The 60,948-nt window shown below is 44.6% G+C and overlaps 1 long non-coding RNA gene and 1 pseudogene across 1 annotated transcript; both read left to right on the forward strand.

Annotated features, from left to right (window-relative positions):
• The first annotated feature begins 47,674 nt into the window (after positions 1–47,674).
• On the forward strand, positions 47,675–49,339 carry LOC137540994 (SRSF protein kinase 1 pseudogene; annotated as a pseudogene).
• Positions 49,340–56,406: 7,067 nt separating this feature from the next.
• LOC137541459 (uncharacterized) lies at positions 56,407–57,668 on the forward strand. Its single transcript, XR_011025169.1, has 3 exons — positions 56,407–56,555; positions 56,685–56,738; positions 57,592–57,668. It is a non-coding gene; the product is annotated as an uncharacterized lncRNA (long non-coding RNA).
• Positions 57,669–60,948: the final 3,280 nt, after the last annotated feature.

A 60,948-nucleotide genomic window follows, 5' to 3' on the forward strand; every position in this document is an offset into this window, starting at 1 on the left:
GGCCGGCAGCTCCCACCAGCCAGTACCAGGCCAGCAGCTCCCACCAGCCAGTACCAGGCCGGCAGCAACAAGTACCCTTCCCAAGGTAGTCATGTCCAAAAAAAGAAAAATTGACTCTGAGTGCAGGATATTTAAAGAGCAGTGGACCTATGATTACTTTTTTATACAGTGCAAGGAGAGAGACGTTTGTCTGCTATGTCAGGAGTCAGTAGCTGTATTCAAGGAATACAATTTGCGCCGACACTACGAAACACGACATGAAGACAAATATGATTGTTTGGTTGGACAAGTGAGAAAAGACAAAATATAAAAACTGAAAAATGGATTCACAACTCAACAAAATACTTTTGTGAAGCAGAAGCAGTTAATATTTCATCACTGCGAGCAAGTTTTCATATAGCCAAGCTGATAGCGCACACTGGCAAACCATTCACAGAGGGCGAATTTGTAAAAGAATGCCTTCTTTCTGTTGCCAAAGAGGTGTGTCCAGAGAAAACTGATTTCTTTAACACAGGGAGTCTTTCAGCACCAACAATTACCCGTAGAATTGAGGAAATGGGGGATAATTTGCATCAACATTTGCAAAAATCATCAACAAATCTGTGCTATTTTTCGTTGGCCCTTGACGAAAGCACAGAGGTCCGTGATTCTGCGCAGCTTCTCATTTTAATTCGTGGAACCAATTCACAATTCGAAGTCACAGAGGAGCTTGCTGCCCTGCAAAGTATCAAAGGAACTACAACAGGAGAGGATATCTATAAAAAAGTTTGCCAAACTGTTACTGATTTGGAGCTAGACTGGGGTACTAGCCAGCGTGACAACTGACGGTGCTCCTAGTATGGTGGGATCTGTGAAAGGAGTAGTAGCACGCATTAACCAAGAGATGGACAAACACCGATATTCGCGTCCTATAGCCATACACTGCCTCATCCATCAACAAGCGCTGTGTTGTAAATCACTGAAATGGGATTCTGTCATGAAAGTTGTGGTCTCTTGCGTGAACTTTATTAGGGCTCATGCACTAATCCACAGGCAGTTTCAAGAGCTTCTGTCTGAGCTGAATGCTAGCCAGGAAGATATACTGTACTACACAGAAGTCCGTTGGTTGAGTCGAGGGAAAGTTTTAAAACGATTTTATGATTTACTTTCAGAGGTACCTGCTTTTCTGCTTTCAAAAAACAAATAAATACCAGAGCTTCAAGATGCAGAATGGAAATGGCACCTTGCCTTTCTGACAGATGTCACAGAGCAATTCAATGTTTTAAATCTGCAACTTCAAGGAAAGGGATAGCTCATCTGTGACATGTACTCTCATGTAAAAGCGTTTGAAGTAAAATTAGAACTCCTCATAAAACAAGTAAAGGAGGAAAACTTTTGCCATCTCCCCATTACTCAAAAGCTGTTGGTGAAAAACCAGAAGTGGCATTCCCAAACCAAAAATGTGTGGATGCACTGGAAATGCTGAAAAGAGAGTTTCAAATGAGATTTAAAGAGCTTCAGCTCCATGACCAGGACATACAGCTTTTCCGGAACCCGTTTTCTGTTGACATTGAGATAGTGGATGCAATTTATCAAATGGAACTGGCTGAATTACAGAATTGTGACTCTCTGAAAGACTCATTCAAGTCAAGCAACCTTATTAATTTCTATGCTTCTCTCACCTTTGAGACATGTCTGTGAACAGACTTTTTCCCCGAATTAAACACCTGAAATCCCCAACCAGATCAAGAATAACTGATGCGCACTTGCATCACTTGTTACGTATGGCAGTGACAAACATGGAACCGGACATTGACTATTTCATCAGCCAAAAGCAGGCCCACACTTCCCATTAAAATAAAAATGTGCAGGGTGCATGGAAATACAGTAGTTAACGTGTTTCTCAAATTATCTGTAGCATCACCATTCACCCAATACCCAGAAACCCAGGCCAGCTGCATCGCCTGCCAAACAGAAACCCAGACCAGCTGCATTGCCTGTCACCCAGAAACCCAGACCAGCTGCATCACCTGCCACCCAGCAACCCAGGCCAGCTGCATCACCTGCCACCCAGAAACCCAGACTAGCTGCATCGCCTGCCACCCAGAAACCCAGGCCAGCTGTATCGCCTGCCACCCAGAAACCCAGGCCAGCTGCATCGCCTGCCACCCAGAAACCCAGGTCAGCTGCATCGCCTGCCACCCAGAAACCCAGGCCAGCTGCATCGCCTGCCACCCAGAAACCCAGACCAGCTGCATCGCCTGCCACCCAGAAACCCAGACCAGCTGCATCGCCTGCCACACAGAAACCCAGACCAGCTGCATCGCCTGCCACCCAGAAACCCAGGCCAGCTGCATCGCCTGCCACCCAGAAACCCAGGCCAGCTGTATCGCCTGCCACCTAGAAAACCAGACCAGCTGTATCGCCTGCCACCCAGAACCCCAGACCAGCTGCATTGCCTGCCACCCAGAAAACCAGATGCAGCCACCCAGAAACCCAGACCAGCTGCATCGCCTGCCACCCAGAAACCCAGACCAGCTGCATCGCCTGCCACACAGAAACCCAGACCAGCTGCATCGCCTGCCACCCAGAAACCCTGGCCAGCTGCATCGCCTGCCACCCAGAAACCCAGGCCAGCTGTATCGCCTGCCACCCAGAAAACCAGACCAGCTGCATCGCCTGCCACCCAGAACCCCAGACCAGCTGCATCGCTTGCCACCCAGAAACCCAGATGTAGCCACCCAGAAACCCAGACCAGCTACATCGCCTGCCACCCAGAAAGCCAGACCAGCTGCATCGCCTGCCACCCAGAAACCCAGACCAGCTGCATCGCCTGCCACCCAGAAACCCAGACCAGCTGCATCGCCTGCCACCCAGAACCCCAGACCAGCTGCATCGCCTGCAACCCAGAAACCCAGACCAGCTGCATTGCCTGCAACCCAGAAACCCAGACCAGCTGCATCGCCAGCCAACCAGAAACCCAGGCCAGCTGTATCGCCTGCCACCCAGAAACCCAGACCAGCTGCATCGCCTGCAACCCAGAAACCCAGACCAGCTGCATTGCCTGCAACCCAGAAACCCAGACCAGCTGCATCGCCTGCCACCCAGAACCCCAGACCAGCTGCATCGCCTGCAACCCAGAAACCCAGTCCAGCTGCATTGCCTGCAACCCAGAAACCCAGACCAGCTGCATCGCCAGCCAACCAGAAACCCAGGCCAGCTGTATCGCCTGCCACCCAGAAACCCAGACCAGCTGCATCACCTGCCACCCAGAAACTCAGACCAGCTGCATCGCCAGCCAACCAGAAACAGGTACTTTCTTTGATGTTTTATTTTCACTACAAATAATAGTTCCGGCCCCCCAACAGTCTGAGTGACCGTGACCTGGCCCCCGGTATAAAAAGTTTGAGGACCCCTGTAGGCCAAATCACTGATTCTCTGTAACATCTCCTAGCAACCACCAAGCCCATTCTAACTTCTCCCATCATTATCCGAACTTTAGGGGGCCAACTTACAATGTTTTGCAAAGTGTACAAACATACCCTGATAGGGAGACAATCACAAACACTATCAAAAGCTACTTGCATACTCTACTTGATGAATACGTTTTTAAACTTGGCCATATATTTCATTTTGTTCTTTTTTGTAATCCATTTACCCCCAAAAAATACATCTCTATATAGCGCAATTCACCTCAACTCTATTTCATCAGGGTACTTATAATTGTTAGTGTCAAAAGGACACACTATACTGCTGTAGGTTATTATAGCCAGCGCTAGTAACTTTATGCCCACTCCACTTGTTCCACCTTGAGCCCGTTCAGTTCCAGTCACTTTAGAAGATATGTTCCCCGCACTTTGATTGGCCCAATAGGTTATATGACAATAGCACAACATTATTGCATAAAAACCATTACAGGGAACCTATACTTAGAAGGATTTGGAATTTTTCCTTTCAAAATAATACCAGTTGCCTGATTCTCCTGCTGATCCGGTGTCTCTAATACTTGCAGCCACAGCCCCTCAACAAGCATGCAGATCAGGTGCTCTGACTGAAGTCAGACTGGATTAGCTGCATGATTGTTTCAGGTGTGTGATTCAGCAACTACTGCAGCCAAACAGATCTGCCGAATTGCCAGTCAACTGGTGTTTTTAAAAGAAAACATCCATATCACTCTAAGTTAAGGTTCACTTTAATGGAAATGGGCCCTTGTAATTTTGTTGTTCTAGAAGCCACAGTAGCAGTATGTGTTATTTTACTAAAGAATGTGAGATATGTTAGTGAAATATGCTAAGTCATAAATGCCTAATATGTTGTATGAATAAATAGAGAAATAAGAAACAAACACTCTGCAGTATAGCTGAAAAGTACAAATCATTATAACTGCATGGAGGGTAGGTGGAGTAAAACAAAAAATTCTTAAAAATTCTACTCAAAATGTTGATTCTTTTTACTTGTACTCCAAGTGTACAGATATTTAAGCTATATTTTCCCCAGTTTTAAGGAAATAGTTACATTGTTTATTAGGCACATATACGATGTTTGTAATGTTAAATAAGCAAATTATATTATTAAATGTTAATGTTAAATGTTAATGTTACAGATAACAGACATCATTAGGAGTCAGCTAGTACATGCAGAACATAGTTGTTTTACAGAGTATCTATTAAAGCCATTGTTACATGTTATACAAAAACCAAAGTCAGATATTCCCCTAAGGAGGGTGCACTCGGTGCAGCTCATGATCCTCCGTACAATTTCCCCGCCGTAGGGGACTTTGGAAGTCTACGGGAGCCGAGTCCTCCTGAAGACAGACGGCTCCATACTGCGCACACGTGATTACACAATAGAGGGCGCTCGCCCATGCACAGTATGGAGTGGCCCATCCTCGGGAGTCCGAGTGCTCCCGAAGACTTTCGAAGCTTCCCTTCGGCGGTGGAAGTGGCAGTATTTGACCGTATTGGTCGAATGCTGCTACATGGAATCCTGGCACCGGGAGAGGAGAGTAAATTCTCATTAGGACTCAGAGTCTTCCTCTCCTTAGGTGAGTATCTGAGTATCTGACTTTGTTTTTTTTAGGACGGGATTGACTTTAAGCAGGCACAATACAAGGCAAAAAATTGTCTCCATGGTGGTGAATTAAGATAAACCAAGTAACCGAAAGTGTGTGTGTGTGCGTTCGTGCGTGCGTGCGTGTGAACAGTCCTCTATACTCACCTGAACTAGCCTGTCTGCTATTAGGTGCAAAGAACAGCGACAAAGAACCCTTGTGAAACCATATGCTTGTTCGGTTGTCCTGGCTTCCTCCTATGTCAATGCAATGCTAGAACACGTGTGTGGTTGGAGTGTGTCAGCTGTTAATGCAAAATAAAGGCATTGATGCTGAATAGTATGCAGATTTTGTTAGAGGATACAATAAAAAATCAAGTGGTGGAAATGTATCTCTACTAATAAAGTTCTTTGTTCGCTCCAAATATCAAGATAGGATCCACAACTATCAAGAGAGAGAAGTGTCTGGAACTAATATACCAACAATATCAGCTTTATTATCAACAATTTCACATCAAGGAAAGATGACATTTAAAATTACACATATCTTCCCACATGGGGGATCGGTGTGTAAGTGGCAATTGCCCAATGACCGTTTCGCCTGCCCTTCCTTATAGCCTCTGTAGATGCCAGACAAGTGCAATGGTTGTTAGACATCCACTGCTTCCAAACCACACAACAGGAACATAAGGGAAGGGTATGTATACTTTTTAATGCCATTGTAAAAACGTGTTAAAGGATACCAGAAGTGGCGTGTGTCATCAGATACACATGGATATGTACAGTGCCTAGCACACAAATAACTATGCCGTGTTCCTTTTTTTCTTCTCTGCTTGAAAGAGTTAAATATCAGGTATTTAAGTGGCTGACTCAGACAGCTAGTGACTACAGTGTGACCCTCACTGATAAGAAATTTCAAATATAAAACACTTTCCGAGCAGAAAATGCGTTTTGAGAGCAAGGAAGAGATAAATAAAGAAAAAAAGGATCACAACATTACTTTTTGAGGTACACACTGTACATACACATGTCTATTGCATCGTGTCACATGTCACTGGGTACCCTTTACATTTTTTTTTATAATATAACAGTGACGTACACTTATCTATCTGAATAAATATAGTAGTCATTAATCCCATGAACTGGTCCGCCCATTCTAAAAACCTTAAGGTCGCCGTACATTACAACGATTATGGGAAGATTATGGGAAGATTCGACCAAGAGACAAATTTATCTCTAATATAATCTGATTACAGATACATTTATCTGTAGTCGAATCTGGCCATACACTACATGCCGATTCCCGTCCAATTTCAGCGTGAAATCATCAGGGAATCAGATGAGCCGCCGCCTCTGCCCCGCCGCTCACCACAAAATGTATAAATGTATGTAGTGTAGTGCATTTATACATTACCTGTCCTGTAACAGCTTCCACATGGCGTCCGTCCATCTCGCCGGGTAAGCTGCATACACGCTAGCGGCGCATAGCGTCTAACGTCAGACGCTATGCACCTTAGTGACGCCAGACATAGTGCGGCCGGCGTGTATGCAGAACCCTGCAAAATGAACAGAAACCGTGTGGAGACACCGGAGCTTCCTACTGCCCCTTGCAGCTGACACGTCCAACATCACAGCTCTGAAATCATCCGCTGGCCCCTTACTGTATGTAACTGGTGCTTCCCCCAGACCCTTGCATTATTAGGTTACTTCAGAACAGATTGGACTATTATAGAATTTTGGATTTATCTACAAACTATGACAGTTTAAGAAGGGTATGAATAATTTTGGCCTAGATAGTTTTTACTCAAATGTAAGTAAAAACTAAGAAATGTTTTTGGTTTTATTAGTTTTCTTTTGTCTACAATAATGCCTCTTGAACATTTTATTATCTTCTGTGAGACACCTATGTCATTTCTCATAAAAAAAAATAAAATGTATGTCCCATTAAATTGTACTAGTGTACTGTTTGCATGAAGCAAAACAGGTAATTGCACTGCGCTATTGTAAAAGATGCCTCAATATTACTAATGCCTAAATGGCAATCCATACAATTATGGGATATACCTTAAAGGGAACCTGTAGTGAGTATTAATTTCTTAAATATTTATATAATTGTACTCTAATAGATGTGCACATAATTACCTGACAGGCAGTGTATATTTGCTTGGATTTCTTTTTTCAGCGATGCCTTATAGTTCCGACAGAAATACTGTCGGAATTGTTTACCCGGAAGGAGTTCAAGCTGTCAGAGCAGTAACTGTTATTTATGTATTGCTTATCTGCGTGTTTCCTGTTTTTCCTCGCACTGTTGCATGCTCATCTAACTTCCTGTTCAAGGTAGTTGCTGTGCATTAACCAATACAGAACTTATTTGAACTAAAGTTAGTTTATTTTTTTGCATGTGTCATATGATCTCCTTCAAACCTTTGGGGAGGCAGGGAAATGAAGTTACGTGTATCAGTTTCACCTCTGCAGCTCTCACTGTGACCTCTTCCTGCACTCGGCTGCTTTCTATTCCGATGCATCTGTCCCTCACACGGCTCTGATGTCTTGTAATTAGATGTCTGCCAGCCAAGCTTAAGGCCCATACACACGTCGGATTTTAGCGAACGACCCGTCGTTTGAACGTTCTGTCGTTCGGACGTTTCCGCGTCAAATCCGACGTGTGTACAGACTATCGTTCGGGTGATAAGACTGGTTACCAGCGTTCCGCCCGGCTGATCGCTGGTAACCAGTCTTATCACCCGAACTATAGTCTGTACACACGTCGGATTTGACGCGGAAACGTCCGAACGACGGAACGTTCAAACGACGGGTCGTTCGCTAAAATCCGACGTGTGTATGGGCCTTTATTTGAAGGAATGATAAACCTGATAATGGTAAGGATAATAGCGTTTCTCTGTTGACTTTGAGGCTGATATGATCATTACGATCATTGAGAACTGATTGCTGCAGGACCTCTTTGTTCTTTTTATTATGTGATTAGCAATTAGTGCAGGAGGAGATGGTGCAATAACCAGTTCAGACTGATCGTAGTGATCATAGGTGAGCTGCAAGGAGCAAGCTCTGGGTGGTCTTTTGGTACCTTGGTGAATCAGCTACAGCTGCTCAGCTTGTCGGTAATAAAAGTCTTCTCTCCCGTTCACTATCTGTATCCCTCCCCCTCCCTTGCTTCTTTTATCTCTGCATTCATTCATGTGTCTTCTTACGAGCGTCTGATAGAAGGGACAGCAGAACTCAGAGTTTTTGTATAGGTAGAAATCAATTTCGTGTTTCACTCTCTACAAAACTCTAGCCCTGTTTGAAAATATGTCCAAATGAATAGTTATATAGTGTCACGGACGAGCCGTGAGAAAATAGAACGCAATCGCAATCGGTTTACTGCCCGATTGTCGTTGGGTTGCCCAACATATATTGTCTGTCTGTGGCAGTCATTCTGGGCTCTCTCTTTCTCAGCGAGTTTTCTTTTCATAAGAGCCAAGTATGCTCACTGAAAAGACCTGTGATTTGTAATTAGCTTATGACTAGGATCTGGGCCTTCACAGAGGTGCCAAAGCTTGTCCAAGCCGATCTCACGTTTAGATGTTAATTAGCCAGAGGTGTAAAACACCAAAAGTTTGTTCATCTAGAGGAGGCTTTCCCAGCCCAGGCTCAGACTTGCTGTAACCATTCAGCCAGATTAGGAAAGCATGGAGTTGTGATCTTTAGCATGTTTTAGGAATACCATTCATTGGAGAGATGTGAAAGTTATCTCATTCTGCTGGTCCGGATCTTGTGAATATTTTGATATTAAATTGGGGCACTGACATAACCAGAACTTGAGGTATTCCACTATTTCGTAACCGGGCATGCAAACGTGCCCAAGTTTGGTATCATATGAACTGGCATATTCTGAGGAATATGAATATGTGATGGTCATGTGTATTCGGAAAGCATAAGCCGAGATATGACAAATGTCATATTTGGTGGGCATGGGAAAGCCCCTGTCCAGCCCCTGGGCTGGACCTGAGACTCCACCCAAAGATGTACATTATTCAAAAGTACCTGCGAGGGACTCCTCCCTCAGTCCTCCAAATTACATCTTTATGAGAGCCTGTCTGCTGCTAGCCAGGGGACCGTTTGGTTAGCGGCCATCTTGTCTGAACTTTGCTACTGAACTGGAACAAAGAACCTTTACAAGTTTTCCCAGAAGGACATATTTCCACGAACTAAGTATTTTCTCCCTTTTTATTTTCATACTGGCTATTAATGTTTCTATAATTGTTGATTTTAATAATTTTCTGTATATATTAATTATTTATATTGCATTTTAATAAAACGAAGCTAAAACGTCATTTTATGTATTCAGCTACCCTGCTATTCAGTCGCACAAACTGAACCTGGTCTCTGAAGAGTCGCTACTATTGTCGCTAGCTAGACAGAATAGAGTGTGTTTAATCGTTTTTATTTGCAGGTCTAGACTTAGCCAGTCAGTGGGCTCCTCTGTCCCATGATAACAGAGGTGGTGGCAGTTATACCCTGAAATAGTGTGTAATTTGTAATTACCGTAACTCACAGGCTCCCTTCTAGTCGGTCTGCTGCCAAAATTCCCGTGGTTTCTGCGCACCGATTGCGACCACAGCTTACATGGTCTGTGTGCTGAAACCGATTGGAAGGCATTTTGCGTTCCGGCCACTAGGGGTCCTGTGACAGTGTTTGGCAGCGTTTGGGATCTGTGTTGTGCTGAAAGTATCTAAGATAGCGCTATCAAATTAGCCCTATCGAGAAACGAACTAATTCGTTGGTAGTAGCTGAATGCAATATATTTTTTATATATACAGAGAGACTGTGTAGCCAGTACCCCTCCCCAAAAGTTTTATTTTATTTGGCATGGAAATGTCCGGGAACTACAAGCTCATGTGCTTAGCAGACCTGCAAAATCTTAGTGAAGCGAGAGGCATTGACGTCCGCCGCAAGAAACAACAGGACCTGATAAATGACTTGTTTCAATGGGATAGCCAGCAACTGCGGGTGCTGGATGTGTCCACTGAGGAGGATGCCAGCCCATCTGACTCATGTCGAGGGGAACCAGAGACTGAAGATCCTGACTGTACAGAGGTTGTGCATCCTGAGGGCCCTGCATCAACAGTTACACAGGAGACTGTCAGTGTGGACCCCGATCTCAGAGTTTCTTTGAGTACTCGCCCGAAACCGGCCTGTACTGGAATGTCCATTTGTGCTGACCCGGTAATGCAGCTGGCATTACAAAAGCTGATGGACACTGACCTGGAAAAGTACCTGCAGTACATGCAAGCGCAAGAGGAGCGCCAGACTGCAGAAGCACGAAAGGAACAGGAGTGGCAAGCTGCTGCAGAACGCCGCACGGAGAGGGATGCCGCTGAGCGAGAACGGGAGCCCCAACGACAGCATGAGCTGAACATGGCCAAGATTCAACAGGCCAGCCAGAGTTCACCGCCCAGCCTCCCTGCTGAAGGAGCTGCATCACCTGTAAGTGCAAAATTCAAATTTGCTAATATTGAAAAGGACACTGACATTGACTTGTTTTTGCGATCTTTTGAAAAAGCATGCTGTCAGTATCGGCTGTCCCAAGACCAGTGGGCCAGACATCTGACACCTTTGCTGTGCTACAAAGCGCTTGATGCTTTTGCAGAGTTACCTGCGGAAAAAGATAATGATTATGCCGCTATAAAAGACGCTATCATTACCAAATACCAGCTGATGCCAGAAGCCTATCGCAAAAAGTTCAGGTCCTGGCAGAAAAAATCTTCTGACTCTTATCGAGATGTGGTCAGCAGTCTACTCACCACACTCTGGCGGTGGACTTTAGGCCTCACCAAAGGGTCTTATGTCCTGGAGGACTTGATAGTCCTAGAACAGTTTCTGAACATTTGCCCTGCTGATGTACGACAGTTTGTGCTGGAGCACAAGCCTGCGTCAGCAACTGTCGCTGCAGACCTCGCTGAAACCTTTGCGACTACCCGGGTGCCTGACACACGCAGGACTGCACCATCCAGCTGGAGAGGAGGTCAGCCCAATACTTTGGCAGACTCTCCTGCCCCTGTGAGCCATCCGCCACAGAGGCCACCCAGCGCAGCTGCTGCGCCCAGGCCTGCAGCACCAGAGGGGGTCACCTGTCACTACTGCCGCCAGCCCGGACACATTAAATTCGACTGTCCGGAGCGGAGGCAGACACCACCAGCACCTGGATCATCTGTATCACCTGTATCACCTGTACCTCACCCACAGCAGAGGCAACCAGCCAGCGAACCACAGTCTGGATCATCAGATTTTGTTCTGTTTGCCCGCGGAAAGGAAATACGCGACCGAACCGACCAGTAGCAGCCTGTTAGAGTGAACGACAAGGTTGTCACTGGATTCCGAGACACCGGAGCCGACATCACCGACATCACATTAGTTCACTCACACCTTGTGCCAAAGGAGAGCATCAGCTCCAGCCGATCCCTTGCCCTTTCTGGAGTAGAGGGCACACTTTTACACATAGCCTAAGTGAGAGTGAAGCTCGACTGGGGGTTCAAGAAAGGGTTGTTGGGGTTGTGAATGATCTCCTAGTTCCTGTGTTGCTGGGGACTGATTTGGGCAAGCTTGTGTCCTATTACGAACCTACCACAACCGCCTTGTCACTCATGGAAGGAGACGAACTTTCCGCCCACCACCAGGTACTTTACACACTTGGGGGGGCACCAGGGGAAGGTGGGTTGAATGTGCCCAGTGCAAGGGTACCGGGTTCAATAGTGCCTGCTTCAAAGGTACCTGAGTTTGATGTACAAACTGTCTGTTGTGATGAAGACGTAACTGTACCTGAGTTTGATGTACAAACTGTCTGTAACGAAAATGTGTCTGTCACTGTCATTAAGGCATGTGTCAATGATGTGAAAAATGTCAATTATTGTAATGCTAATGCTGTGCCTGTACTAGCAGTCACCCAGGGTGCTGCCAGAATTGTGAGCTCAGCACTGAACTCCTCGTTCAGTACTGACCCCAGAAGTGAGACCCCTCAGCCGCTGACTTCATGTGACATGAGCCAGCTGACTGGAACTGACAACGCTGTATTCACAGCGGCGCTACAAAGTGACCCGAGCCTGGAGGCGCTCAGGCAGCAAGCCTCTGAGCCCCTCACAGATGGGGCCGCTTTCAAGGTGTATTGGGAAGGGGGGAGACTGTACAGCAAGGCTGTGCAGCCCACTACCGGTAGTTCACATGCGAATACCAAATGGCTTGTGGTCCCGAGTGCGTTCAGGGGACATGTGCTGAAATCCGCGAATTGTAATCCTCTGACAGGGCACTCAGGTGTCCGCAAGACACTTGCCTGTATTTGGAAACAGTTTTATTGGCCCAGGATGAACAGGGATGTATCAAAATACTGCAAAGCATGTGCCGTCTGTCAGGAGCTGGGAAGGTCCAGGGATTCCCGCGGGGTTTCTTTAGGTCCATAGCCACTTAGCAAAAAGCCTTTGTGTGGGCTGGCTGTTGACCTACTGCCCGTTGTAAGCAGTCCTGGCGGACGCCACATCCGAACGCAGTGGCGCAAACGCCCTGTCCAGAAACGTCCATGTCGGGTCAAACCTGAGGGTAGCGGACAGAGACCTGTCCAGGTGAACCAAGCTGCAGGCTCCAATGGGTTATCCCGCCGTACCGGCAGCTCGAGAACCAGGAGCCAGATCAGCGGCAACGCCACACATCTTGTTGATGCCTGGCTGAGGCCTTTTTTCTTGAAGGGAGGTGTCATGGACGAGCTGTGAGAAAATAGAACTCAATCGCAATCGGTTTACTGCCCAATTGTCGTTGCTAAGCCCGACATAGATTGTCTGTCTGTGGCAGTCAATCTGGGCTCTCTCTTTCTCAGCGAGTTTTCTTTTCATAAGAGCTAAGGATGCTCACTGAAAAGACCTGTGATTTGTAATTAGCATATGACTAGGAACTGGGCCTTCACAGAGGTGCCAAAGCTTGTCCAAGCCGATCTCATGCTTAGATGTTAATTAGCCAGAGGTGTAAAACACCAAAAGTTTGTTCATCTGTCAAATATCTGATCGATATCTGCTTAAAATGATTACCAACTCAGTAAAGGACCAGCCTTTAAAGTGTCATAACCAAAATTAGACAGAAGTGGGTGCGTGCTCACTATAAACAGAATATTTATAGGTTAACAGTTTTACCTCTGAAAGAAATACGCAACACTCAGCTGTTGAATTTTATAAAATTATCTTGTTAAGAAAAATAGATAAAGCATTTATATACAGGAATATACAGCTCTCCAGTCATTGTCAATTATCAAAAAATACATTTTCATCCAAAAATACATTTTCAAAGTTCCTTTAGTTAAGAGTCCATTTCAATATAGCAAATATTCTGCTGTAGCTTTTATCCTTCATCGATAATTGTTGTCTCGAGATTGAACAGTGTATGTTACACACAATATAGCTTTATCCTTAAAAGATGATTTATGAAATTCTATTCTTATATGAAGAACTTAAAGTAGATATATCTTAATCCATCAAAGCTTGTTAATTACTTCTAAGCTTGCAATTGCGTTTGAATAGTAAAACTTATAGCATAGAAAAAAGTTATCTAAAACTCAAAAAACTGCTGAAGTTTAAAAAGACAAGTATTTAACTTTTGCATAGACTAATTGTCAAAGAATTCACCAAGAATAATTGCATATTACCTCTCTTAGATTTCAGAATCACGTCTGTGAGAAGGATAAACGTCGGCCTAGGATGTTTCAATCAGCTAGGGCATCAGGCAGTGAATAAATATACAGCCTTAAAACTCTCTTTTTATAGAGAATTTCTCCCAAGAAATGATATAAGGGACTTTCCAAACTATGACTTAATTGTTTATAACATCTCTATAAATACAGGTATGATTTCATTTTTATTTTTAGATCGAGTTCTATAGAGGCCCCTTGTGGTTATAAGTGTTAGTAGCAGGCACAAGAGATGCCCCCTATGGTTATAAGTGGTAGTAGCAGGCACAAGAGATGCCCCCTGTGGTTATAATTGATAATGGCCAACACAAGGCTTATGGCCTAACTGTTTTTATACAATCTAAAATAAAGTGTATATTATTGATCAGCTTATGAGATATGTGTGAACACTATGTGATTAACATTTTGCGTAATAAAGCAGGCTTTAGTGTATATCTTGACCTTAGACGGTTGATCTTACTAACACAACAATATTGCATAACATGTGAACATCTCTTCAATACTATCTCACGTTAAACTTGTAGAAATAAACAGCTCACTTCCAATAATAACATTGAAAAGTACACAATCTAATTTTGATTTTGCCCGTACTCACGGATCTTGAAATTCACTCAAATCATCTGCAAACCATGTAACATTTTGTACACAGTCTGGCTAGGGAGATGATCATTTCTCTGCATTAATATGAGATTCTGACACATCTAGAGGAGGCTTTCCCGGCCCAGGCTCAGACTTGCCGGAGCCATTCAGCCAGATTAGGAAAGCATGGAGTTGTGATCTTTAGCATGTTTTAGGAATACCATTCATAGGAGAGATGTGAAAGTTATCTCATTCTGCTGGTCCGGATCTTGTGAATATTTTGATATTAAATTGGGGCCACTGACATAACCAGAACTTGAGGTATTCCACTATTTCGTAACCGGGCATGCAAACGTGCCCAAGTTTGGTATCATATGAACTGGCATATTCTGAGGAATATGAATCTGTGATGGTCATGTGTATTTGGAAAGCATAAGCCGAGATAAGACAAATGTCATATTTGGTGGGCATGGGAAACCCACCCAGGAGATTAACCGCCCCTGTCCAGCCCCTGGGCTGGACCTGAGACTCCACCCAAAGATGTACATTATTCAAAAGTACCTGCGAGGGACTCCTCCCTCAGTCCTCCAAATTACATCTTTATGAGAGCCTGTCTACTGCTTGCCAGAGGACCGTGTGGTTAGCGGCCATCTTGTCTGAACTTTGCTACTGAACTGGAACAAAGGAACTTTACAAGTTTTCCCAGAAGGACATATTTCCACGAACTAAGTATTTTCTCCCTTTTTATTTTCATACTGGCTATTAATGTTTCTATAATTGTTGATTTTAATAATTTTCTGTATATATTAATTATTTATATTGCATTTTAATAAAACAACGCCAAAACGTCATTTTATGTATTCAGCTACCCTGCTATTCAGTCGCACAAACTGAACCTGGTCTCTGAAGAGTCGCTACTATTGTCGCTAGCTAGACAGAATAGAGTGTGTTTAATCGTTTTTATTTGCAGGTCTAGACTTAGCCAGTCAGTGGGCTCCTCTGTCCCATGATAACAGAGGTGGTGGCAGTTATACCCTGAAATAGTGTGTAATTTGTAATTACCGCAATGCACAGGCTCCCTTCTAGTCGGTCTGCTGCCAAAATTCCCGCAGTTTCTGCGCACCAATTGCGATCACAGCATGCATGGTCTGTATGCTGAAACCGATTGGAAGGCATTTTGCTTTCCGGCCACTAGGGGTCCTGTGACATATATTACCCAGAAAGCTCATTTTTTAAAATGACTTTGGATGAGAAGGGGCACTAAAAATATTTTAAAGAGCACCTGTAAAAAAAAAAGTCCCCTGGGGGTACTCACCTCGGTAGGGGGAAGCCTCAGGGTCCCAATGAGGATTCCACCTCCGCTATAGCTGCAGGCAGTCCAGCGCTTGTTTTTCCGAAGTGTCCAGCAATCCTACCACGACAAGCCTGACAAGCGTTGATAAGTGATGATTTATTTACCTTTTCTGGTTCCAGCAGGGGCGCTGTTGCAGCTCTCCGGATGGAGATAGCCGAAAATAATCGTTCTCTGTTGGTGCCACTCTACTGCCCAGGCGTTGTAGACTTGCGCCTGCGCAGTAGAGCGGGCCGACAGCGATCGGCTATTTCCGCCTATCTCCGAGTGTAGAGCCGATACTGCACCTGCGCTTGAGCCGGGGAGGTAAATATTTACATCCTCTCCATTCCGGGAGGATTTTCGCTGCCACCGTGGGACGGGGAAGCCTCGATAGGATCCGGAGGCTTTCTCCACCCCAGGTGAGTACCCCCCCAGGGGAGGTTTTTCTCATTACAGGCATTCTTTAATCATCTGGGCTTCTTACAGCCTCTAGCAGCTGTCTAGGTTCCATTGCTGCACCCCTTGTCCTCCGCTTTGTTCTACTGTCTGCCCATAAAGATCACGTACCCCCACGTATTGTGGATACAGGATGCACGCACTATATACGCCAGATGACGTGAATGCACAGGCACAAATGACTGTGATCTTTATTGGTGGGTAGTGGGATAAAGCGGAGGACGAGGGCTGCGGCGAGAGACTCAGACTGCTGCTAGTATTTGTACAAAATCCCAAGCAGTTATGGGCTTGCGAGTGTTAACCAGTGGTTAACCACTTAAATTTGTGATTTTAATGAGGCTTAATTGCCTCAGGTGTGCAGCGGTAAAATAAGGGGCTATTTACCCATAATTCGTGGTAAAGTGTGCACCCCAAATAGCTTGCACGCCTCCTATTGGACACGTTGCAAAACTCACTATGCGTACTTTTTCCTTCATGCCGAAAGGAGGAAGTGCGTGTAGTGAAGTGCGTGTAGTGAGGTTTGCAACGTGTCCAATTGGACGCGTGCAAGCTATTTGGAGCGCACACTATACCATGATTTAAGTGTAAATAACCGAACGTGAAGTCAAGCTATTTTGGTACTTTGTAAGAAGTAGTTGAGGATCTTGATCCTAATCCAATCAACTCTACTATGTAGGTGATGACACCTAGCATGAGTGAAATAGAGCAAGTTAGGGTCTGTTTCCACTACATGCGGATTATGGTTGCAGGAAAACTGACTACATTGAATGCCTGTGGGCTTGTTTCCACTAAACTGAATTTTGGTGATGCAGATTTCCCATAGACATTCATTGGAGTCAGTTTTCTGCATCCATAATCCGCATGCAGGCTCGGACTGAACCACTGATTTTTCCATCGGTGGGCCCCGGCCGCCCCGTCTCCTGGGGGCCCCAGAGCTGAGAAGGAGGGGGGCACAGCACAGGAAGGGGGGAAAGTGGGCACAGAGCGGCGTGGGGGTGAAGCCTCCCCCCTCCCTCACCTAGGGCCCCCCCTTCCGTGCTCCCCAACCCTCCAGAATTGCAGCCAGTTAGCCAGCGGAATGGCTTACCGAGAGCGATAGCTCTGCATGCCGCTGGTCTGGTCTTCTGCACTGACTGTCCAATCACGCTTTCGCAGTACTTCCTGTTGGACCGTGATTGGACAGTGCAGTGCAGAGACGGAGACCAGTAGCATCACGCAGAGCTCTTCTCTCGGTAAGTGATTCCCGCTCGCTACCGCTGCTGGCTGCAATTTTGGAGGGGGGAGCGCAGAAGGGGGGCCCTAGGTGAGGGAGGGGGGAGGCTTCCCCCCTCCCCGCCTTTCTGTGCCCGCTGCCCTCCTTCCAGCATTGGGGGCCCCACTAACTAGGGACCTGCCTTTGTGGGGATATCTGCTGCCAATCTGATTGCATTTTGTAGGGTTATCTGTTGCCAATCTGATTGTATTTTGTTGGGAAATCTGCCACCAATCTAATTGCATTTTGTCGGGAAATCTGCCGCCATTTGACTACTTGATAAATTATCATGAGGCATGTAACTACTTGATTATTTTTATCTAAAATGTATCTGGTCGGACCTAATCTCTGTGAATAACACCGCTACTTTTTTGTGTTTTTTAAAGTCTGCCCATGACCCATCATGACCACGCCCATGTTCCAGTGCGTGATGACACCCATCTATTTTTGCAATGTGGACAAGTCCTTATTGGAGACTGCCCTCAAAAGTGCTCACAATCTATTCCCTACCATGATCATGCAAAATTTCTAGAGTACATGTGTAAGTGAGCCCAAAATGGGGGGGGGGGGGGGGGTTGGGGTGATCGGGGGGGGGTATAGGGGGGGAGGTGGGTTTGGGGATTGCTCGCAAATAAACAACTATTTAGCTGTAGTAAATGAACAGCTACAGCTGAGTAAACACTGTGTCCAGATGATGGAAATAGAGAAGATAAAGGATCTAAAGAGGAGATAATCAAAACACGTTTACAGCAGCAGAGTGCAGAACTCTGAGTACTATGTGATGGCTTTCAAGGCAGATAAATAAACAATTACAGGATGCCTACAAATTACTATAGAAAGCTGTGACCACGATCCTGTGCTAGCTGTATAACTGACTATAAATCCTGACAGGTTTTCCCTCTCACAAATCTTTATTGACAAACTGCTCTCCAGGGACAGAAGCACATAATTTTTCAGATACACAGCTCAAACTGCTGACCCGGAAGTAGTAAGGAGGAGGACTGAAAATTGATTGCTTTCAAAAGCTAATAAAAAAACAATAGATAAAAATGTAAATTTTAGGGAAGTAATATACACATGATATATTTAACAATGTGTGTTAATTTAGGATTTTTAAAGGCAACACAGGTTTGCTTTAAGGTCACTAAAAGTTGCTCCTCAGGTGAAATTGCCTTCCGCAACTGGGCATCCTTTTTCTTCAGATCTTCTGCCACAACATCAAGAAGTTCATCAAACCTGTTGTAAAGGAAAAAAAACCAAAAAAACTTTTTCTCAAATTTCACATATGCAACAGATTATACTAATACTAATTTAAAAACTATTATGTGGTATAACAACAGAGGCGCCAAGTAGAGTAAAATTAGTTAAAATTGTTAAAAAGGGGGAAGTGGGTGGACTCACCTCCCTTCTGAAAAAATGGCCAGACAACGGGCAGGTTACTTCAAGTTTAAAGTAACATTTATTATGAGCTCCAAAAGTGCAACGCGTTTCACGGGTAACAGTCCCGCTTCTTCAGGCAAACAATTTTTGGAGGGAGCAAAGTCGGGTCAAGAGCCAGATATAGCGCCTCTATATCTGGCTCTTGACCCAACTTTGCTCCCTCCAAAAATTGTTTGCCTGAAGAAGCGGGACTGTTACCCGTGAAACGCGTTGCACTTTTGGAGCTCATAATAAATGTTACTTTAAATTCGAAGTAACCTGCCCGTTGTCTGGCCATTTTTTCAGAAGGGAGGTGAGTCCACCCACTTCCCCCTTTTTAACAATTTTAACTAATTTTACTCTACTTGGCGCCTCTGTTGTTATACCACATAATTGTTTAGTCCACCCTTGGTGGAGGGGTGTATCCCCATTTCCTTCTATCTACAGAGAGCGACTTCTTAACCCTGAGCGGGGTCAGGTTACAATTCTCCCCGCCTGCTTATCCAGTGGTTGCCTTGGAGGCGACCCGTCCTTGTGAGTATAACCATTGTGTGTGTTTGCATCAGACATCACCTCATTAACATACTACACCATATTGGGCTCTCGGTTCTCCTCCTTTCTTTCAAGCTAATTTAAAAACTATTTACACTTACAAAGCAATAGACATCCGCGTGAATGCATAAAACTTCTCTGGGTGTTTTCGAAGATGCATATATAGGACAGAAAAATGTTCCTTCAAGTGTCTCTCCTGTATGATGGGATGGACCCAATATCGATGTTGTCTACGGACATATCTTCGTCTTCTCATCATCCTCATCCTCTGCATCAGCTGCCACAACATAGCCATGCATAATACCTCCTTAATATTCAAAAAAGAATACATTGTACAAAGTAAAATCACCAATAAAATCCTCTCTTCTTCTCTTTCTCCTCAGGTACTTTCTTCTTAGCAAAAAAGGAAACAGGAAATAGAAACATGTTAATGAGCATGAGGTGCATGTTTCCAGGCAACAAATAAAAACTGTGATGCCAAAAAACGCATCGAAAACTCATCAAAAACGCTCAAAACGCATCAAAAAAGCATCAAAAACGCATATGCGTTTTGATGCGTTTTTGAGGCGTTTTTAAAAACCGCATTGAAAATGCATTCACAAGTTCAATGGAAACGGGCTCTTATGCTGGGCAAAGACGAGTCGACCTGGCGGCTCTATTAGCCGCCGGATCGACTCCCGCTGCGTAAAGAATTTGTAAAAGATAAGAAAAATGATCACACAGTTGTGGATGATAGGAAGCAGCCTGTGCCACGCACTTTTAATAATTGACTTCAGGCGTTTTGTATTTTCTCGAGTGTAAGAGGTGAGAAATTTCCGGACAAATGCCCTCAGATGTTCCAATATTTCGACACAATCTTAGAAGCATAGCGGTCCTTTGGTGGCTTGGTCTGTTTTATGTATGATGAAGCTTTTTGCCAAAGAATCGCCGTTTATCAAGGGATGAAGTGGGGAAGTAAGGACATCACTCTCTAGCTGAATTCTATGATGCCACAGAGAGTTGCATCTTTCAAACAGAATACCCAAGTTAGCGTATCAGGATCCTATAAAAAAAAGGGGTATGTTATGCCTTCAATGACTCTCAGTGCAGATGGCCAGGATCTTATAAGTACAGACACGAGTGTGGATTCTGCGCTGGTGCACATCCAATTTCTAAATGTTTCAAAAAAGCTGCCACAGCCTCGCCCTAAGGAGCTTTTTCTTAAAATCAACCAGTCCGGTGATACTGCAAAACATGGAGCCGTGGCTCTGGGCTAGTGTTGGGCGAACACCTGGATGTTCGGGTTCGGGCCGAACAGGCCGAACATGGGCCAGATGTTCGGCATGTTCGGCCCGAACGCCGAACTCAATGGAAGTCAATGGGACCCCCGAACATGCCCATTTTGGGGGCCCTATGGGGTCGCAGGCATAAGGGGGGAGCATGCCCCAATTGCGGGGGGGGGTCGGAAATTCCCCCCACCCCCTCCGCTAGCGCTCCCCCCTCTGCCCGCTTCCCCATAAAAAAAGTTTAAGGCAAGTTAAATAGTACTTGGTGGCTGGCCTGGCACTGGCAGTGGAGTGAGGAGGAGGAGGAGTCCGAGTAGCAGAGTGACGCGTTGAGGCCGGGCAGCGGGCGGTTCAGCGGTAGTACCCTTGTGGTACTTCCGCCCTTTCTCTGACCTCACGTCCTCTACGTGATGACGCATACGAGGGTACGCGTGACGCGTACCCTCGTATGCAGAGGACGTGAGGTCAGAGAAAGGGCGGAAGTACCACAAGGGTACTACCGCTGAACCGCCCGCTGCCCGGCCTCAACGCGTCACTCTGCTACTCGGACTCCTCCTCCTCCTCACTCCACTGCCAGGCCAGCCACCAAGTACTATTTAACTTGCCTTAAACTTTTTTTATGGGGAAGCGGGCAGAGGGGGGAGCGCTAGCGGAGGGGGTGGGGGGAATTTCCGACCCCCCCCCCCGCGATCGGGGCATACTCCCCCCTTATGCCTGCGACCCCATAGGGGGGCCGTATTGCGGCATGTTCGGGCGAACAGGGCCCTGTTCGGCGGCCATTCAGTAGTTCGGGGCGAACCCGAACTTAAAAGGCCGAACACCATCAGGTGTTCGGCCGAACTCGAACATCGCCCGAACAGGGTGATGTTCTGCAGAACCCGAACAGTGGCGAACACTGTTCGCCCAACACTACTCTGGGCATATCCAAACAAAATGACAGTATGGTTGCTAATTAATGACTTTAGAGAAGGATTCCAGTTACCTAAATTTTCTGGTCAAGGTTGTACCTGGGTGAAAAATTTAAAATCAGTAGATTCTCTCCCCAATTAAGTTCAAGAAAAAAATGATAAGAAAATGATAGAGGGCAGGGTTGCTGATCCTTTTGTATTGCCACCTTTTCAGAATTTTCCGGGTATCCCCATTGGGGATTGTGCCCAAAAACAAACCCAGTACATTTAGGTTAATACACCATCTGTCTTATCCGGCAGGTCAGTCATTAAATGATGAAATCTCAGTAGATAAGGCTTCTGTTTCTTATGCCACTTTTGATAATGCCCTTGCGATTTTAAGGCCCCTTGGTAAGGGCACCCTGTTAGAAAAAGCCGACATAAAATCTGGTTTCCGTTTATTTATTTTTTAAAATTCTTTATTGTGGTTGACAATATATATAGACATGAACAATACAGCAAAGGGAAATTGTTACATCTAACAGTATGAAATATCATAACATAGAAAGTTTGTGTCTCAATTATTATATAAAAGTGAAGGGAAGTCCTTCCGTCGTTCCAAAGGTCTCATAAGTAGGCAATCTATAGCCTTCGTCAAGGCCTCCAGGTATCTCCGTTAATGTTCCTGAATTTTTACTGACTCTTGGTTGCCCAAGTAGAAAAAATAAAGTATATGAGAGTACCAGACATTCTTTACCATGGACCTTCTATAGATGCTGAGTTAGCCCTTCCCATTATAAAAATAGTCAACATTTTTAAACATATGAAAAAATAACATTAACATTAAAACCATGGGTCTCAGAGTTTGCACTAGATACTAATACTACTATTAGAGGTTGGGAGAGTTTTGTTGGTCGGATCAAAGCCAAAGTGGCTCATCCTGGATCCGTAACTATTCCCCTTCAAGAATCTGTTTGAATTCTTCAGAGTGTCTGTAAAAGGACCATAGTCTCCACATGTCAGAGAATTTCTCCGATCTATCCTGTATAGATGGTTTCCGTTTAATGCCCATACACCCATCCACTTTTAGTTCCCTTGGTTTCCATTCTGATGGCCTTTTTTACATTGACAAATGCCTACCCATGGGTTGTTCTTTATCCTGTAGTTATTTCAAGAGCTTCTCTACTTTTCCTGAATCGGTGGCAGTTGAATTATCTGGTCACGATTCTCTTATCCATTATTTAGATGATTTTCTATTTATGGGCAAGGCAGATTCACGTTTGCTACAAGTTGCTGTCAATATTTTTCATTATGAGTGACCATTTTGGAATTCCATTAGCAAATGAGAAGACAGTTTACCCATGTGCTAGATTAGAATTCCTGTGCATGCATACTGATATGGTCAATATGGAATTTTGCCTACCAGCAAAAAAAAAATTCAAAAATTCTTGAGCTAATCTGCAATTTTTTGAGGCATAAAATGTTTTGTTAAAAGAAATGCTGAGTTGCTTAGTCTTTTCCACACGTATAATGCCTATGGAGCGTATCCTACGCCAACCTCTCCGCTCGCCGCCGCCGCCGTCCTGAGCTCCCCGCAGTGTGCAGAGGCGACTGCGGGGTCAGCCTTACTGCGCCTGCATGAAGTGTTGCTGTCAATCATCGCCACGTGGTCCGTGGTGCACTGCGCCTGCGCAGTGTGCCGTGGACCACGTGTCGATGATTGACAGTGCGGCAGTGGGGGGGCAGAGAGTGGCGGTTGGGGGACACAGAGGCATGTCAGGAGGCAGAGAACATGGCTCTGTGTCCCATCTGCCCACCAAAGATCCACCTCGGGTTCACTTTAATGTACTGTTAAAATGTTTTCATAACAATAGCTCCTGTTTTGCTGGGCTGTAGTCAGCCAGCCTGAACATATGACCCTCTGCAAGCAAATTATTCTACTAGAACCTTCAGTATGCCTTCAATATGGAACTGCAATAAAATGTCTCTTAAAGAGATAATCTGCATAGCCAGTCTTCTTACTAAAACAGTGGTTCTTTAAAGAGAACTCAAGGTGGTTTCTAATAATCCTATTAGCACACAGAGGTTGGGTCTGCATATAATGCCCAGCCTCTGTTGCTATACTGATCCCCCCTAAACCCCCCCTGCGCTCTGCTGTGCCCCCATAAATCACACAGCCATGCTAGCGACACACAGCGTGCCACAGCCGGCTGTTTACCTTTGCTAGTGTCAGTCTCGCCGCTCCCCCGCCTCCTCTATATCGCCACTCCCCGCCTGCGTCCCCTCCCTCCAATCAGTGGGGAAGGAAGGGACGCGGGCGGGGAGCGGCAACATAGAGGAGGCGGGGGGAGCGGCGAGAGTGACAGTATAGATGTAAACAGCCGGCTAGCGATGTCGCTAGCACGGCGTTTGATTTATGGGGGATAGCAGTGCGCAGGGGGGCCTGGGGAAGAAAGTATAGCAACAGAGGCTGGGCATTATATGCAGACCCCGCCTCTGTGTGCTCTTAGGATTATTAGAAACCACATTGGGTCCTCTTTAATGAAAGAATCTACCTCAGAAAGTCTTACAAGCACTACAGTGCACAAAGTTTTTATTATGAAAGTATGCCCCATCCCTCTGGACTTTGTGCGTGCTAATCCTCTGGATGTTATGCATGCGCCATCCAATTGGCGCTGCAGCCAATCACAGCAGGACGGGGAAGAGAAGGCATGTGTAAGAAGGGGGTGTGTGCGGGGTGAAAGAACATACAGAAACACAGTGCCTGGCATTTGCACTTAGTAAGTATCAATGTATTTGAAGCTGCAAATTCTGTCAGTGTTATTCTAACTTTTCCACTAGGTGGCGTATGGGTCTTGCTAAAAATGTAGAAGATGCAATATCACAAATGGTAAATAAACATCAAAAATATCTTCAGCAATAATTGAGCCAAAGGGCTTCAAAAACAGAAAAAGACACGACTAAGAGGCAATTGTTTAGTACAACAAGCAAAGGGATTGTTAGATACGCAAAGGAAAAAAAGTCATGAACCTGAGCTGTCTCCAGACATCTGCTTTAAAGTGGATCTGAGATGAACTTTTATACATTGCATAGTTGTGTTCCTTACATATAGGTTATAGGGCATTCCTCAAGCCAAATATTTTTTGTTTTTGTTTTAATACTCTAATTCCCTATAAACTAAACAAGCATCGCCCACAGCTTCTCCAAAATGCCAAGGCCCTCAGACCCATGTAGCAAGAAGCTCAATCTGGGCAAGAGGAGGAGGAGGTTAGTAGCCAGAGATTTCAGAGGCAGAGGGGAGGAGGGAGTGAATTTTTCACAGGCTGAGGGGTGAAGATGCAGTTGTAGATTACCTGTGTAATCATGACAAACAGAACATGGCCGCTCTCATTGTATCACAGGAATAAATCATCTTAAACCGTTGAAGCTGTTTGCAGCTAGATTTGCTGTGTAAACTATCTAAACTTTAGATAAGATATATAGACAAGTTACTTGTTATAGTTAGTTTTCATCTCGAATCCGCTTTAACCTCTAGCCGACCGCGTCACGCTGATGGGCGTGGCCACCGCCTAACGCAGATCAGCGTAAAGTCCTTGGGCTCTGTTTTGCAGGAGATCTCGTGCAGGGTGCGTGCGCATCTCCTGCTTGGTGGGCGGAGCGGAGCTCCGCCTTCAGTCTCCGAGCGGCGGGTGCCGCGTAACCACCGTCTAATTACTGGTACAGCGCTGCGATCTGCAGCAGCGCTGTACTGGGGACAGCCGTGTGACACGGCTGTCCCCTCCTGACACATAGAGGTGATCGGCTGTCAATGGCTGAAGCCTATGACAGCTGATCACAGGGATTGGCTGGCAGGGGGAGGGAGGGGGGTTTACAGTTGGGGAAAAAAACTTATTTTTATTAAAAAGACACACACATATAAACAAATAAACAAACAAACAATCAAACATTGGGGGGGGGGGGGGGTGATCAGACCCCACCAACAGAGAGCTCTGTTGGTGGGGAGAAAAGAGGGGGGATCACTTGTGTGCTGTGTCGAGTGGCCCTGCAGCTTGGCCTCAAAGCCGCAGTGGCCAATTTAATGCAAAATGGCCTGGTCTTTAGGGGGGTTTAACACTGCGTTCCTCAAGAGGTTAAAGGCGGGAGCAGAGCAAATGCTTGTCTCCCAGTGCCGGATTTATACCTTTTGGCACCGAAGGCACATTGTAGCAAGCTGTCCCCTGACCAACTGCATCTCACACAAACACACACACACACACGCGCACGCACGCACTCACACACACACAAACAAACACAATTTATGCACACCTTTTTCCTCAAAAAAGGAGCTTGGTTAGCCAGATGACAGAATGTAATTGCCACTATAACTGATGAATACAAAAATTTAGAAGCTGTGGCCTCCCTAGATACAAGAACTAAGTAGCCATGTGCCACGACATTAAAGAATTAGGTATAGCAAATCGGACAAAAGCCTTCAGCTTATTTATCAAAATATGGATAGACCCTGAGTCACCAAATAATCACAAGGCTTGAGCTGTGCAGAAAAACCAAATAGCAATGTCTCATGTGCAAAGCAGTAATTAATGAATATGAAAGAAAGGTTGATTCAACAATCAGTGGTAATATTACCGTGCATGCACAGCACACGACAATATTACCTTTAGTAAAGTAGTACCAGAAATACATTAGTAGCACAATCAGTACTCCAGTAGCATGACCGCTACTATGGTAATGGATGCGCATTTCTTGTGGTACTTCCGTGTGTAAGTACAGGTAATATTGACACGGCAATAATACACCTGATTGATGAATCAACCTAAAAGTACTAGATGAATAGATGAATCAACCTCAAATAATTCATTATGTAAAAATACTTTTAAAAAAATGAAGATGAAGTGTCCTGTTCAATAAGAAGGGATTAAGTGGATAGCTGCATAAGCTGAAAGTGTCCTGAGCCAAGAAGGGTCAAACACAGTGCCTGGAATACAGTGTTAGCAGCCAAGGGAAAATGAGAAGGATGAGCCGCAAGTACTGGGAATAAAAGAAAAAAAAGTGACCAGTAACGGCAATGCAAAGAAAGGGAATACATTCAGTAAGGAAAGTGAATCAGGAAGTCAGAGTGCTTACCAGAGTGAGTGCAGCCAAATAGCCCAGGTCCCACCGTACCACCTATAGCGATTCAGTGCTGGGAAGGCTGGGGCGGTGTGTGCGACTCCTGTGTATGACTCACCCATGCTATTCTTCCTGCCAGCTGTAATCCGTGGACCTAAATATGTGCATAGGTTCCTCCTATCAGCCCCCTCACTTGCAGTGCTGCCTGGCATATTCAGATCATAGGTATTCGGTGCCCACAGTAATAGTGGAAGCCATGCACAGCAACAGCGCCAAATATGTCAAATCGAGAAAGTAACATCACTGCTCACTTCCTGTATGTATATGACTATCAAAACAACTGCTAGATAGATAAGATTATGGAACATACAAAAGGAGGCTCATAAAATAGGAAAGTAAGAAGCTCTTAGCTCTTGGAGTCTTCATATTGAGAGAGGGATCATACTTGGATCTGCCAGAAACGCAAATGATTTCTAGCATGCGATTTTTCCCAAAATATGTGCATTGGCGTTTAAATGCAAGTAGTGGTTTTTATAGTAGCTGGTGATTGTCAATGAGGAATCGCATGTGTTATGCAAAAAAGTAGCGTGTGCTGTTTTTTAAATTGCAGAAAAAATTGCATTGCCAAATCACAGATGCACCCCAAAATCACGGTGGACACATAGGAATAAATGATTAGTGTTTTGCAGTACAATTTTGGATTGCGTGAAATTATCAGCAATTCCCCCAAGCGAAATCCCTGCCTAAATTTGCCTGCAAGCCACAACTGTGCTTGTTATAAGAAAAGAAAATGGTAGCTGGAGTCCATGTGGATATGCCCCAGAATTCCGTATCCCTGCTCAGCACCAGTCAGCGATTGGCTGCTATGGAGTCAAGTGCATTATGGTTTATCAAATTTCTCATGTTTGGTTCTACATTTTTTTTAAATGACAGATTTCCTTCATCCTTCATGACATGGATTCCACAAGATGTAAGCATTACTATGAGGTTATGATGACATGATTATATCATGCAAATTCTACAGACATGTCAGCTGCACACACATGCTACAAATCCCCAATGCTACCACATCCCAAACTGCTACCGGCAAGGACTGGTGACACAAGGTTGGGTCCATATATTAATGATGATATCAACAAATTGTGATGTTTTCATCCGTGTGCCTTAGCAGAAATCAACATTTATCAGACCAGTCTATGGGCCTTTCATCCAACAAACTGAAAAAGGCACTCCGCAGGCTTCAAACCTTCGTCTGATTTATTAGAGCATAGACACATACATGTTACGGGTCACCTGACCCTTCCTCGAGAGTCTATGGGCCTTATTCATTTCACTTTTTCTCCTGAATTTTCTCCTATAATAACCTTTTAGCACTCTGCAATAGAAAAAGTACCATAAACTAGGTGAAAGGGTACTTCCAAAATTATTCTGAGTATTTTCTTGCTTGCTGGTGGCTTAAAAAAAGCATTTTATTGATAAGGTGTAAAAATGTCACCTATGGGCCTATGTTTCTCCTAGCCTTCAGTTTCAGTGAGTCAGTTCCCATTTGGTTTAGGGTCTCATTCTGAGATACATTCTGCTCCCCAAGAGTAGTAATTTGAGTTACCACAGCCTTTCTGTCCATTCTGAGAAATCTCTAAGGGCCCGTTCAGATCAGAAATGCGGATGGCCATGCGTGCGGAACGCGTGCGGACCGCAACGCGTACGAACGCATGGCCATCCGCGTTTGTGTGCGTTGCGTGGCTGATCCCATCACTGAAAAGTGAATGGGACAGCCACGCGTTTTTGCAAAATCTGCGTGCAGCATGCGTTCCCGGACCGCACAGGTCCGGAACGCATGCAGTGTGAACATCAGACATTGCACTCTATGCAATGTCTGATGTCGTGCGTTTTGGCCACCTGCACGCGTTTCCAAAACGCGGCTGGAAACGCGTGCAGTGTGAACGGGCCCTAAAGACTATTGTATGTTAGAATCCCAGGAGATCAGCAGTAACAGAAATACTCAAGCCAGTCCATCCGACACATCCGACACATAAACCACACCAATATCAGGGGGGCGTGACCAAGATGGCGGAGTGAGAAGACGTGCTTTCAGAGTCTCCGCTACTAGCCTACTGATTTTTTCTCCTGAACAACTCTAATTGCTTTCCGATCACGCTTCTGGCAACGGGCAAGCCTCACACAACCCCTCCGTATGTCACGGGGGAAGAATAAGCAGGAAACCAGCAACTTAGCTGCAGCCAAAGCAGCCCAACGCGGCCTGGAGGCCCCGCCGACGCCTGCTCCTAAAAAACGCAGCAAGGCTATCCAGACAATGGCGGCGCAGGAGGAAGATGAACACCCCTCCTTGCTAGAAGCACTGGCCAAGCTGGATGAAAAGATATCCGCCAAGATCGACCAGGTGCACTCGGACACCGGACTGATCCGGCAGGACCTCACCCGGATACGTACCCGCCTATCTGAGGTAGAGGCGAGAACCACCGCCATCGAAAACACCTCCGCCACCCATTCCTCGGATATCCAATCCCTAAAGAAACAGGTCCGCACTCTTGTGGCCAGAGCGGAGGATGCGGAGAACCGCAACAGGCGAAACAATCTTCGGATTGTTGGTCTCCCGGAGGGCGCCGAGGGCGAAGACACAACGGCCTTCACGGAGGGCCTACTGCGTGAGCTGCTCCCTGACGCTGCTTTTTCACAGCAGTTCGTGGTAGAGCGGGCTCACAGGATCCCTGCTAAGAAGCCCGCACCCGGCGCACGGTCGAGACCCTTCATCTTCCGTCTCCTCAACTTTCGCGACCGAGACTTGGTGCTGCGGGAGGCCCGCCGGGTCGGCGACCTCCATTACGAGAACGGCCTTCTCCTCATCTTCCCGGATTTCACCGCCGAAACACAACGCCTCCGCAAATCCTTTGAGGCGGTGAGGAAATCGCTCCGAGACAAGGGGATAAAGTATGCTACCATCTTCCCGGCCAAACTACGCGTGGAGGATGGCGAGACGGTTCGCATCTTTGCTACTCCAGAGGAGGTTGCCTCGTGGCTGGAGGCCCAACCAGGATAAGTACTATACGCCTACATATTTTTTGTTTTGTTGCTCCTTTCTTTCTTTTTCCGGCCTGATAGATTTCAAGACCCAGGTCCCAGTCTAGCTCCCTGCTAGAATTACCCGGGCAGGCTGGGCCTCCAGGCTTGACATATGGCCGGGCGCTGGCCGCCATTGTGGGAGATGCCTGCTTTCTTTTTACCTGCACCTACCTCCTAAAGGCTCTGAAATGGGGACTTCTACACCTATGTTACGATATTTTATTTTTTATTTCTTGATATCTCCGCCGCCCAATTGGGGCTATGGGGACTGGAACACTCCTTATACGCCCAGTCGGGGCCTCATCTGGCTGCCCCACGCGGTCGCTCTAGGCTGCCAGAAAGAACACATCTATGTAGCTGCAATGTGTCCGATTGCTTGCATATCCTAACCTTATTACGGAACCAACCTATCAATCTGTGTTATGCCTGTAGCTTGTTGCACTATTAAGTATTAGAGCTGTTAGTAGTCAGTATGTGTTATACGGTATGCTATTGTTCGGAGTGAAGCCCAACTGACATCTTGACATGCAAGTTATTTTTGGGGGTTTTAGGGATAAAGTATTCTCATGTTGGGGGGGGAATACAGGGAGGGTTTACTGGGGAACTATGAGTGCATTGCGTCGTACAGGAATAAATCTGCCAGGGGGTTCGCCCCGACTGTCTCAAATAATTTCTATGCACCTTAGGTATGTCTGACAACCAAAGGCTCTCTCTCCTTACGTGGAACGTGCGAGGTCTAAATGACAAAATAAAACGCTCACTTATCTTTAATTATCTAAAACAACACAAACCCCAGATCTGCTTACTGCAGGAAACACACCTCCAGGGTAGCCGTATCCTTACAGCTAAGAAGCCTTGGATCGCGGCGCATTATCATGCTACCTACTCCTCCTATTCCAGGGGTGTATGTATTCTCATCAATAAAAATTTGACATACGAGACTCTTGAGGTTAAGACCGACCCACATGGCAGATTTGTTCTTCTACACGCTAACTTTAATAGAATTGAATATGTAATCGTAAGTGTGTACCTTCCTCCTCCGGCCGACTCTACTGTCCTTTACGAACTCATGCCACTTATAGCCAAATACCCTTCAGCCAAGGTGATAGTAGCTGGGGACTTCAATCTTACAATGCAGCCCTCTGACAGAACCTCCGCGGGGAGCAGATACTCCCCCGATCTCCGTAACTGGGCGGATGCTTTCTCGTTAACCGATGCCTGGAGGTGGAAACACCCCTCGGCACAAGGCTTCACCTGCCAATCCTCAACATATCACACTATGTCTAGACTGGATCACTTTTTTGTGTCTCAGGATGTGCTCCCGTTGCTGGGGGACATTGACCGCCTTCCCTGGGCCATATCAGATCACGCTCCTATTATGCTGTTCCTGGTCACGGGGAATGCGAGGTCCCTCACCACATGGAGGATATCTTCGTACTGGATCCAAGACGAGGAGGTGGGAAGGGAGGTACACACTGCCTGGTCAGAATACTGGCACACAAACAGGGACACATGCTCGAAAGATGTGGTTTGGGACGCCTCTAAGGCATATATCAGGGGGGCTTACAGGTCTTCTATAAAAAAGGTCAGGGACACTCGCAAAGCCGCACTCACACAAGCAATTGACCACGCCAAAACTAAGGAAGCTGTATTCACCAATCGCCCATCCCCAGACGGTTTCAAACAGTGGAAGTCGGCCCAAGGGAAGGTAAACCTAATGGAGGTGGATTTGACCAGGAAATTTCTTCTTAGACAAACGCACCGTATTTTTGAGCAAGGCAACCAATGTGGTAGCCTACTGGCATGGCTAGCTAGAGACCAAACACCCAAAACTAGCATACCACTTATTCTAGATAATACAGGTGTGGCTTATACCACCCCCCCTGATATCAACAAAGTATTCAGAGAATACTATATCAATCTTTACTCCTCCCGAGCCCACTATACTCTGCCCGAGCTCATGGAATACCTGGGGGGGTCCCCCTCCCACGACTGGAAGCAGAACAAAAACAAATCTTGGATGGGGATATCACGGAAATTGAAGTTGAAATGGCCATCTCTAGTATGCAAACAGGTAAAACGCCAGGCTTGGACGGCATTCCCGTAGAATATTATAAATTATACAAAGCAGAGGTAAGCCCAATTCTGGCTGAACTATATAACTCTATGCAAGCCGAATGCCCAATACCAGACTCAATGAGAACAGCCCTCATAGTGGTGATCCCTAAGAAAGAGAAGGACCCTACCCGCTGTGCCTCCTATCGACCAATCTCCCTACTTAATGTAGATATAAAAATACTAGCCAAAATCTTGGCCCGAAGACTGGCCCAGGTTATTGAGACACTTATCCACCCAGATCAGACTGGATTCATGCCCACCAGGGGTACGGACATTAACCTGAGGAGACTCCATACACACCTATCTCTCCCTAGTGATGATACAGGGAACAGGGTCGTGGCAACGCTTGACGCCGAAAAGGCGTTCGACTCGGTTGAGTGGCCGTACCTCTGGGAAGCTCTCCACCTCTATGGGATAGGAGAAAAATTCATTAATTGGGTTAGGCTGATGTACGATTCCCCGGTCGCTAGAATCAAAACCAATGATATAACTTCCGACCCATTCCCACTCCGCAGGGGAACCCGCCAGGGGTGCCCCCTGTCCCCTCTTTTATTCGCGCTTGCAATAGAGCCTGCAGCTATCCAAATCCGCCTAGCGGAGGAGGTGGTGGGGCTTCGGGTGGGGGGATTGGTCGAGAAGGTGGCACTCTACGCGGACGACATGCTTTTATTCCTAAATGACGCGGGCCCATCTTTAACAGCAGCATTGCAGATTCTCAATACGTTTGGAGTATACTCCGGAATCCGCATCAACTGGGATAAGTCCCTTCTCTTTCCCATAGACCAAGAAGTAATCTCCCAGCCCTCTCATCCCTTGCTTAGTTGGGTGTCTCGCTTTAAATACCTAGGCATCATAATAGACAGGAACTTTACAAACTACGTTGCACTCAATGTTCAACCAGTTTTGGACCACTATGCTCGTAAGGCCCAAGCCTGGAAATCACTTCCGCTTTCAGTCGTGGGACGGGTGAACCTCTTTAAGATGCTATTTCTGCCGAGATTTAACTATGTGCTCAGGCAATCCCCAGTTTGGATCCCACTGGCCTTCTTTCGCAAGGTAGACACCATCACATCCAGCTTTATTTGGGGGGGGGGGTGCTCCGCGTCTTTCGCTTTCCGCCCTGCAGCTTCCTCTAGATGGTGGAGGCTTAGCCCTCCCAAATCTTAGGAAATATTTTCTGGCCTCTCTCCTGGTGACCATTCACTGGTGGTTCTCCCAGGACGAACGCAATACAGCGGTGGTCCTGGAGGCTGCGGTTGTGGGGTCCTTTGAGGCCCTCACAAACCTCCCCTTTAGGGGGGTCAATAGGTACTCCTTAATTACAACCCCTATGAAAACCACTATCAAAGCCTGGGAGGTCAGTAGGGCCGGGCGGCGGGGTCCGTGTACCCTCTCCCCATATACTCCTATTTGGGGCAACCCAAACCTCCCCCACTTCACCAGCATCCCGGACCCTCAGGTCTGGGCGAGCAAAGGAATCAAGCAAGTATCACATCTTGCTCCTTCAGGCACCCTACTCTCATTTGTTCAATTACAATCTAAATATGGTCTACCAAATCATATGCTTTTCCGCTACCATCAAATCTGGCATGCCTGGCAAAAACAGTTCCCTGGTCGTTGGACCTGGGAGTCGGATCGCATAGAGGCCTCTCTTATGAGACAGCACCTAGAGAGACCTTTATCCGAAATATATTCTAGGTTAACTCCCCAGTCCACACCCAGGCTGGCTAAGGCGAGAGACAAGTGGGAGGTGGAGGTGGGGCCCCTGACGGATAGTGAGTGGGAAGAGGTCTTGTCCAGTATGGAGGGGGTTACAATATCAGCTACAGATAAATTCCTACATCTCAAACTGATATATAGAACCTACCGCACCCCTACTCAAATGCATGCATTCTTCCCAGAAAGGTCCGATCTATGTCCTAAGTGTCAGAGGATGGAGGGCGACTTTTTTCATATGGTATGGTCCTGTGACAAGATACAAGCATACTGGTGCATGGTAGCTAAAACTATAACGGAAGTCATGGGTGAAAGGATAGTGGTTGATCCCAAATCCCTTCTCCTGGGTCTCTACACGGATGCCACGCTTTCCAATCATCAGATTATACTGGTCAAGATCCTATGTTTGTATGCTCGGCGAGAACTCTTTTTTAAATGGTTTTCTGACCAACCTCCCTCTAAGAATCCCTGGTTCAAGAGAATCAATAAAGCCATGGTCTGGTACAAACTAACCTACCTTAACAGGAAATGTCCCCTGAAATTTGAAAAAATTTGGCTTCAATGGTCTGAATACATGTCCTCTCACACACCTGATAATGGTTAAATAACTCGAGATTACTGCACAGCAGTGGGTTGACCCCTTGTTCACCTGCAAAACTCCCTTGTCGACGTGATGCACTCAGGGTGGGGTGGGGGGGGATGGGCTAGGGCGAGGGGGGGATGGCTAGGGTGGGGGGGATCAATGTTCTGGTGCTATTCACCAGTGTTGTACTTATTTTATGTTTAAAAACCAATAAAAATTGACTGTTAAAAAAAAAAAAACCACACCAATATCAAAATCACTAAGATCATGTGTTCTTCATTCAAGTGTTTGATGTAAACATGTACATGAATAAGAAAATTAGATTAAAAACACTTACTGTACCTCAGTAGAGAAGCCCACTTTTCCAGTAATGGGTCCCTCTAAACATATTTGACAAGGGCGCCACTAGGACACGCTCTATAGGCAGTAGTAGTGTTAGGGAGACTTGCCAGAGGTCTCCTACTGAATAGGTGCTGGCGTACTGAACAGCCAGAGCCGATTAGATCAGGTGTCCCCAACCCCTGGACTGGTGCCTGCCTGTTGACTCTGTGGTGCTGGTTAGGGTTTTCTAAATGGATCCCAGGGGACCATGGCAGGGGATTCCCAGATGCCCCCATTCATGTTAAAGAAAAAGGGGAAAAACGCTTGTTTAGCCACTCTATTGTGGCCAAACCGCTTGTTCTGCCACTCTAATGTGGTTTGTCTAAATTCTTGTTTTAGAAGCCATTTTTTACTTTCATAGCCATTGTGTTAATGTTGTGTTTGCTGAAAACTCTCGCAATGCAGTACTCAAAACTGTAGTTTCAGATTTTTGCGATTTTACTAGGAACGGCAGAATTCTGATGCGAAAATTGGAACTGTTCAGATTCCGCTGGTTTGTGACCCATCCTTTCGCTTTGTGGCAGGGCTGAGCACACATTGGTGGGTGCCATTCCCCTCTCTCTTTGCAGGCACTGGCTGCAGCACTCCATTGGCTACCAAAAGACACGCTTTGGGAGTCATATGGAGCTTGCTGCAGTATAATCCGTGGATGTAAGGAGAGGATGGCTTCTGGTGCTAAGGCATGTGTGCTCTGCTGCGCATGACTCTGCATAGCTGGGGAGGGGACTCTATCTGGGAGGTGCCACTTGTTTATGGGGGGTAAAGGTGTCACATGGGCTACCAGAGTTGTGGGTGGTGTGGTGTTAGGTCAATTGGCTACACTTTGCTAGGAGAGGGGAGGATTGGCAAAGTCAGGTCACAGTCTGCAGCGGGGGTTTAGGAAGACTTTATGCTTTGTTGGAGGTGTGTTGTTTGGGGGGAGAGCCTGCCCTACTTAAAATGTGTGTGTGTGGTTAGTGGAGGCCCCATGGTTTCCTCTCCAAGTTTAACTCCCCCACCTTTCCTCTTACCCCCAACCCCATGGTCTCAGAAAAATAAAAAAATCTTAAAGGAAAGCAGTCCTTGGGCCCCAACATTAGATAATTGCACGATTAAGCTGGTGTACAAGTGTTCATAATAAAGTGACCATAGAATGTATGTTATGAATGAAATCTATGGAGACTGTACTATGCCATTTGAATTGAAATTACTTTGAGGACTTCCTATGAAGATTCCTGTAGAAGGGGCCTTCCTTGATTCACTCTATTTTCTCAGAATCAAAACACTTTGTAACCCTTTCACCTTTTGTTCACAGTGTCATTGGAAGAAAATGGCAGCGCAAGTGGCTGCTGACTGCACAGTGAGAACAAACCCAGGGAAACAATTACTGAACGTGTTGAAACACAAAGAGTTCCTTCCCTGAAGGCATTTGGTGGGGATACAAGCGGCATGTCACGGAGACTGATACAGAGTAATGTTACCAGTGCAAACAATGCCGATGAACTTCATCACACCCTAAGCATGAACCAGCTCTCACTGTACCCAAACATTAAATATATACAAGATACACTCTGCAACACTCCGACAACTCCAGCACAGGGGAGAGATGCTGGATCTTTAATGTGCACATTATTATCTCAGGAGTTAAGGTTGAATATAAGTCAATGGGAGAAGCAAGATCAAGGCAGATACATGCTGCAGTCAACACACCTGAAAATGTGAAATCTGCTTCAGCACTATTCATATATCATGTTAAAGAGGCACTATGACCAAGGATTGAACTTCATCCCAATCAGTAGTTGATACCCATTTTCCCATGAGATATATTTACCTTTTCTTAAAGTGAACCTCCGGACTAAAAATCGACTCAGCAGCACTGAAAAGGCCTGGTGTTTCTTTAACAGTTTCACAGCATCAGAACTTTGTTTCTCTTATTCAAGCCTCATTTTTAGCTGCACAGAAGAAAACTGCCCGGGCTTTTTTCCCCTGATGCTGTGCAAAGCATGATGGGATTTCTGATGTTATTGCTTTCGTTCTGCTGTTTTGGTGCAAATTTTTTTTTTTACATTTTGAATTTGACATTTGAAGCCTAGTGTGTGCAGCTGGGAGGGGTAATCAGGACACAGGACAGTTGGAAATGTGTCTCCTGCTCCCTGTCAAGTGCTTTCAACCAAAAAGATGGCTGCCCCCATGACAAAGATGGCAGCCCCCATGAATCACAAACATTTGCCTGTTCTTTTAAAACATGGTGGGTAAAAAATTATATTACCCATCTATTCTAATTAACATAACTAATGTAACTTAATGACAGTATCTTTGTTTAGGCTGAAGTTCCCCTTTAAATAGATAATCAGGGACATCTGAATTAATCATATTGTATTGAAACCCCTCCCACTGTGTATGTCAGGACCTAGGTCCTGACATCACACTGTGGCAGCCTTGTTACATTGTGGGAAATAACTGCTGTTTCCAACTGCCAGGCAACCAGTATCTCCCTCTGTGCATATGTATATCTATTTTAAAAAAAAACTCTCATTGTTATGGCGTGCGATTATAAATGGCAGTTGGAGCTATCTTTTTTTCTTCTCATTTCTGCCAGTAGTAAAGATGATTACGTGCAGGCTGATTGTGCAAATTACATGGCAAATATCAATCATTTCTTGCTCTCTCTTCTATTTTTTCACTTGTGTTGATTCTTTCTTTCCCATTTTCGCTGAAATTCCTCTTTAAACAGAGTCCCTGCTAAAGTGAAACTCTAACCCAAGCATTGTCTTTTCAGTTTTGCATAGTGGTAGAAATCATTACAACCTTTGTCACATAATTTAATATTGTCTTTGCCCCTCTCGGGAAAACCCCCTCACATCCTGTCCCTATAACAATTCAGTACTGCGCTGCCTAATATATTGGCGCTATATAAATAGAGTAAATAAACATTAAAGAGGAACTTCAGCCTAAACAAACATACTGTCATTAAGTTACATTATTTATGTTAATTAAAATAGATAGGTAATATAATCTCTTACCCACACTGTTTTAAAAGTACAGGCAAATGTTTGATTTCATGATGGCAGCCATCCTTTTGGTTGAAAGGAGGTGACAGGGAGCACAAGACACAGTTCCAACTGTCCTGTGTGCTGATCACCCCTCCCAGTTGCTAGGCAACGTGAATAACAACATAGAAATACCCATCAGGCTCTGCACAGCATCAGGGAAAAGCCGGGCTTTTTTTTCTTTGATGGGTGGAGCTTAGCTAAAAATGCAGCTAAAAATGATGCTTTGGTAAGAAAAACAAAGTTCTGATGCTGTGAAACTGTTAAAGAAACACCAAGCCTTTTCAGTTCTGCTGAGTAGATTTTTAGTCCAGAGGTTCACTTTAACCATTTAGATTGTAAGCTCACAAGGGCAGAGCTCTCTCACCATTTTGTGTCTAGGAATTTATTCTTTTTGTATCTTGCAATTTGTTATACATTTTGTTCATCATGTTATACAGTATTTGTCACCGTAATTATTATGCAACAACAGCTGGTATGTGAAAGCACACATGAACAAAGGACACCGGTGTGCCAATGCCTCCAGTCACTGTACCAGGTGACTGTGTAACAATACAGTCATTTAGGCAGTCTCCCCACCACGTTAAATGTATCTGCCTAAAATGTACTGTACTGTAATTACTACTACCAATGTTATATTTTGTGTATACCATTATTTGTATAATCATGCACCCCATGTTGGTTTCTTACTTTGTACAGTGCCACAGAATATGTTGGTGCTTGATAAATCGATATGAATAATAATAATAAAACCTGGGGAAGAAGAGCCTGACAGTACACAGGTTTCTATCACGTCACGGTTTGCGAAACTGGTCAGCTTTTATGCTATTTTTTATGCTGTTTTTACTATGAAAACTCTATATTAAATGGTTTGTTTGTTTTTTATGATGTTTACTGATATCCATTCGTGAGATGAATCATTGCTGAATTGGTGGCTCTTGGACAGACTATTGCTACCTGCTGTCCTACCAAAGCGTTGATACAACCTTATAATGTAGGTTCTCACCAGCTGGTAAGCCTCTTTCCTTTTTCTGGGTATCCATGATTGCAGAGCTGTGCCGTGACCCTGATATTTATTGTGGTGGAGATTTGCCTGCCCTTATTCATTGTTGAAGACTCATCTTCTGTTTTTGGATTCTCTGCTGATTATATATAATTTACAATCAACTGTTTTGCCTCCTGCTGCTGAAGAAATTTAAATCATGAATAGGTAGAATGGTTTCTTGCAAATCTCTGTTGGAGGGGGGATTTATATGCTTATTATTATTATTATTGTTTAGTATTTATATAGCTGCATCTGCCAAGATGGCTGCATCTTCCGCAGCGCTGTACAGAGTATATACAGTGTTGTTTTGTCAGTTAACTGTCCCTCAGAGGGACTGACAATCTAATCCATATCATAGGAATATGGCTATGTATGTATCGTGTAGTGTGTGTATCGCAGTCTAGGGCCAATTTAGGGGAAGCCAATTAACTTATCTATGTTTTTGAAATGTGGGAGAAAACCAGAGTACCCAGAGGAAACCCACAGAGACACGGCAAGAACGCACAAAGCTGGGGTTAAAATCAGGGACACAGCGCTGCAAGGCGAGAAAGCTAACCACTACGCCACCATGCTGCCCTTGTTATATAAGAAAAAGATGGCTGTACACGTGACATGGGGACCAGGGTTTCTGAATGAGTTACAGGAAAGGATGGGGGTGATGGTTGCACATGATATACAGCACATGTAGCTTTTTTTTTGCATGACAATGTTAAGGGCTGCTTTCCACTGCAAATCTTATAAATGATCACAAAAGTGCTGCAATTTCCACTACATGATTCTCTGCTGGCTCGTGGCACAAATTTTGTGCAAAAGGTCAGGTATAACGCTGCTATTGTAATTTTCCAATGATTTATGGGAGAAAAAAATATTTACATAGGGAAATCCCAAGAAAATCGCACAGTAACACATTACTAATTCAAATGCAGGAAAGATGTAACGTGCATTCCATAAGCATTGATTAAAAAACAATTCCCATAAGAATGAATGGGACACCACAATTATATTGATAATCACGGTGGTCTTTTTTCAGTGAAATGCTGGGAAGTTGTATGCAATCCAACTTTCCAATTTAAAGGCCAACTGAAGTGAGAAGAATACGGAGGCTGTCATATTTATTTCCTGTTAAACAATACCAGTTGCCTGGCAGCCCTGCTGATCTATTTGGCTGCAGTAGTGTTTGAATAACACCAGAAATGAGCATGCAGCTAATCTTGTCAGATCTGACAATAATGTCAGAAACACCTGATCTGCTTCATGCTTGTTCAGGGGCTATGGCTAAAAGTATTAGAGGCCGAGGATCAGCAGGACAGGCAGGTAACTAGTATTGCTTAAAATTAAGTAAATATGGCAGCCTCCATATACATTTCATTACAGTTGTAATTTTAAACACAGATGGTGGTAAAGGGCCCTAACTCAAAGTCTATTTCTATGCGTATAAGGGCCCTTTTCCACTAGCAATCGCAATCACAAATCGCATAGCAATTGTGATTTTTTTCCTATTGCGATTTGCATTTTTAATGCTGCGATTGCGATTTGCGATTTTTACTTTTTCATGCTGCATTTGTGATTTGTGATTTCTGAAGGCTGGCATTTGATTGGTTGGAAGTTCTTGCGTGTCCTTTTAAAAAATGTTTGTGTGATGCAATTACATATGAAATTACTTGTTGTAATTGGTTCGAAAAAGTATACATGATCCTATTGGTTAAATATATATGTTGTGAAGCAAAACCTTTGGTTGTGTCACATTTTAAGCCTTCCCTTTTTCCCTATATAAAGAGAAAGAACAGTGATGTTCTGGTGGGTTTTTTGTGAGGAGACTGATTGCAGAGGTGTCTGGTGAGATTGAAAATGATTGCAGAATTTATATTCATGCTTCTGATGGCACTTGTGCTAAGGAAAAGAGGACGGCAAAGAAGATATCGGGTTCATCCTCTTTTTAAAGGAGTTATCAGGGAAAAAAAGTCAAAATTTAGCTTTACTCACCTGGGGCTTTCTCCAGCCCCTTGCAGCCGACTGTCCCACGCCGGCCGCTCCGCTCCCCGCTGCTGTCCCGTTCTCCGTTCTCGGTATTCAGGCTGACCGCGGGGTTGGCCTTACTGCGGTTGCGCGAAGCGCCGCTGTCAATCATGGTCCAAATACTGAGAACGGAGACCGGGACAGTGGCGTGGGACACAAGGGGCTAGAGAAAGCCCCAGGTGAGTAAAGCTAATTTTGACTTTTTTTCCCCCTGATAACTCCTTTAAAGTCCAGCAGCAGAAAGGCCAATTCTAGATGTTGTACAGAGATCTTCGGCAGCATCCATAGAAATGTTTCAGTTACGCCAGAATGAGTATTTTATACCTTATGTACCTTATACCTTTTACAATATTTCTGACTTCTTACCTTTTGTAATGTATACTGCTAATTTTTAGGATAGGGATCTTTGCCTTTCATGTTACCCTATGGGTTGTACAGTACGTGTTGTTTGTCAAAAACGACAGCACAGCATATATTGTGAGAATCATATGATTCAGTTATGTCCCCCAAACTGTCATTTCTGCCTGATATGTCTGACATATTTAATTTTACCTGTGTACTTATACAACCAATTTAATATAAATATAATAATAATTCAATAAAGAGAGTTAATATACATAACTTTTTATTGTAAACTTAACTTTTTTCCATAAGGAAAAATGTTTATTGTAAATAGTACAAAACAAATATAAACAGGAAGGATTTTCTGCACAACTGTGTCAATCAATGTGTGCTTGGTCACTAAATCACCTAGTGGTATAAATGAGGAGATCGACTTTACAGGGTTTATTTGATGTGCTATTGTCCCTTGTTGATATTTATTTTTGATTTATTGCAGACATTTGGCATGTGGTGGGCTCTACATATAATTGTTCCTTATGTCTCTGAACGTTTCTCTATCTGGACGTGTGTTGGACCTTATGTGGACTCCTCTGGTGCTCTGTGGACTCCTGTTGCTTCAAGAATTACGCGTGTGTGTCGTTGTGCGCCGGTGCGTCGTTTGCCTTTACCTAAGAATAATAATCTATGAAGATTGCTATACGCCTATATGGATGGACGTTTCTTGATTATGTGTTCATTGTATATATAATGAGTTAATTGAATTGTATGCTGTCTATATGCACTGACATTGAGTGATATGTGGTTAACCCTTTTTCCTTCCTTAGATCTAATAGAAGGGAATGCTGTATACTGCATCATTCTTATTGGAGAATTGATCCCTCTGGGTTACCATATACTTACGCTTCCTTGCGCTCCAGCGTGGTCCTGGCTCTCCGCCTTTTCTGCCCACACCTATGGGTGACGTCAGCGGACATTACGTGAGGCGCGTCTTGCGCTCACGTGACCGCTCTCTCTGCACTATATAATATGGCGTCTTCCGCCTAATGGTTGCTGGATCCCCCTCTCTTGACAAAGCGGCGTGACTGCCGCGATACTAGTAGAGCAGTCAGCCGGGGATATGCCTTCCCTCCTGCTGGTCACCTCGATCCTCTCCAACCCGGGTCACGTAAGCGCTCCTTCTCTGCACATTGCACTTTTCAGTCCAGCATCATAATATGCAGGGTATACAGCATTCAACTCTGCTCTGTTTGCACTAGTGGCATCTGTTTATTCATGTGCCCTTGTTATATGTCTATGCACTATAATTGTTTATGTGGATATTTTTGCACCTTTTATATATTGTTTGCACGATTCATTAAGCTCACATGAGCACTCCTTGAACCCGGGTTCTTCACTATGGGAGCTCTTATCTGAGCACCATAAGGTGAAAATACATTTTTTCTGATATATATATATGCCATCTATTATAGGTGTCATGCTGATTATATCCTATACGAGGTTGACCAACAGATATGTTTTTAATGGTTTTTATATATAGTGTATAACCTGTACCTAATAAAATTGTGGTTATTTTTGTTTATATACGTTTGTGGTGCTGTTCTTTGGTCATAAACCTTTCCTTGATACAAAACAAATATAAACATAACATAGTGCAAAGTACATCTTCTTATACTTATTGACAGTACAAATTTGCAAAAATTAAAGTGCCAACAATTCACTTGTAAATATTGTTCCAAAGTTGTTTTTAAACTATATTTATTATACTTAGTACTCTTTTTAATTACACTATTTCAGTGTAAAATAAGTGGTATTTTTACTGTAGTAGTCACAGTGCTAATTCTTAAAGTGCTAAAAAAAAAAAAAAAAAAAAAAAAACCTTCAAAAACCAAACATGTTGTATTCATTACAATATAATATTTGTTACAGCTTTGATCGACTTCTAGCTTTGCTGGAGGACGATTTAAAGAAGAAAGACACAAGATTCCGCAAGAGTGTGACTTCAACTGAACGTCTGCTGATAATGTTGCGGTATGTATAATTACAATATGCACTATATTGTACCACATAGCGTTATTTTTTTTTTTTAGAAACATATTGGATGTCCATTGTGAATATGTCTGTGGGTTTTGGCTGCCATGGTAAAGTGGATCTGACGAAGGCGCCGTGCGGCGAAACGCGTCATGACATCACACGCTTACTGAATCCAGCCACGCCCACTCCTCAGCGAGACGGAGCCCAGGACACCGGAACCCGCACTGCTGGCCACAGCGCGTCATTCTCCACCACTGAGGAAAGCGGCTGGCTGTCCGCTGACATGCGATTTTAAACATCTATGTTTGTGAGTATAACTTTATGTGTCAATAAAATACCCCTAAAACGTTTAATGCACTATGGCGCGCTCCATCTTTCTTCAGTTGTCTCGCTAACCCAATGCCAACATGTGAAACAGAAGTGTACTGCATGGGAAAAAAAGTGTGCATGAACAGCATTAACATGCTATATTCCGCACTGTTTACACGTGTAGTACAGTAAAGTTTTAGCATGCTGACACTTGGATACTGTTCCTCTTCACCATGGCAGCAACAGGAAACAAACAGTCGTGTGCACAATGCATAACCAAGACCTTTACAAATCTGTCTGCCATAGAAACTTCACAATGTTTGAAACTACCTGGGGCTTCCTCCAGCCCCACGTGGTCTGTGTGCTTCTGTATGGCCTAGCTGCGTGCGCGCCCGTGTCTCGGAGCACCCTGTGCCTGCGCAATACTACTGGGGGTGTAGGCGCTAACAGCCAGATTAGCGAAGGAGATAACAGGAGTGGCCTGGGAGCACAATGAGGGAGCCCACGCACCACATGGGGTGGAGAAAGCCCCAGGTAAGTATAAATACAGCACTATTCCCAATTTAGGTTTCCGTTAAGAGGTGGGGTTGAATGCACCATGTCTTCTGTATATATAGGCCCCCAGTAGGACACTTCCCATATACTGCAGAAAGTAAGGTAAATTTCTAATTTTGCTTGTCACGCTTATTGAAATGTCACTTATGTTACATAGTTATTTGGGTTGAAAAAAGACATACGTTCATCGAGTTCAACCAGAAAATAAAGTACACCAGCCTGCTCCCTCACATATCCCTGTTGATCCAGAGGAAGGCGAAAAACCCTTACAAGGCATGGTCTAATTAGCCCCAAAAGGGAAAAAAATTCCTTCCCGACTCTAGATGGCAATCAGATAAAATCCCTGGATCAACATCATTAGGCATTACCTAGTAATTGTAGCCATGGATGTCTTTCAATGCAAGGAAAGCATCTAAGCCCCCTTTAAATGCAGGTATAGAGTTTGCCATAACTACTTACTGTGGCAATGCATTCCACATCTTAATCTTTACTGTAAAGATCCCTTTCCTAAATAAATGGCTAAAACGTTTTTCCTCCATGTGCAGATCATGTCCTCTAGTCTTTTGAGAAGGCCTAGGGACAAAAAGCTCATCCGCCAAGCTTTTACATTGTCCCAACTCATCTTTTATATTGTCCCAACTCAGTACCTGTTCCAGTGACAAAAGTCAAACATACAATTTCTTCTCCCTATGAAGAGAGTTTGTCTAACTTTCAATATTATCTCTCTCCAAAATAGGTAAAGAAAACAGTAAAACAGGTTCTATTAACATGTATCTATTTTATCAGAGAAAACGTATGTTCTGACTGGAGATCAACTTCAATTTTTTTTCTATTTCAAAAGGAAAACTTTGCGCCGGCATAAACATTGAGGTGAAAAGGGGGTGGCCGTCTTCCATGTGAGACATTGGAACATGCTCAAGAGTGCAAGAAAGTTTGTAACACATGGATTGTACATTATGTACTTCAATGTTAAGTGTTAAATATAAATCTCTATCTTGGAAATTCAGAACACTGGCCAGGCAACTCTTTTCAATTCTATCCTCTCTTCTTTTTACCTATTCCACTCCATTTTGACAACCTTGTGTCCTTAAAGGAATCATCAATCAAATCCTGCTACCCCCATATCTTCTTACCCGGGGCTTCCTCCAGCCCCTGGCTGCCGCTATGTCCCTTGCCGCAGCTCTGCTCTCAGCCTCTGGCTCCCAGTCCCCGACGGTGCGCAGGCCAACCTCCAGGTCGTCCTCTACTGCACCTGTGCGAGCGGCGCTGTCAATCACCTCCATCTTGTCCGGAGTGAATTGCGCAGGCGCAGTAGTTCTGAGCCTGTGCAGTACACTCCGGACCACGTGGAGGTGATTGACAGCGGCGTTCATGCAGACGCAGTAGAGGACGACCTGGCGAGACACTGTCAGAGACTGGGAGCCAGCGGAAGAGAGCGGAGCTGTGGCGAGGAACATAGCGGCTTCCAGGGGCTGGAGAAAACCCCGGGTAAGTAGATCTGAGGGTAGCAGGATTTGATTGATGATTCCTTTAAGTTCACTTTAGGAGCCATCTTTGAAAGCCATCTATCAAGACTTGAACTGAAGAGCCCTAGAGGCCCCAATAGCTACAGATCTTTAAGATGCTTGTGATATTGCCTTGTAAAGCTTTACATTTACCTCTTGTTTAAAATGAATTAAATCTCTGAAATCAAAATATAGACAGGATGACATTTACAAATATCTGGGCGATGGCTGCTGATCTAATGACTGTAACCAATGTATGACTGTCTGCTAACCAGCAGGCAGAGCAAGATCATCCACCAGGCAACCTAAGCAGGAGCTTAGGCCCATCAGCCACCTTCTCTGACCTCTCTCCACTTCAGCTTACCAGAATGACCACAAGTGGACCCCAAATCTACTATTTTGCCTAGGGTCCTAACACATCTTAATCCATCTCTGCTAGCAGGGGGAGCCTATCAACATTATGCTCCGGCTTCTGCCTACCTCCATGACCATGCTACAGATACCTACACCACCCACTCTCTCTTACTGGGCTTGGCTGCAAAGCACAATTGAAGCTGATGGAGAGAACAAAAGGCCATTACTTCAATGGCACCATGCAGGACCTGCACAGGACTCTCCATTAAATATTCAGTTCTTCATTGAGAAATGTTAGTGCATCAATGCCTAAACTTGTTTTTAATGATCGCTGTAAAAGAAAGTGTTTTAATTGTAGGTAAAAAACAGAAATTAACCTTGAATTGCTAATTAAAATGAGGGGGATGATAAACCAAAAGATATAAAATATGTAGGTGGGAAGTGGGAAAGAGTGGGGGAGAGCATATCATGAAATATTGTATTATATATTGAGCTTACCAGACAATATTGAACTATTGGGCTCTTGGTGTCCTCTGTTTTGTTTTTACAAATATAATGAAATATGGAGGTAAGTGGACATAGTGGGAGGTTGGGAGATAGCACTTGCATCCTACATTACTGGAGGACATGGTATAGTGCAGATTTCAGATTATTTTAGGGAGGGATTACGGTTGTGTCTTCGAGAACTACAGACAATTCCTGGCAAGCATTAGTTTGTACAGGGGCCATAGTGTATTATGCGGACACCTCACGGTGACGACAGTTTGAGTGTTATGGGGTTATTTTATTCTGTGTCTGAGTTTGGAGAGGGTGCTGGTTGGGGAGGTGTTTTGTGCTTTCTATCTCAACAGATTGTTATGGAAATGGAGTTGTTCTGCCTGGTACCTGAAAGATGGGATGTCTAAAGAAGAACCCTTCTGATTGACTCTGGTTCTGAATTGGTCAGCTGCCTGACCTATGGTGTTAGAGGTCAAAAGCCAATAAATAGAGGCTAGTGGTCACATGACATATCACTCTGTGAGGAGACAGCCTTCAAGCAAGCAAAAGATCTGAATCCCCCCCCCCCCCTTGTTCAAAATTTATTTTGTTTCGAGCACCTTTATGTGGGAAGTGCCACCTGCTGCTAAGTGGGTGGGCATCAGCTGTTTTTTAACGTTGCTCTGGGCTGCAGAGAAGAACTTTTGGGTTGTTTTGGAATAAACAGTTGTGTTGATGGAGATGAGTTGAAGTGTTTGAAGCTGTACATTTTTGGGTTATCTTCCTCACAGAGATAATGTCGGACCTTTTAGAAGCCGTTTGTCAGCGTGCAAGAGCCCAGGGAGGTGAAGACTGGGTGAAATAACTTCTTTCCTGCTTACCCTCTGCTCTTCCAGGTCTCTCACCGGCTGATCCCCCGCCTCAGAAGCAGAATTTACCATCCGTCTGACCCCTTGGCGGTTTTCAGCCTGCCGCCAGTTCTTTTGTGTCTCCCGCTTTGACTCCGCCTGCTCCTGTTGTGTGCAACATCAGCGATTGTCTCCCGGGGACCGCTCTTTGCTGCCTGCTCCAACCGTCATCACCGGAAAGAGGCGACCCACGGTGGAACACAACACGGAAGTGCCCTCATAACCACCAGAGCAGCTTCCACCCGGGCCAGGACAAACAACCATCCTTCTTTTCCTGCCACAGCACTCCTCAAGCTCCTGCTCTCAGCGCTCTTCTCACCCCAGTAGTACCAGTTCTGGCCAGCACAGAAGCAAGTCCCGCAGCGGATCCTACCGCAAGGCCCCTTCTACTTCTCAACCTTCCCAGCAGCCTGTGGCATCTGCCGGGCTGTCCTCCAGCCTTTATGTGGCCATGTCTCTCTCCTCCTACTCATTCATCTATGCCTCCTGATGAAAAAGAATCCATTGCTTCAGAAGCTGAAGAAGTTGTTGGCATTGCTGTAAGGATTGCACCAGTGTAGAGCCTACCTGTACTACAGGGGTTACTTACAGCGCTTGTGTTATTTTCCACTGGACTGCCATGAATAGGAAGATGATCCAGGCTCGCAAGAAGTGCGCAAGAGGGGAAAAGAGTTTGAAAAAACCTGAGGCGCTTCAGCACAGCTCTATTCCTGAATGCCAAGTGGACGAACCACAGGAAGATGAGGAAGAGATGCTGGAATTGGATGAGGAAGAGATGAAGACCCAAACGATCATTGCAAGGGAGGCTACCACCATGTGAAGATCTGAGACCTCTTACATAACCGGTACCACGTGATCAGAAAGCTTGGATGGGGCACTTTCCCACCATGTGGCTGTGCTGGGACCTGCAGGTCAAGCATTTGGTTGCTCTGAAAGTGGTGAAAAGCGCAGGAATTTACACAGAGACTGCTCTAGATGAGATTAAACTGCTTAGAACCCCCAGGAAAACCAATCCCAGTGACCCAGGCAGTCAAAGGGTCGTTCAGCTCCTAAATGACTTTAAAATCAAAGAAACCAATGGTATGGTGTATGGTGTTTGAGGTGCTTGGCCACCACTTGTTGAAATGGATCATTAAGTCCAACTATCAAGGTTTTCCTTGTATTTGAAACGCATCATCCAGCAGGTTCTTCAGTGTCTAGAATATCTGCACTCTAAGCAAATCATTTACACTGATATTAAGCCAGAAAATATATTATTTTGCATTGATGATGCTTATGTTTGATGTCTAGCCTCAGATGCCACACAATGGCTCCGTTCAGTTGGGCCACCTCCTTCAGGTTCTGTGATTAGTACAGCACCACAGCCGAAACCTACTTTAAAACAGCCAAAATACCAAAAAAAGAAAAAAAACTTAAGAAAAAACAAATGCATAAGCATGAACACTTTAAGAAGTGCGTGCAAAAGAAACCAAGCAAAAAACAGAAGCATCAGGCTGAACTCTTAGTCAAAGAAGATGATGACGACAGCCCTCCCCTAAAGCTGTCAAAAAACAAAAAGACAGCTAAATGTAGCCCAAAGGAAGGTCCAAGTACCAGTAAAGGTACAGTTAGTTATGTTATGCCCACAGCCTGTCAACCAACAGCTGGATCTAAGTGATAGTATGGAGAAATGCCAGAAGCAAGACAAAAAACTGACTGAGGAGCAAGAGGGCCTGCTAAAAGTGAAGACTGGGATGAAAAGTTATCAGTAGCTGACTTTCTCTTAAATCTACTTGATCCCCAAAAATGCAGAGAAGATAAAAGTCAAAGTTGCTGACCTAGGAAACACAAGCAGAATACACAAGCACTTCACAGAATACATTCAGGCCAGGCCGTATAGATCATTGGAAGTTCTCTTCGGTTGTGGATATAATACTTCTGCTGACATTTGGAGCACAGCGTGCATGGCTTTTGAGTTGGCCACAGGTGATTACTTGTTTGACCCTTACTGTGGTGAGGATTATTCTTGTCATAGCCCTAATCATTAAACTGCTTGGTCAGATCCCACGCAAGCGAATTGGCGCTGGAAAATATTTCAAGGATTTCTTCACTAAAGGAGACCTTAAACACGTTTCAAAGCCATTGGGTCCATTGGGTCTTGCTAATGTCCTTAAAGAAAAAATATGAATGGAGAGAAGAAAATCCCTCTGCTTTTGCAGACTTCTTGCTACCCATGCTGGAACTAGATCCTTATAAACGGGCTACTGCTGCTCAGTGCTTAAGTCACTCCTGGCTTCAGTCCTAGAAGAGGACATACTCAGTCATGTCCATTGTTTCATAACAGCAGATGCTACACATAATTCTGGCCAGAATGGATATGTTGAATTAAAGTTGTATGAAGAAAAAGATGAATTAAAGTTGTTTGAAGAAAAAGTGCTTATGTCATGTTTTTCTATAACATTGATGTTGATCTGTTAAATATCTTTGAAGGTACCATTCGCCCTACCTCTCAAGCCCGCTGTCTGGGTGTCACCCTGGACTCCGCACTCTCCTTCACTTCTCACATGCAAAATCTCACAAAGTCCTGCAACTTCCACCTTCATAACATCTGTAAGATTCACCCTTTTTTGCCACCACCAAACTCCTCATCCATGCCCTCATAATTTCCAGCCTTGACTACTGCAATGCCCTGCTGTCTGGTCTCCCTATGACCCGAACAGCCCCACTGCAGTCCATCATGAATGCGACAGCCAGAATTATCCACTGCTCCCATCGCTCCACCACGGCAGATCCCCTCCTAGAATCCCTCCACTGGCTTCCTATCCAGTCCAGAATCAGATTCAAGATACTGTGTCTGACCTACAAATCTGTCCACAAAACCTGTCCAACCTACATTTCCGATCTTACTCAGAGGTACACACAGCTGCTCCAACACTATGGAACTCCCTACCTCCACCCATTAGGGCAGCCCCCCTCCCTTCAACATCTTCAAGAAAGCCCTCAAAACTCACCTTTTCACTCTGGCCTACTACCCCTCACAAGTGCTCTAAACCTACAGCTGAACTCTAGTCCCCTACCGTTCGTGTCCTTACCTCTCCCTCTAGATTGTAAGCCTTTGGGCAGGGTCCTCCTCCTTTTGTGTCCTACCTGATCATGCACCTCCATTACTGTGAACCCATGCTATGCATCTGAGTGAACCTAACTTGCCTAATCTCCATGCTCCATCCAGTGACTGACTAAGCATTACCTGGTACTCATACTATGCTGTGTGATCTGGTTTTCTTGTATTCCTGTATTGTCATATTGCTGTTGTATGCCACCCTAAATATTGTCTGTAACCTAAATTAATGTTCAGCGCTGCGTAATATGTTGGCGCTTTATAAATACAATAAATAAATAAAGGTTCTCATATATCTAAATTGAGGTATATTCAAAGGAAAAAAAATAAAAGTCCGGTTGAACTCCTTGGCTCTTATTCAATCCACTTTTCTCCTCTTTTCTCCTAAGAGATAATTTTTCCATTTTCTGTTTAACTTGTTCAGTTCTCTGCATTTGAAAATTTACTAACACATTTATTCTATTTTATTTTTATTTTATTTTTTTGCTGATGGCTTAAAAGGTTAAGGTGTGAAAATATCACCTAGGAGAAAACTTAGGAAAAAATGTTAATTGCATAAGGGCAGTTGTGTTTTGGAAGATATTTTGTCACTGCCACAATTTTCTTCAGTTCAGGAAGCATGAAGATATGCTCAGACATTTGTTTTGTACTGAAGAAACTGCTTGTGCAAGTGGCAATGTGTTTTGTAGAAACGTAATGGTATCTAGTTGAAATTACCATCTATTTCTTTGGATCCATATAACTCTTATTAGCATGGTAATGTTAAATACATGGAAGTGCATTCATTTTTAGAGAGCTGTCTTACAATTACAAATACACTATTTTCCTGGGTGTAATTGCACCATCATCTGTATATAATTCTAATTAAATCCCTCAGCTGGGGTAAGCATACTGGAGTTAGTATGGTTTTGATGACCCAGCAAAAAACGTCCGTAGGGAAATTCTGCTAATGTGATTGGGTGTACAACACCTACTGAAACTTTTATGTTTGAGATAGGTTGTAGTAATACATCTACACTATTCAACCAATTAGATTGCTTCAAGTTGTAGACATTGCTTTGATTGGAGAAAATGTTCCCTTTGGGACTTTCTTGCTAGGTCACCTGAAGTTAAACCATGCCTACTTCAGTATACTGTACTGGTGTGTTTCTTCACAATTACTTTTTAGCTGTCCAGTCTGAACAGGGGTCTTGGCTTTGGCTTGGCGACGCGACGATCGGACCAGTATTTAGTCCAATTTGGGAGTTAGGATGGATTGATAATAATATTGTATCTTCCTGGAATTCTAAAATATTATTTACATTTTCTAAACAATATTTTTCATCCTTTAATAAGACCAACTATACTTGCGCTTTATAACTATATTAAACACAAAAAGGGGGGTCAGGATACTGTCTCCAATTACGTCCTTGCAAAGTTTAGTAATAGCACAATTTAGGGATAAGGCCTGATTGTCTAAAATTGGGTCTGTCAGAATGGTCTACTCTTAATGATCTAAGACAGTCAATGGCATCAAACACGGCTGAGCAGGTTTTTATCCATGATTTCAGAGACCCTTTACAGTCTTTTTATTTGGTCCAAGCTCAAAGTATATTGGGCGGTTTAAAAAAAGAATTTGGTGAGATAAGATCCTCATCAAGCGAACTAGAAGACTTGATTATGGAAAGGATAATTCCCCGAAAAGTGGGTTTCTAAGATTTATGGTCTCCTTCAAAAGGGGGATGTATATACAGGTGTATACATGTATTTACAGGTGTATATACAGGTGTATAAATGAATTTTACAGGTGTGTATACATGGGTATACAGGTGTGTGTACAGGTGTGTATATACGTGTGCGTGTATATATCTGTGTCTGTATACATATAAGTATATACGTGTGTGCAAGTGTGTATATATAAACATTTCTATATACATGTGTGTGTATATACGTGTAATATACATATGTATGCATGTGTATATACATATGTATATATATATGCGTGTATATGCATAGATACATACGTGTGTGTGTGTGTGTGTGTGTGTGTGTGTGTGTGTGTGTGTGTGTGTGTGTGTGTGTGTGTGTGTGTGTTGTGTGTGTGTGTGTGTGTGTGTGTGTGATCTTTTTTAAAGATTAGCATATTGTGATAAAATTCATTATTTTTTGGAATGTACTGATAAACATTAGACTTTCATATATTTTAGATTCATTACACACAACTGAAGTAGTTCAAGCCTTTTATTGTTTTAATATTGATGATTTTGGGCATACAGCTCATGAAAACTCCTATCTCAAAAAAATTAGCATATTTCATCCGACCAATAAAATAAAAGTGTTTTTAAAACAAAAAAAGTCAACCTTCAAATAATTATGTTCAGTTATGCCACTCAATACTTGGTTAGGAATCCTTTTGCAGAAATGACTGCTTCAATGCGGCGCTGGCATGGAGGCAATCAGCCTGTGGCACTGCTCAGGTGTTATTGGAGGCCAAGGATGCTTCGATAGCGGCCTTAAGCTCATCCAGAGTGTTGGGTCTTGCGTCTCTCAACTTTCTCTTCACAATATATCCCACAGATTTCTCTATGGGGTTCAGGTCAGGAGAGTTGGCAGGCCAATTGAGCACAGTAATACCAATGGTCAGTAAACCATTTACCAGTGGTTTTTGGCACTGTGAGCAGGTGCCAGGTCGTGCTGAGAAAGAAATCTTCATCTCCATAAAGCATTACTGACCATTGGTATTACTGTGCTCAATTGGCCTGCCAACTCTCCTGACCTGAACCCCATAGAGAATGTGTGGGATATTGTGAAGAGACAGTTGAGAGACGCAAGACCCAACACTCTGGATGAGTTTAAGGCCGCTATCAAAGCATCCTTGGCCTCAATAACACCTGAGCAGTGCCACAGGCTGATTGCCTCCATGCCACGCCGCATTGAAGCAGTCATTTCTGCAAAAGGATTGCCAACCAAGTATTGAGTGCATAACTGAACATAATTATTTGAAGGTTGACTTTTTTTTGTGTTTAAAAACACTTTACTTTTATTGGTCGGATGAAATATGCTAATTTTTTTGAGATAGGAAATTTGGGTTTTCATGAGCTGTATGCCAAAATCATCAATATCAAAACAATAAAAGGCTCGAACTACTTCAGTTGTGTGTAATGCATCTAAAATATATAAAAGTCTAATGTGTATCAGTACATTACAGAAAATAATGAACTTTATCACACTATGCTAATTTTTTGAGAAGATCCTGTGTATATTATATATATATAATATATATATATATATATATATATATATATATATACACGTACGTACACACACACACACACACACACACACACACACACACACACACACACACACACATATATATACACACACACATACACACACATACACATATATATATATTTCTTCCCGTGGTTGGGCCGCTTGGGTGTATTGAAACCCCACCTGGCTGTCATAAGTCACTGCTGCAAAAGAATAATGCAGGTAGGAGTGCTTCATTGCCTGTTGTCAATCAGTGCTCGGCTCTTGCACAATAGCGAAAGCCATAGTTGAACACTGCAGGAACGCTCCTCTGTCTGCAGTGATTAGCTGACTAGGCGGCTTGTAAAGTGTGTTCTCAGAGCGGGCCAGGGCATCTGCCAGTGCTGGTGTTAATGTAGTGCTGCTGTTGGGTAGGGGAAAGCAGGAATGCTCATTGCGTGCAAAGAAGCACATCCAACACCTCGCCGTGGTACATACACAGTGACACTGGCTCTACCCTCTGTCAGACACCGGTGCACCACCAAACAGCCTGATCTGTCTCCGCTCTGTGATGCATCACATACTACTTCCTGTTTTGTTGTATTGCACAGAGGAGACTGCGTGGGTAAGGCCAGGGCAGCTATCGGGGGGGGGGGGGGGGGGGGGACAATTGACACTGCAGTGAGGGGCCCAGGGCTTCTGGGGACCCTGCCTCCCCCTCTCCCCAAAGCACTGGAAGGGCTGTATGTGCTGGCTGCAGGCCTGTGGCTCACTAACCAGCTCACCGCGTTCCAGCACTGAGAGAAGGGTGACATCAGTGCTTGAACGTTGGGAGAAGATGAGTGAGCCCGCTATACTGTAGTGGACTTTCTGTACTGGGGGCACCACCTATATCTTGCTACAGGCTACCTATACTGGGCCACCACCTATACCTGGCTACCTATACTGGGGCTGGAATCACCTATACTTGGCTACTTATACTGGGGCGCCTATAGCTTGCTACCTATACTGGGGTCACCTAACCCTGCCTAACCTGTACTGGTGCACCACCCATACCAGGATACCTATACTGGAGGGGCAACTATACCAGTCTAACTATACTGGGGCACCACTGATATCTGGCTACTTATGCTGGCGGAACCTATACCTGGCAACCTATACTGGGGGCACCTATACCTGGCTAGGGCAGGGGGATGAGCTGAGACAGAAGGGGACAAGAGTTAACACAGGGGGATAAAAGAGGCAAAGGGGGAACAGAGGTGAACAAAAGAGGCCCAGGGAGAAAAGAGATGTGACAGGAACATGAGGTCACACAGAGGGACACAAAAGAGGCACAAACTGAGGTGAGACAGAGGGGGACAAAAGAGGCACAGGAAAAAAAGAGGGGGGACACAAAAATAACAGATAAAGGATAACAATGGACCTACACTTGTTAGACAATGGACCTATCTCATTTGTTAACCGGGCCTACCTGTATTTTGCTAGTATTTGGGTCCACCCACAACATGTCATGTTCACGGCCACTTTTTGCTGCATCACGCTGCACATTTATTCTTCAGTGTCGGAGCCATGCACATTTTTTTTGCTTCAGCGCACTTACCGCACTGACACATGGGTGGGTTGGCTAGTGGGCAGGCACAGCAACCAGGGGGGCCCAGGCCTGATGATGTGTGAGGGGCCCGACATTTCTGATGGCAGCCCTGGGTAAGGCAGCTGTGTGGCGCTCCAGTGTCAGAGAGGCCAGAAGCAGTGTCGCTGTATCTATTGTGTGTGTGTGTGGGGGGGGGGGGGGGGCAGGTGACCTGCAAACCCTGAGCCTACTGAAGCACTTGTGTCCATGTTTGAGTTACTTGTGTCCATGTTTGAGTTACCAACCAATGTTACAAATGCTGGAAAACAAACAGACATTTATTTTTATTTATTTATTTTTTTAATTTTTTTTTTTTTTTTTTATGCCTTTTTTGCCTTATCATAATATACTGCTGCACTCACTCCTTTAAAAACTAAACCTTTCTCTGTTTCTCCCTGTTTTAAATTCATTTTTTTACTGTCTTATCATTTTACTAAGAGTGACTCATACTCTGCCTTTATATTATGGATATGTGCACTGTCACTTTATACATGCTATTTGCACACGTTCTCAGTCTATTTTGTATGCATATCTTGCTGTTAAATGCATATTGCACATTTTATTGCTGTAGACTTGTGGTGCACCTTTGGGTGCCTGGTATTTGCGTTCCTCTGGCAATCCCCTTTTTTTTTCCTTTTGTTTCCCTTCCCCAGCACCCTCCAAATAATCGTTTGTCTGAAGAAGCGGGACTGTTACCCGTGAAACGCGTTGCACTTTTGGAGTTACTAATAAATGTTACTTTAGACTGTAAGTAACCTGTCCATTGTCCGGCCATTTTTTTCAGAAGGGAGGTGAGTCCACCCACTTCCCCCTTTTTAACAATTTTAACTAATTTTATTCTGCTTGGCGCCTTTGTTATCATATTTCAATATCATCTAGTCCACCCTTGGTGGAGGGGTGTATCCCCATTTTCTCCTATCTACAGAGAGCGACTTTTTAACCTGAGCGGGGTCAGGTTACAATTCTCCCCGCCGGCCTTTCCAGTGGTTGCCTTTGTGGCGACCCACCCTTGTGAGTATAATCATCTCATTTATTCACAACAGATCTCTCCATATTAACATACTGCACCATATTGGGCTCTCGGTTTCTCCCCCATTTTCAAGACATTTACACTACTGCATTTGTGACCTCAGGTCCTTAGCGTGCACCTAGCAACAACTGGCAGTCTACATGTACCTCCTAGTGGCTCTCTGTCTTCCCCCCCCCACCCCCCCCCCCCCCCCCTGTACACGGAAGCTGCTAGGAGATGCACACAATGCTGGAAGCTCAGTAAGTGTTTCACAGCCTGAAAACATTCCATAAAAAAAGCATTCAATATAGGTCACGGTTATTCACTCAGGCATGACTGTGAATAGAAATGTGCGGTTGCATGAGTTCTGGTGATCAGGGACTTTCCTGTATCTCTCTGTCTCTGTCTCCGATCTGTGTCTCTCTATATATTCACCCTATGTACACCCTTTGGATTCAGCTGATGAAGATGATGCACAGTATGGAGGAGAGGAGGAATCACATATGTACATATATATCTCCACAATAGTGGTAGGTGCTGCTAGTTGCTTATTGTTATTGATTGATAAGTCATTATTATGTACAACTTTTTCAGACTATTTGAATACTGTTTAGATTTGTGGCTGGAAAAAAACGTGTCTCTATCTGACCATTCTCTAGATTGCCGGCTGGACCCACCTTTGCCTGTACCTGACTACACTCTTCTTACCGCTGGTAATTAGAAAACAATGTTTGCTCTCCTTCACCTCTTTGGTATTGTTTATCTGAACACTCACTGTTTTGCCATTATGGGTTCTTGTGATATTTCTGTGTTCTTTATATCAGTCCTTATACTTTGTGCATATAATGGACTGGGTGTGAGCGAGCACTGGAATCAGAGCGCAGTAGATATGGCCACAGCCGGTGCCACCATAGGCCATAATAGGAATTACGGATATAGAGGCGCACACTGAATAACCTTGGTGCCGTCAGAAGATAGAGCAGAAGTTACATTTTAAAACACTCTAATTTGGCCACCAGCAATAGCTGGAAGCCCAATTGTATAATTGACCATTATCCACATGGTCCTAGAGAAGGAATAGTAATAGACGTCGGCGGGACTTGTGCAGCATCCGGATAAGCCATAGCAGCTGTATCCTGCGGCCAAGTCTCCTGCCACCAATTACATATGTACGCGCTGTGAGGACCATGCTTGTCATCCGTAGGCTGACCCAGGAAATGCCACATAAGGTGTACACTGCCTAAGGGATGTGGCCATAGGAAGTAATGTCAAGGCATGGAATTCACTGGGCCTGAAAAGCTAGATCTATAAATATGTGCGAATGTATATGATAGCCCTTACAATGATTTGTTCAGTGCAGTGCACCACCAATTTGGACAACGTACTGTCCATGAGAAACCATGCTTCATGGCAGTGTGCGCTTCAGAGCAGCAGCCACTGACGTGAGCAATGCCTGATATCGACAACATGTAATTTATACATTGAACAACATGTATAGTTGCATGTGCTAGATGATATGAATGATTTGTAATACATAATAAAAACAATTTTTATTTCTTATTACAGTTATTATGGCATCAGGTAGGTGACCGAGCAGTGGAAGTTCGAGAGCACCACGTCCTCGATTGACGCGTGATGAAATGGTAGGCAATGTTTATGTGAGAGTATGAAAATGAAATTTTCAACTGCTCTACCAGATGTGGTTATTGTTTCCTTGTTTTTTTATTATCTGTTTGACATTCCGGATTGATTTACTGCATGCTGAGAAGCGAAGACGTAGTGGTCAGGATGAGAAAAAAAGAGAGTTTTCCTGAAAAATCCTGTTTTGGATCCAAACAATCCTGACCATTAGGACGACTTCAACCGGCAACGAATAGGCCACAACACCTGGTGTTCATGCAACAAGTGTACACCCATGCCTACTGGTATTGAATCTGTGTGTTGCTGGGAAATTCCAAATGTACTATTAACCTCCTGAGCGGTATGGACGAGCTCAGCTCGTCCATCACCGCCGGAGGCTGCCGCTCAGGCCCTGCTGGGCCGATTTTCTTCAAATAAAAAGCAGCACACGCAGCCGGCACTTTGCCAGCCGCGTGTGCTGCCTGATCGCCGCCGCTCTGCAGCGATCCGCCGCGAGCAGCGGCGAAAGAGGGTCCCCCCAGCCGCCCGAGCCCTGCGCAGCCGGACCAATCAGTTCCGGCCAGCGCTAAGGGCTGGATCGGAGGCGGCTGACGTCAGGACGTCGGCTGACGTCCATGACGTCACTCCGCGAAAGCCAAACAAGGAAGGCTGCTCATTGCGGCCTTCCTTGTTTATTCTGGGCGCCGGAGGCGATCGGAAGAACGCCTCCGGAGTGCCCTCTAGTGGGCTTTCATGCAGCCAACTTTCAGTTGGCTGCATGAAATAGTTTTTTTTTTAATTAAAAAAAAAAACCCTCCCGCAGCCTCCCTGGCGATCTCAATAGAACGCCGGGGAGGTTAAGGGGCGTAACAATAGACCCTGCAAGGGATGCCTCCGCAGGGGGGCCCAGAAGCCACAGGGGGCCCGTGGGGGGAAACGTTTGAGAGACTGACAGCTAAAGGCATGGAGAAAAAACCGTATTCTGCTCTCGCACCATTGTTATATTGACTGCATGTGTCCACCACACAGATAAGGACTCATACACACTTTGGAATTTGTACACTGTCCCTGCTCCCTAGGGTTCATAAAAAACATATGTCTCTCACTGCTACAAAGTTCTGATGATTTCAAGTACAACCTTAAAACCAAACGAGTCACATTTTGAAAAAAAGTTGTACACTTTCCCTTAAACTCCTTGTTTTCACTCTGAAAGGATTCCTAGATTCTTATCACACATGCTGACCTTATGGCCTCGGATTACTTTTACAACACAATGGAGTGGAGATTGATGTCTTTACTGTTGCTGCTTCATTGAGAGCTTGTTGTCTCATGGTCCAATATCTTGTAATAACAGTATCAATCAGTGACATTCTGATTGTTTTGCCAAAGTTATGCTGGGTTTACACTATACAATTTTCCGTTACATTCTTCTGTTAGATTTTTCTGTTAGAATGCATAATTAGATTATTTTCTGTAGGGAATGGTCATTATCTTTGGTGCATTGTATTCTGTTTATCTCCTGCTGAGTAGAACACTGCCTAATTGCTCTGCAGATAGATCGTAAGATAGATACATTTCCAACATGTTGAACTTTATCTATCTGGCAGGTAAATCTAACAGAAAATTGTATGGTCACGGTGTAAACCCAGCATTACAGTGAATACTATATCTTATGTTCAGCATGTCATTGTTGTGCCTCCATATAGCATGTGCTCTCATGTAGTAAAATAATACAGCTGTGCGTGTATGTATGTACTGGGAGCAGAGCTGCAACAAAGGACTCAGCTGCAAGGGGCTGGAAGAAGTCCCGGGTAAGTAGATCTGGGGGTAGCCTAGATTGCCTGACATTTCCTTTAAGTCTAAGTGTTTTTATCTGCATGGGGAAAACACATTGGTCCTCAGTTTTCCTATGCAGAAAGCGAGGGGGGTGGGGGGCCCCATCCAAAAGTTTCGCAGGGGGGCCCAGTGATGTCTAGTTACGCCCCGGGTACTATCCAAAATGGATAACATCACCTGCATCATTGAACCACAGCTTTGCATTAATCCTGAATGGGCAAACATTGTTCTGTGTTTGACCAGTGGATTTACTGCAATAAATCCTGCTGATAGAGACCGCAACAGGTTATTAATATCTATTTTGTTTAATAAAATACACTACACAATATAAGATGTACCTAAGTGTAGGCTTGTTGCGGTATACCGGTATGATGGTATACCGTGGTTTGATTGTGCATAGTAATCAGACCATGCACAATTGCGTTAGACTGTTGTTGTTGTTTTGTTTGGGGGGGGAAAGTGACAGTGTTGGGGATGCAACGCACTGGTGTCCGCACAAACAGCGGCAGGGTTACACACATACTCACTTTGTGGGAGTCCTACAAGTGTACTACTAACTTTTTCCTAGTTACTGCTCTTGCGCTCCATCTTCCTGTAACAGTGCCCCCTGGGTGCTGTTACATGGAGATGCAACACAAGAACAGGAAGGGAATACGTGCGCACAGGACCCACGCATAGTGAGTATGTGTTTACCCCCGCTGCTGCGTTCCCTCCCGTCCCCCACCTGCCTCTCTATAGTGTGGACACCTATCCTGGGTACCTATACTGCAGACATCTTATCCTACCTATCTTTGCTGGCTGCACCTATCCCTGGCTACCTATACTGCAGCCATCTATACTGCAGCCATCTATTACTGGCTGCACCTTTTCCCGGCTACTTATACTGGAGGCACCTATGCCTGGCTACCATCTGGGGGGTGGCAGTGGAGCTGTGTAAAAAAAAAACAACAGTTTGGTCCACAGCCAGTGCCAGCATAGGCGGTAATAGGAATTACGCCAATAGCGGTGCTCAGTTATTACTTTGGGCCCCGTCAAAAGACAGAGCACAAATTATTATAAAAACACTGTAATTCAGATAGCAGCAATAGCTGGAGGCCAAATTACATCTTCCACCGCTATCCATGGGGACTTGGAGGGGGGAAGGCAGAATAGGATTTCACGTGGCCAGGACTTTTGCAAGAGCAGGGTGAGCCGTTGTACACCTTTACCCTGTTGAAAGTTTTGCAGTGGCTGAATCATAGGTCTGTGGAGGGAATGGGTCCCATCTGGCTACCATACTGGGGGAGGGGGCCCACATTATTTAATGTAATTGGGAGGGCCAGGCACAAATAATTGTAGAATGACGTATACTGAGGTACCGTCATACTGTAGTATGTTGGTATACTGTTATTATACTGAGTATTTTCATGCCATTGCAAAATTACCTAGGTATAGACGGCCAAAAACATGAGATGTGTGTTTGCTCCT

This window comes from Hyperolius riggenbachi, chromosome 12 (assembly GCF_040937935.1).
Source record: "Hyperolius riggenbachi isolate aHypRig1 chromosome 12, aHypRig1.pri, whole genome shotgun sequence".
In the NCBI taxonomy this organism is placed as follows: domain Eukaryota; kingdom Metazoa; phylum Chordata; class Amphibia; order Anura; family Hyperoliidae; genus Hyperolius; species Hyperolius riggenbachi.